This window comes from Natrix helvetica (assembly GCF_964273705.1).
Source record: "Natrix helvetica genome assembly, chromosome: 6".
In the NCBI taxonomy this organism is placed as follows: Eukaryota; Metazoa; Chordata; class Lepidosauria; order Squamata; family Natricidae; genus Natrix; species Natrix helvetica.
Window position 1 is genome coordinate 1,768,364 of NC_138553.1, and position 60,948 is coordinate 1,829,311.

Sequence of the window (60,948 nt, forward strand, 5' to 3'; positions counted from 1 at the left end):
AATTGAAAATTAAAGTTTGAATGATATTAGAAAAAAACATGAAATAGATATATGTTAAATGCTTTAAATGATTGTTATGGGTACCAGAAGTATATATTGAGATATTGAATAATGAACGAAAGCATGGAACTTTAATATTGACAGATGTTAAGAGCTAACATATGAATATGAATAACAAAACAGATGGAAGATGGGAAACAGAAAAGAAAAGTTATATCCACGTCTTTGAAAAATAATAGTGATGGGGAGGAGTTAAAATAGAAATAGAAATGAAAGGTGAAATATAGTATATGTATCAATATGTTAAGATATATGGAAGAGTAAGAGCTGAAAGGTTTAAAACTGAAGGGTGGTAGTAAAAGATATGGGTGAATAATATGAATTAATGAAAATGAAATGTAATAACTATGAGTAATAATAGTATGTCTGTTTGTATTGAACTGTATGATACTCAGGTATCACATTACTCATGCAGTGATATGTATAAACAATATAAAATAAAAAAACTTGATAAAAAAAAGTAAAAAGGTCAGAAGAAGAACAAAAGAGGAACTCAACAAGGACCAATATCTGGACCAATGGGCTGGGAAGGGTCTCAGGACACTCTTTGCTTAAATACCAATGGATGGTTGGGTGGATTTTCTGGTGGATTTCACAAATACCTTGACCCATTGTTTACTATTTCATTGTTGGTCTGCTGTTAATCTTGGTTAATGTTTGTTTATCTGTTGTTGATTGCTGGCAAGGGGGTGTTTTGGGGTTTTTATCTCCTTTTTGTCTTTCTGATCGTCGCTCTTGAATGGTGTGTAAATGTTGTTTGTGCTTAGCTGAATGTTATTTAATTTGGGGTTCCTAGGGTGTTATAACCCACATAATATCACATATCCACAAGAACAGGGCTTTGACTGCATGGTTGGTCCCACATTCTGGTCACGTTCCTGTGAATCCCACAATCTCTATTGTTGGTGGAGACAGCAGTCATGAATGGGTTAACTCCGTTGTCATCCAATGGGATTGAGTCTGAAGATTTGCATATCCTGCCTTCTTCACTGGCCTCACCAGCTTTTTTAGACTCGCTATTTTCAAGGGATAACGTGCCATTCTAGTTCTCTAGCTATATTAAATAAATAAATAAAAATAAAAAATACACAAACATCCTTTCTTCACTGATTTCTCCCCTGGCTTCTTTTAATTTAAAGCAGCAAGCCCAGGGGAGCCCTAGGAGCCACAGGTGAGGGCTTTGCTGTGGGGTGGTTTCTGCCCCCCTACCCCACCCGTTTCAGACCTTTTGGAGGGAGTTAGCTCTGGACGCATCGGGAAGGCCCAGGTGACCTGAGACTGTTGCGTTGCTGCTAGAGCTGCCGGTGGAGTTTCTCTTCAGGCGGCTGCCATTTTGAACGATCTAAAAGTTGCGGCCTCCATTTTGTTTTGGCGCAAACAGCACCTGGCCTCAGAAAAAGACCGGAGGGCCTCTACTTCACTGTAGGAGGCTGGTGGAACGTCGGTGGTCGCCCTGTGGACGTGGGTGGACCTGGGAAGCCCCCCCATGCCTCTGCAGGCCCATTCCCTGAGGCTAGTGGGCAGCTCGAGCTGGATCACACCGCAGCAGAGCTGCAGCCTCCTGCCACCACCGCTGGGACCCGGGTGAGCCAGCAACTGCTGAACGAAGCCGGAGAACCCAGCATCAAGCCTGCAGGACAGATAGGTATGGAGGGTTCCCCAGGGGAGGTGATTTCCCATTCTTCCCCTCTGGAAGAGGCTGTTACAGGGCCTTCAGAGGTACTCCCCACCAGAAAGAGGGCTGCCCCTCCTCCCAAAGCTGGTCCTTCTTAAAAAGCCTCTAAGGCAGCGATGGTGAAACTTTTTGGCTTGCGTGCCATAAGGGGGGGAGCTTAGGGGTGGGTGTGCGCAGGCATGCCGCATCCATAATGCAACGTACGACCCCCCAATGTGCATGCGCGCATGAAAGGTGCTCCCCCCCCCATTTTTCCATGCAGAGGCTTTATAGGAGCCTGGGGAGGGCAAAAGCAGCCTCCCCGCCCCAGGAGGCACTCCGGAGACTTCACAGAGCGCGTAGGTTCATTTTTAGTCCTCCGGAGGCTTTAAGGAAGCCTTCTGAAGGTCCCTGAAGCCTCCGGAGGGCTTCAACTGACCCTACAAGCAAACCGGAAATCCGTTCCCGAACTTCCTGTTTGCCCATAGGGACGTTTTTTTTGTGGGGGATATAAAGCCTCTGGAGCCTGGGGAGGGCGGAAAATGGCTTTAAAAAGGGCTGAACTCAGCTGGCTATGCCTCGCGTGCCCTGACAAATGGCTCCGCGTACCATAGGTTCACCATCCCAGCTCTAAGGCATCACAACTGGCAGGAGAGAGGAGGCAAAGAGCGCTGGATCGTGAATTTGCCAGAGCTCAGAAGGAGGCTGAGAAACAGGCCTCCCAAATTACTGTGCAGGCCCAAGTCCATTCTCAGCCCTCTGAAGAGGTTTCTGTCTCTCCTGATCCTCTTTTGCCCCAGGAGTTGTCCACTGATAGCGGGGAGGAAGGATCCCTTTCAGAACAGGAGGAAGATGAGATCATTCCCGACTCCTCGGGGCAGTCCGTGCCAGGCTGTGACTGCTACTCCCACCATTGGGATCCAACCAGGGTCTCAACCTGACATGGCCGCCATAATTTCTGAGGCCATTTGCCAGGGCATAGCAGCTGGTCTGATGCAGAGGGATTCCTCTTGCGCCTCTGGCTACAGCAAATCTTTGGGGGGCAAGAAGAATAAAACGTCTTCTGCAAGGACTCAATCTGAACCTAGATGCCCATCCAGATCACCTGGTCAGTCATCTTCTGAGGAGGACGAGGACAGCCAATGGGGTTCAGAGATGTCTGCTGATAAGGGCCTCGAGCCCGATCAGCCTGCATTTGTGGGTCTCTTTAAGCCCGTGCTCTTTAAGTCACTCCTCTACAAGGCACGTAGGGTGACTGCTCGGGATGAATCGCTGGAGCCCCCTGCTTCTGCTCCGACGCCAGGGGACAACACTGATCCCTTGTTCTTAGAGCCAGCAGCCACTAAGGAAGTGACACCGGCCTCTAAGCTGTTTCTGGATGTGGTTCAGTGTTAGTGGGCTTACCCGGGATCAGGCCCCTTTCCCAACTCTAATGATAAATGGTTTTACGACGTTGGGCCAGAATTGAACAAGGCACTGGAGGTCCCCATGGTGAATGCACCCATTGTGGCCATTTCGGGTCCATCAGCAGTGACTAGTAGTCCAGCGGATTCCCTCCACCCTGAGGATAAGCAGGCGGAGCAGGCACCAGTCGGCTGCTTGGGCCATCGAAGCCTCTACCGCTTCTTCCTTTTTTGGTAGAGCGGCCATCAAATGACTCAAAAGATTACACAATAGGATTCCTGCTAGTGATGTTAGGGCTCTTTTAACAAAATAAAGGCTGCTATGGAGTTTGTGGCGGACGCCTCACTTAATGTATCCTGTTTCGCGTCCAACTCCATGGCCGCCTCCATTGCCACTAGATGACTCCTGTGGCTGAGGCAGTGGCAGGCTGATGCCAAACATAAGTGGAGTCTTGCATCAGCCCCCTACTCAGGTCAGCAGCTCTTTGGTCCGCCCCTGGAGCCAATGTTAGTGGAATCCAAAGACAAAAAGAAGGTTTTGCCTTCCCAGTTTAAGAAATCGGACAAAAAATCCTCTTCCTCTTATAGGAGCTCACCCTTTCATGGCAGAGGGGTTGGCTTTTCCTCCCCTCGCTCCCAGCATCAGTTCAGTCCTTATCAGTACAGCAGTATCAGCAGAACAAGTCCAATAAGGAAGGCCAGTGTTATCAGGCCAGGAGATCCTTCCGAGGTGGGGCCAGTCGCCCCTTTTGGCGGCAGAAATGACTGCCTCGAGATGATACCCATCGGGGGCCGATTGGCCTTTTTTGCCCACCGATGGGAGGCAATACCATTGGACCAGTGGTGGGTTTCAAATATTTTTGGAACCTATTCCGTAGGTGTGGCCTATTTTGTGGGCATGGCTTAGCAGTCATGTGACCGGGTGGGAGTGACCAACTTGTAAATGTGGTGAAACTCATTTAACAATGCTCTTGCTTAGGAACCAAAATTTTGGGCTCAATTGTGATCATAAGTTCTCTTCCTTTTTCTTTCTTTCTTTTTCTTTCTTCCTTCCTTCTTCCTTTCTTTCTTGTGTCTCTCTCTCCCTCTTTCTTTCCTTCCTTCCTTTCTTTCCTTCCTTCCTTTCTTGTGTGTCTCTCTCCCTCTTCCTTTCTTTCTTCCTTCTTCTTTCTTTCTTGTGTCTCTCTCCCCCACTTACTTTCTTTCTTCATTCCTTCTTGTGCCTCTCTTTCCCTCTTTCTTTCTTTCTTTCTTTCCTTTCTCTTCCTCTGTCTTCCTTCCTTCTTTCTTTCTTTCTTGTCTCTCTCCCCCACTTATTTCCTCCCTCCTCCCTCCCTTCCCTCCATCCTTCTTGTGTCTCTCTCTCCAACGTTCTTTCTTTCTCTTTCCTTCTTTCTCTTTCTTTCTCTCTTTCTCTTTCTATCTTTGTCTCTCTCTCTCTTTCTCTCTCTCTCCCTTCCTTCCTTTCTCTCTTACTCTTTCTTTCTCACTCCTCCCCCCCCTCTCACACACACATACCTTCCAGTTGGCAAAAATTTCTGTTTTGCCAGCTGGGAGGCTGGCAAAGAAGCCTCGTTTTGCCTGCCGCCCGTGGCACTTCACTTGCTGCAACTCGGACAATGGGGAGGTGGGAGTAGCGCTGGGTTTGAGGAACGGATGTTCCTTCTGCTCAGCTTACGCACTTGAAAAGACCCCGCAGTTCCACATTCACAGCTGATCCCTTCTTGGTCAAAAGGGCACCTTTTCGGTCCCAGCTGGGCGTCTGGAAGAGAGTGGCCGAAGTGGCTTCTCTCTCCTCCTCCTGCAGCCGAAGGAAAAGCCCCGGGGAGACGGGCTCCACGCGCTGCAGCCCGGCAGAGCAGCGCGCAGAGCTCGTCTCCCCGGGGCTTTTCCCTCGGCTGGTAGGAGGAGGAGAGAGACGGACTCCGTGCGCTGCTCTGCAAGGCTGTCGCAGCCGATCCTCCGCTGTGCTGCAGCGAAGGCCGAAGTGGCTTCTCTCTCCTCCTCCTGCAGCCGAAGGAAAAGCCCCGGGGAGATGGGCTCCGCGCGCTGCAGCCCGGCAGAGCAGCGCGCAGAGCTCGTCTCCCCGGGGCTTTTCCTTCGGCTGGTAGGAGGAGGAGAGAGACGGACTCCGCGTGCTGCTCTGCAAGGCTGTCGCAGCTGATCCTCCGCTGACGCCTAAAGAAGAAGCGGTGGTGGATCCTCTTCTTTAGGGGTCAGCGGAGGATCGGCTGCGACAGCCTTGCAGAGCAGCGCGTGGAGCCCGTCTTCCCGGGGCTTTTCCTTCGGCTGGTAGGAGGAGGAAAGAGACGGACTCCGCGCGCTGCTCTGCAAGGCTGTCGCAGCCGATCCTCCGCTGACGCCTAAAGAAGAAGCGGTGGTGGATCCTCTTCTTTAGGGGTCAGTGGAGGATCGGCTGCGACAGCCTTGCAGAGCAGTGCGTGGAGCCCGTCTCCCCGGGCCTTTTCCTTCGGCTGGTAGGAGGAGGAGAGAGACGGACTCCGCGCGCTGCTCTGCAAGGCTGTCGCAGCCGATCCTCCGCTGACCCCTAAAGAAGAGGATCCAAGCAGGGGTGGTGGTAGCTCCGAGCCTTCTCGCCTTCAGACAGAGCTGAATCTGCACCTTCTACGTTGTCCTGGGCATGCGCCCACCAGCTTGCCTGTCTTGTCTTACACAAGTTGGCCAGCTGAAGCCTCCCGCCTTTCCTGAGCAGCTGGCAGCTGCAAGAGGCGCGAAGGGGAGGCAGGTGGGGTTTGCAACCCGAAGGCTGGCATTTCGTCTCTGCAGCGTGAACCAGCTTGGGTGCGACCGGAGAAGCTTCCTTAGTGGAGCTCCTGAAAGGGACGCAGGCTGCCACCGCTCCACTGAAGACATTTCTGAGAAGAGAAACTTCTCCGGTCGCGCCCGAGCTGGTGGAGCGCAGGCAAGCGCCGTCCCGTGAAAGGGGCGGGGCAGGAAACTTACTTCCGGGTTCATTGGCCAACCGGATCGCGTGATCCGGTGTGATCCGGCAGAAACCCACTACTGCATTGGACGCTTGGGTCAGGGAGGACGGTGTTCAGCGGCCTTTCCCTGAAGTTTCGCTCCTACCCCCTGAGGTTTTTCAGAACTTGCCCAGTGTCCCAGAATGCGGACTGAAGGCTTCTGGTGGAACAGGCAATTCAGCACCTCCTGGACATCCAAGTGATCCAGGCAGTTCCACCGGATCAGAAAGGGCTGGGGTTTTATTCCTTCCTGTTCATTGTTCCAAAGACCTCGGAGGGCTGGAGCGCAATACTCGACCTAAAGCGGTTGAATCGTCATATAGTATATCAGCGTTTCAAAATGTAGTCCTTGCAAGCCATTCTGGAGAGTGTCCGAAGGGACAACTTACTCACCTTGGTGGATCTGATGGAGGCGTACCTCCATATACCCATTTTGACAGCTCACAGGCAATTTCTCAGGTTTTGTTACCAAGGTCGACATTATCAATACAAGGCCTTCCATTCAGCCTCTTCTCAGCACCCAGGGTGGACATCCTGCTTCTGCCCAGGTCCCCTTACCAGGCAAGCCAGGACTTTCAGCTAACACTCCAGCTGTTAAGAGACCACGGTTTTCCATTTAAAAAAGGGTTTTCTGGGCAAAAGTCACCTCTCTCTCACCACCAGAATTCTCCACTTGGGGGCAGTCATAGATACCAGGGAGGGAAAGGTCTATCTTTCGCAGGAACGCCAAATCAGTCTGAGATCGATAGCATCAGATGTCGCAACGAGACGGCAGGTTGTGTTGTCCCAACTGTTGGGGAAGATGGTGTCCTGTTCCCACATCGGGCGAGACTATACAGCAGGCCACTCCAGTGGTTCCTCCTTCCCCATCAGAGGGTGGAGAGAGCCAGCTCGACTGTACGGGTGGTCCTGACACCGGTGGTACACGGTTCCCTGAGGTTGTGGATGTCATCGGCAATTTCCTAGGGGACCTTGTTCCGAGAGCTGACCCGGATTTCGGTGACCACGGACGCCAGCCTATCAGGCTGGGGAACGCACCTTTGCTTGGACATCGCCCAGGACCTCTGGTCCCCATCGGACAGCCAACACAGTATCAATTGGCTGGAACTGAATGCCATTCACCTGGCGCTCCTGCCCTTGAGTCGGCACTTGGAAGGACATCACGTCCTCATCTACACCAACAACATGACCGTGAAGGCGCACATCAATCGCCTGGGTGGCATGCGCTCCAGGTCCCTGATGCAGGAGGCGTCGCAACTCGGGACGTGGACAGAGAGCCACCTGTTGTCGGTGAGAGTCGAGCACAGCTCCGGCAAGCCCAACATCAGAGCAGATAGACTCAGTCGCTATCAGGTGGACCAGGCGGAGTGGCAACTCCATCCGAGACTGTTTCATCAACTGACCCGTTGGTACGGGTCACCCTCCGTCGAAGTCTTCATGACGAAGAGGAACAGACAGCAGAAGCAGTTCATGTCACGGTACCTGGAGCTGGGGTCAGAAGGCAGGAACGCACTCAGGTGTCGGTGGCCTGATGGCTTCTCTACACATTTCACCCCATTCCCCTCATTCAGCGAGAGGTGTGGAAGATGCTGGAGGAGGAGGCAGAGCTCATCTTGCTTGCCCCAGCCTGGCCGTGCCGTCCCTGGTTTGCAGACCTGAAAACACTATTCGTGGCCCCACCTTGGCACCTGCCGCTGTTGCCGGATGTTCTCAGACAAGGCTCTCTCCTACATCCGGATCCGGGCTGGATCAAGCTGACGGCCTGGCGATTGAGCAGTGCAGTTTGATTACGGGAGAATTATCTTCTCAAGTGGTGGCCACAATCCAAGCATATCATCGACTGTCCATGACCCATATTTACGATGCAACCTGGAAGGCGTTTGCCTTATGGTGTTCCGGCAAGGTCATGGCTGTGACCCAGGTGCAATTATATCATGTGCTGGACTTCCTACAGGAGGGCTTGAACAAGGGTCTTTCGCATAATATCCTATGATGCCAAGTGGTGGCACTCTTGTCCATCTTGACTTGTGGGGATTGTAACTCTCTCTCACAACATCCCCTGATTTGTCATTTTTTGCTAGGGGCTTCGAATCTACGGCCACCCGTAATTCATCGCTACGCTACTGGGACCTGCTGAAGGTTCTCCTGACTTTGATGGGTCCTCCCTTTGAACCGCTACGTGACACCTGCCTGAGGTATCTATCCTTCAAAGTTTTATTCCTCGTAACCATTACATAGGCAAGGAGAGTTTCTGAGTTGGCAGCCTTGTCTGTGCGACAGGACTTGTGCATATTTCACCAAGACAGGGTAGTTTTGAGGCTGGACCCCTCCTTTGTGCCCAAAGTCAACTCTCATTTCCACAGGGCACAGGAGCTGGTGCTCCCAAACTTTTGTCCATCTCCTACCCACAGACCAGAAGGACAGTGGCATAAGTTGATGTGGGGCGGGCTCTTCGAATTTACATCCGCCGGACTTCTTCAATTTGACATACTGAGGTGCTATTCATATCTTATCAACTGACTTCCTTGGTACTTAAAACATTGTCCGCTACTTTGGGTTAGTGGATCAGAGCCTGCATTACCAAGTCGTACGAGTTGCAGCTGCAGCCGGTTCCTGATTGTATCTTTGCGCACTCGATGAGGAATGCAGCGACTTCAGCTGCCTGGGCCACTGAAGCCCCCCTTGAGGAAGTTTGTCGTGCGGCTACCTGGACGTCCCCATCGCCATTCATCCGCCACTACAAAATCAACACGTATCGGCGGATGCAGCCTTCGGCAGCCAGGTTCTGCAGCATGTGTGAGAGGCTCAAGAACGTTCGGCCCAGTTGCAGGCCCACCCGGAGGGACAGTACTAGCTTCGGTATATCCCATTCATGACTGCTGTCTCCACCAACAGTGGAGATTGGGCATTGGCTTACCTGATAACGCTCAATCTCTGGGAAGGTGGAGACAGCAGTCATCCCCACCGTATGATGTGGTCCGGTCTGAAGTTGGAGGTGTTTCCTTGATGTTACCATAGCACGTCAGGCTGTGGATCACATTCATCATAAAAAGCTGGTTAGGCCAGTGAAGAAGGCGGATATGCAAATCTTCAGACTCAATCCCATTGGATGATAACAGAATTAACCCATTCATGACTGCTGTCTCCACCTTCCCAGAGATTGAGCGTATCAGGTAAACCAATTCCCAGTTTGTCCAGGTTGAATAACATTGCATCTAGAGCTTTTCCTGATCTTCGCCAACCCAATACTTGAAGATATGAGGAGAGAGCTTAGCTTACATTCAGTCCTGTGATGGCAATCTTTATATTTTCCTGCCATGACTGGGTTTTTTCTCCCCAATTTGTGTGGCTAGAACTACATTTTTTGAGTTGTCCATCAGAGTATCCTAAGGTTAGAAGGGACCTCAGAGGTCTGCTAGTTCAATCTTGTGTTCAAGGCAGGACACTTTAGAACCACAATGGCACAGTGGTTAGAGTGCAGTACTGCAGGCTACTTCTGTTGACTGCCAGTTCAAATTTCATCAGGTTCAAGGTTGACTCATCCTTCCATTCTTCCGAGGTGGGTAAAATGAGGAACCAAATTGTTGGAGGCAATATGCTGACTCTGTAAACCTGGTTCAATCTCGTGTTCAAGGCAGGATACTTTGTATCATCCCAACCAAATGGTTGCCAGTCTATTTTCGAAAACCTCCAGTGATGAAGCACCCACAACTCTTCATTGATTAATTGTTCTCACTGTCAAGAAACTTCTCAATTTTAGGTTGGATCTTTTTTTAATGAGTTTCCACCCATTGGTTCTTGTCCGGCTCTCTTATGCTTTAAAAAATAAGTCAACTTCTCTCCTCTGTGACAGCCCCTCAAGTACTACAAAAACTGCTATCATGACACTCCTAGTCCTTCTCTTTCCTAGAGAAGACATACCTAGTTCCCTTAGCTGTTCATCGTACAATTTAGCCTCCAGACCTAATACCATCTTTGTGGCTCTTCTCTACCCTCTCTAGAAATACTTCAGTCTTTTTTGAATCAATCAAGACCTACCTTGTATGACGAAAGAGGCCACCAGGAAGCCCAAAAGGGGCATATGAAAACAGGCAAACCCCATCTGGAAGAGAAAAGAAAGAAAGCTAGCTCAAGGAGCTGCTGTTACCACATATATTGATGTCCTCTAGCTGTATTGATTTCAGAAGGATATTAGATAAATTCTAGGATGAGGATGGGATCTCATTGACTCCTACTCTTTCTGGCTGTTTATCACCTCCTGAGTCAAGATTGTTGAAGGAGCAATCACAAAAACAGTCAGGGAACTGATTGAAACCTGGGAAATGGGCCTCTCCACAGTCAACAAGAGTGCTGATTTACCACCAGTTTATTCAGTACTTAGGAGCCGAGGCTTGGCAGCACAAGCAAACTTCAGCCGACAACATCATAGCCAGCCATCAATACCTCAGTCAACATCTAAAAAGCTACATATATATTAATACCACACAAAGAACAACCCAAACCCCACACTCTGCTAGAGAGAAGTTCCCTGAAGATGTGCTCCAGCACAGTCCAAAAGCTCAGAAGACAAAACCTCTGGTCCCAGTGACCAACCCAGATTGGATCCTGCAACATTATCCTGGAACACATAGATTCACCTTCATTCATATAAATGAGAGTAGCATCCTTAACTGTCCAACAGCTTGCCGTCCTCTTTGTGCTACTGAATTGCATAAAGACTCCTGGGTTGACCTCTGTGAGACAGAATGGTGGCCTGGATGGACTCCACTCTGTCCTTCCATCTTTTTTTTTTTTTGATAATGAAAAAGAAATCTAGATTTCCCTGAGGAATAGTTTTTCCCTTCCTTGGAAATTGCAGAAACATAAAAGCCACACATGAGGAGAACTTCATGAGAAGCTGAACAAGTCCATCCCCCACCTGTAATGCCTTGACTGACACTGGTTTACCTGCTTTTAGAAAAAAGAAACCTGTGGTTAGCAACTCAATACTAAATGCTATGGACCAGCCAGAAGTGTCCCCCCCTGTCAATCGGTGGTTTCCCCCTGAAGTATCCTAGAGCTGGTCTTGGATGGACACTACTTACAGCTCAGTCTTTGTTTGCTGTCAGGAGAATTGGGAGTTTTTGTTCCTTTTAGGTACAATGCTGGTTCTTTCTGAACTATTTATTTATGAGTGGGTTCGGGAGTGGTGTGTATGTGTAGCAAACAGGCACTACAAGGACAAATATCTCTGAAGCCAGAAGCACATTTTTATGTGGAAGTGCCATGGCTGAGCAATGATCCGGGCAATGGGAAATAAATGATGCTGGAAGGAGGAAAACATGCACCAGCAGATCCCAAAGAGTTGAGGAAAATCTTCTCGAGAACAATTTAGACCTCATAGGAGGAGACTGATAGTGTATGGCAAGAAAAAGAGGCTATGTGAGAAAGGGAAAAATTTTGTGTGGACAAATTAATGGACAGGTGGCTGTCATAACATCATGGATAAAATCAGATTGGAGCATTTTAATTCCACTCTATGACAGACCCAAAGTGACCATTCTGGAAAAAGAAGACTTTGAAACAAAGAATCCTAGATCTGGAAGGGATTTTGAAGGTCCTCTACTTCAACCTCTCCCCTCAAATGATGAGATCTTACGCCATTCCAGTCAAAAGATTGTGCAGTCTATTTTTCAAAGCTTTCAGTGATGGAACACCACAACTCTAGGAGGCAAGCTATTCCATTGGTTCTGTCAGTAAATTTATCCTTACTTCTAAGTTGAATCCCTATAAAGCTTCCATGCACTACTTCTTGTCCTGCCCTCTGTTGCTTCGGACAATAAGCCATTCCCCTCTATGATATCCCTTCAAATACCTCTCACCAATTCTCAGATAAGCAGACCTTAACCATAATTAATACCAGATCAACAATAGAGCAATAAAGAATACCCAAATCAAGGAACTACCAATACAAACCAAGGAACAGTCAACAATAGCCTTATCAAAGTACTAAGAACGCTCCCACCCACACTACCAGGGAAGCCCCTAGTATATAAACCGAGAGTGAATCTCACTTCCTTTTAGCACTGATGATGTTCCCTAGTTGGGTCATGTCTGCAAGTAAACAACCAAGCTCAGAAAGCACCAAGAAACTAACATCTCCACTTAGTGAGAAATGGCTAAACTCATGCAATCTAATGCAGGGGTGTCGCACTCATGCCCACCCCCGATTTAGCGAAGGGAGGGAGTCACGATACATCACGTGACAATGACATGATGACGTGAGTTTGACACCCCTGATCTAATGGTTTCAAGACATCCCAGAAGGTGTCAGTGAACACAATGGATTTTTCAGTTGCTTAACTCTTGGTGAGTCTATGTTCCAGGTCTCTCTGCATCTTCTGATCTTGCAATACTTCCTTGAGTTTTTCTATGCTCTGGTTGGTTGTGTTTTAAAAGTGCTTTTTCCAAAAAGCAACTGGGCTTTCTTGTGTTCCCCCCCCCCCCCTTGAAAACACTTTATTTCTCATCCAACCTACAAGTAAGGAGAGACTTCCTGGCAGTGAGAAAGATTAATGGAGGTTTTCAATAAAAGATTGCATCCGCACCACCATTTGGCCAGGCTGGTATAAAGACCTTACCTTGCTCAGGAGTCTTCAACTTGGACCTTCAAGGTCCCTTCTAGCCCTGGGCTGGGACAACCCCATTTCCACCAGACCTCTTTCAAAAGGGCTCCAAAGAGAAAGGATCCGTTCCTTGCTAAATCTTGGGCATTTCTCAATCATCTTTATGATACCGCATCAGCCTTCCAACCTGTGTCGTCCCAAGGCTTTGGGATGGAGACTCTCTGCATTCCTAGCTGCAGGGAGAAAGGATGGGAATTATGGGGGCTGCAGTCCAAATGCACATCACCAGCATCTGGTTAGGACAGCCTGTCCCAAATCACAGCAATGTCTTCTGTTCAGCATGTTGCTGATCAATTGACCAAGAATATCAGTCATTCTATCTATGACTTGTCTTCCTTGTTCCATAGTTTTATTTCAGGAAGAAATATCTCCATGATTCAGTAGACATAAGGAAGCCTCCCTTCTTTTGTACTATGATATGAATTTCCTGAAGAAATTGGTTTCATCTGAATCAACTCCATGTCTTCAGCATCTCTACTGCTCAAATGCTTTCGTCTCACTTTGGAAGGCCACTTTTGATCACTAGTTGTTGAGCTGTTTCTTTAATAGAATAACAGAGTTGAAAGGGACCTTGGAGGACTTCTAGCCCAACCCTCTGCTCAAGCGGGAGACACTAGACCATTTCAGACAAATGACTGTCCCATCTCTTCTTGAAAACTTCCAGTGATGAAGCACCCAAAACCTCTGGAGACAAGTCATTTCACTGATTAATTGTTCTCACTGTCAGGAAATTCGTTAAGTGAGTTTTGCCCCATTTAGGACGTTTCTTCCCATGGTTCTTAAGTGAATCCGTGCAATTGTTAATAACATGGTTGTTAAGTGAATTTGGTGTCCCCACTGACTTTGCTCATGAGAAGGTTGCAAAAGGGGATCATGTAACCCCAGAACATTGCAACCATTGTAAATGTGAGCCAGTTGCCAACCATGTGAATTTTGATGTAGTAACCATGGGAATGCTGCTGTGGTTGTTAAATGTGAAAAACGGCCATATATCCCTATTTTCAGTGCTGTTGTAACTTTGAATTGTCATTAAATGAGGAGTTGTAAGTGAAGGAGTGTGTGTGGTACATTTTTAAAAAGGATTTGACAAGCTGCTCTAATATCTCAGGTCTCTTAGAAGCCCAAAATGTTGTTGGTCCAAAACAGTCTTGTTAACAAAGGTTGTAGAGGTAGAACGATAGGTCCGTGATGGACCACCTATGGCACACATGCCGTCTCTACCCCAGCTCACCTCTACTGCGCATGCACGTGCACCTCCCGCTGGCCAGATAATTTTCAGATCTCTGCTGCATATGCTCAGGAGTGGGGCGCATGTGGGAGATGCGCACACATGCGGGGGGGGGCATTTTTGGTCCCAGGAGGCTTCAGGGAGGCCTGCTAGGCCCAAAAAGGGGTGCAGGGGTGGTCGTGCCAATGCACAGGAGACCCATGCGCAGGGGGCAGGGCACATTGTATTATTTCTTTGGGCATGTGAGGACAAAAAGGTTAGCCATCACTGCAATCGGTCATTTAAAGACCATTCAAAACAATGACTGACACCTCAAAACTCATTTCAAAGTTATGACAGATTCGTCCTAACAACAGATAGGCTTTCCCCTGAATCCTCTGGAGGACTTCAGCTGGCTCCCCATCCCTTCTGGCAGCTTCTGCCCTTTTCAGCACCCTGAAAATTGTAAAGCTGATTGTAAAAAATTCAATTTTGTATCAGAAGTGTCTGTAATATCTTATCTGATTCAGTTGTCTCAGAAACTAACTTTCACAGTTTTAATTTTAACTTAACTTCTCTAGACCTCACTCCATAATTTAAGAGTCCGTAAGTGTACTGGTGTTGCTAAATCACCTGTTGATTTACTTATTTTGTTGGTTTGAATTCATTATTTTTATTTGATGAGAGAAAGAAAAGGAAAGAGAAAGAAAGAAAGAAAGAAAGAAAGAAAGAAAGAAAGAAAGAAAGAAAGAAAGAAAGAAAGAAAGATAATTTCCTTGCCTAACATCCCTGTCACATTTTGATTTTCTTGGGGTTTTTTTGTTCACATTTTAATTTTTGTTTGACGAAGCCCGCAAGGAGAGAGAGAAAAAATCTCCCCCCCCCCGAGGTAAAAAATACCCAGTCATGACTAAGAGTTGTGTCATTGAATGGAAGACGCGGAGTCTTTGCAGGCTTTCTAGCTGTCTGTTTCACAGCCTGAAGGGCCCAGCTAGATGAGAGGTTCCCAACCTTTTTTATACCCTGCACCCCTAGAACGCTTCTAATACATTCTCACACCCCTTTAAAAAAGATTTGCTTGTTTGTAGGTGTTCGCAGAGCAGTTTTATCTTTTCTTGGATCTTCTCGAGTATTGGTGTCAGGCTGATTGAGCCACAGTTTCTTGGATCCATTTATTTCTTTTTTGAAAATTGGAACCACATCAGCTCTTAGGAAAGAAGGAAGGAAGGAAGGAAGGAAGGAAGGAAGGAAGGAAGGAAGGAAGGAAGGAAGGAAGGAAGGAAGGAAGGAAGGAAGGAAAGTTATAAGTCTGTGAAACTACAGGTAGTCCTTGACTTATCACTGGCTGCATTGTAATTATTTGTATTTATGGCAGATTCCCATATGCTACTTGCAGACTGATTTCAAAATTACAATGGGTGTACCTCCTTCCCACCCCACCCCACCCCATGTGATTGCATTTTATTTGTTTGGTAACCAGCTTACTTTGGCCAGGTTACTTTGCAACATCCCACAATGTTTGGCATTTTTTACCAACTTCTGACATTTACTTCCGGTTTCTAGCAAAACATGCTGGCTGGAAAATTCTGGCAGTTGAGGTCCACCTGCTTAAAGTTGATGATGCTGAGGAATATTGAATCAGGTGCCATTTCTGCCTCCCGGTAGTAACTTGTGTGTTCCTTGTACTCAGCCACAGCCTTCTGCACAGGTTGCACTCCTTCTGCCAAGGGAAGCCTAACTCCCATCAGAGCCATGTCTGGAATTGTTTTCCTTGAGGAAAAGACAAAGGCAGATGCCTCAGATGTCTCCCTGCTTCGTACACCTTCTCTAAAGAGGCAAACTCGGAGGCACCAGTGTTATTTGGAATGGTGTTTATTCCTCGGTATCACAGCCAAGAGAAAAGTCAACCAGATATACAAGAGAACTGCAAACGTGGACTGGATTGAACTGGAGGCCCTTAGTCCATCATGGAAAGAAAAAGCTACCCTTCAAGTCAGTGCCATTTGCCTTTGGAAGAACAGCTGCAGGGCTTCGGGGTCATATTTTACACACGTAGTTGAATGGACGGGAACAATTTTCAGAATACCACTTCAGGACACCTAGAAGAAGAGGGGGGGGGGGTTGGTCAGACTTTCCTAATTATTCTTTTCTACTTACTTCCCAAATGGTGGAAACCCAGTGAGTTGGAAAATGCAGCTTTCACCCCCTAGAAATGTGTTTATTGAAGGAGTGCCTTCGTACCAGTGTCCGATCTAGAACTGAAGCCAGCTGCAGCATTTATTGCATGTTTCTAAGAGGCAGAGGTGGGTTTCTGCCAGTTTGGCCTGGATCGGGCGAACCGGTAGTAGCGGTGGCGGCGGGAGGCTTCCCCCCTCCACCCGGACGCTTCTGCGCAAGCGCCGAGCATCCACAAGTGAACCGGTACTAAACATAATAGAAACCGACCACTGAGAAGAAGGGGTGAGTTGGCTACATCTCTTCCTCTCCGGCTGGTTATAAAGAGATATTGAAGACTTCTGCCTTCAGCTCCCCTGGCATTGTGAAGTTTTGCCATATTTTCTGTTTCAAGGATGGGTCCTTTTAATGTTTGTGGCTAAGCACCACAGGCTGAAGTGGTGACTGGGAATTGATGGTTATAAATATACCTGGAAAGTTAAAGAGGTTCACTGGAGCTCACCCTGTGGGGGCTTCACTTCACCTTGTCTGCTACAGGATCAGTTCTCCCCCCTCCCCCAATCCCCCCCCCCCATATCTGAGTTCTTGCAATGTTTATTGTCATATTCTATGTCCTATTTCTTGATGTTGATGCTATACCAGGGATGGGTTCTGGCCGGCTTTACTGCCGCTCCATTTGCACGCACGCATTGGATGGGCACTGTGCGCACATGTGCAGTTCAATTAAAATTGTCCTGCGTATGCGCAGCACTCAAAAACAAGATGGCGGTGGTGATGGTGGTAGCCAGGGAACCGGTTCAGGGGTGTGGCAGGCCTGGGTCGCTCCCCGTTCCAGAGACCCAGGCCACCATACCACTACCAGTTCAGCCAAACTGGGCCGAACTGGTAGGATCCCACCTCTGTACTATAAAATGCATAGTCTATATTCTATTCTATATTCCACTACTGTGGACTATACTTCTTGTATTTGTATTGTATGCTATTTCATGCTATTCCTATTACTGGTGCTTTAATGCCATTGTTACCGTACTACTGCTAACATAAAACAGTGTTTTCTTGCAGACTGTCATCTGTCTTTAAAGTCTCTCTCTCTCTCTCATAGGTTTTGATCCCACTTCAAAATCAAGCACCATCCTACACAATTCCCTCCCTTTAAAATGTACCTTATTTTTATTTGTTTAGTTTGTCAAACATGTGCGAGATAACGGATATAAGTGTAAACATGGACATGAGCACAGGAAATGGGCACGGATAAGTGGGAGCAGAAGGACAGGGAAGGTAGGCATGCCGGTACATCTTAGGAATTGGGTGAGGTCCCGGATAGACAGTTTAAGGTTAAAGTTATGGGGGTTTGAGGATGTAACAACAGAGTCAGGTAGGGCATTCCAGGCATGGACCACTCTGTTGCTGACGTCCTATTTTCATCCTTCTCTGAACCAACCCACTCTGAATGTTTAGGAATTGCTGCAACCACCCTTTTTTTTGGGGGGGAGGGGGCTTCAGGATCAGAGAATGGCAAGTAATTCTGGGAGGGGGCATGGGCAGATGTCTGTAAGACCCAAGCTCTTTCACTTCTTGGAAAGGTGGCCTCACCTTTACTGTAGGCCATCATGACACAATTCTTCTTCCTATTATAATTGGCATTTTCTGAGTTTTCCCAGTTTGTGTAAATTGATGTAGACATATCGGACCATCGCCAACGTCGCTGCAAAGAACAAAAGTGAGGAGAAAATTGCTATGCCTTTAGCTGCCTTTCTGGCCCCCGGCATCAGGGATTGGTTGGGGAGCATCTGGGCTCAAAAGTAGCTTTCGGGGAGACTCTTCCCCGAGATGGCTGCTACTGGGAAGGAAGAATTTCTTCTCCTTCCCATGATAATCTATTTTTTGCTGCCAGAGCTGGTTTCCTGGCAGTCTTGCTCCATGGGATTGAATGGGGTGGAGTGGAGTTTGGAATGGGCATCCCTCCAACCGTCCTACCTACCTCCTACCGTCAAAGGTTTACAGGGATGCAATCTCGCAGCAGGCTTTGCAAAAAGCCTTTGCCAGCCCCAGCAGAGCTTCAGAGCAGCCGGCACATTCCTCCCAAGCTCCGCTCTTAGCGGCAAAGGATTATTACGACGGCCTGCCAAAGCCGATGACACACTTTTAGGCAGTGGCTTTCGCCACTTAAAGTGTGCCATCAGCTTCCAAACACTTTGTGGGCTGAGTTTGGAAGCTTCTGAGAGTTATGATCTCGTATAGCAGAGAAGTGATCCATCACAGCAGGATGGGGGTGAAAGCATTTGTGGAGAGCGGGAGGTATTTCTGTGGTTCGGGGAGTTATTCAGTTCCATCGCTAGGCCCCCCATGGCCTTCCCGCCTCTGAGATACAGCACGTGCAGCTAACCCATCTTAAAGTTGCTGAGCTGTCTGGAGAATTCTGGGAGTTGAAGTCCACCGTCTGAAAGTTTCTGAGATTGAGAAACCCAGTGGTAGAATAACCAGATCTGGCTTCCCAGATGCCAAGGACCACTAAATGCAAATGCTACATGGAAATCGCTACTTTGTTCCACCCTCCAGGGTTTGCAAGGCGTTTGATAACCCAAATGCATACAGTAGGCTTATCATGAACACCAGCAACAACTACAAAGCCTCATTCAGAATTATCTTACAGGCTAATAAGTGATCTTGATGAACCATTGCAACTCCCTAGCAATTTATTCCTACTACACCTCCCATGCTTAAACAGAGACACATCCAAGGTGGATCTTTTCAGGCCATCTTTATTCACCCAAACATACGGTAGCTTCAACTGTCCACGTTTCTTGTGTAACAGATGTGCTGAAACTACTAACCCCAAAGCATCCTTCTTTTCTCTCTGGTGATCTTTAGTATCTGTCGGGTATGAAGGAGCAAGACCACACACGGAAGTCCAATTTACTACTAATGTCTATGCACAGGAAGCTGCTCAACTAATGGTTAGTACTGTTTTGGCACTAGATAAGGGTCAATGGAATTCAAGCTGGCTTGGGTTTATTCCGTTTGTGGCTATGTAGTGACTAGGCTAATGTCTCATTTGACTCCACCTCCATTTTCTTACATATAAATGTGACAGTCACATGTCATAACCTCAGAATATTCAAAAGTCTTGGCTAGGTTGACATCCTCTTTAGTCCATCATTATCAACCACCCCTTTTCAACCAGGATAATTGTAAATCCAAGTTTACAACAATGGTTTTTAAGGAAGTTTCTGCTTTCTGGAATGTGCTTTCCAACACAGGGACAAATTTATACCATTTTGCAGCTGCTCCCTGACTTTTTTGAGAGGCTCTTCTGGCAGCTGAACTTGTATGTCCCTTGATTACTGACCCCCTGCTGGACACTGCCAGTCATGACAGCCCCTACTCACCTTACTTCCTTTGAAGTGGTTCAGTCCGATCCAAATGGGCTGTGAGATTTGAATAGGAAGGAGCCACTCGTTTATTTTGTTCATCTCTGTTTCATCGGAGATAGAGGCAAGATAGCTGTTTCTGTGAGAAAATTTGCAGTCTACCTGCAGGAGACCAAAAACAAGGAGAGGATTTCATCCTGAAGAACTGGTGGGAAGATTTGTCATCTCTCTACGAGCTTTAGCAGGCTTTATCAACATCCACTGGCTGTGTTGGCCAACCTTGTACCAACACCTCTAGACAGTGCTTCCCAGCTTTGATTGGGACTTGGAATCTACCAAAGAGAAGTAAATTGAAGAAGCCAATGTAGAATGGTATCTACTGCTGCCCCCTTTGATATCTGATGAGATGAAAACCATGGGCATGGGGCACTTGAGAAAGAGGTTCAAGAGACTTTGTGTGCTAAAGGAATTGGGGACAAAAGGGAGGGACTAGAAGAAAGAAAGAGTGTATAAAGGTAAAGATTCCCCTCGCACTCTAGGGGGCAGTGCTCATCTCCGTTTCAAAGCCGAAGAGCTAGCGCTATCCGAAGACATCTCCGTGGTCATGTGGTCAACTCCTGGTTACTACTGACCTTGACAAGGACAATGGGATGGAAATCAACAGCCAAAAGGCAACCTCCATAATTTACATTGGAGTAGGATGAGATCTTTTTTTTTTAAGCAGCACCTGAAACCCACAGTGGGACTTTGGGTCCCGAACGGCTCAGACCACGAACAATTTGGGTGCCGACTGAAAAATCCACTAAACATTTCACTCACGTCACGAACACATTCTCTGGTGCTGAATAAACACAGCCACAGTGATTTTCCCTGCCTCATCATTTGTGTGTATGTGTGCATCCGTGCGTGCATGTGCAGTCAGTCTTACTTCTGGTCACGACCAAATCGGGTGCCGATCGAAGTCCTGGAATGGATTACTGTCCAGTTTTTGCTGGAAACCAGAAGTAACCACCGGTTTCCACCAAAAATGATGTTCATTCTGGTCACACGACCATGGGATTCTGCAAATGGCTGCAAATGCATGACTGCTGGATGGAAATGTCCGCCCATCTTAAAACATGCTGGCAGGGAAATTCTGGGAGTTGAAAGTCGCCCATCTTAAAGTTGCTGAGGTTGAAAAATACGCTTATCAATCTGGTGAAGCGTTTTCCTGTCTCACCATGTTCATGCTCGACCTTCTACCTAAACTCAAATTCAGAACCAGCCACAGGAAAAACTTTCTCACACAACACTGGGTTGAAATGGGGGATTTGCAGGCAGCAGTTGGGATAACGGCAGCCATTGAAGGGGGTCTGGGAAGGGGACAGGAGAGATTTATGGAGGTGCAGACTCTCAACAGCCACCACATTTGGATGTCCTTCTAGAGCAAGGGTGTCAAACTCAATTTCACTGAGGGCTGCATCAGGGTTGTGTTAGACCTTGGGGGGCCAGGGTTGGTGTGGCCAGGGTGGACATGGCCAGCTCGACATCATTCATGTCGGAGGTGCCTGGGATGGCCTAGGTTGGGCTGGAGGGATCCATTGTTTCCAACAGAGGACGGCCAAACCCCTGTCCTCCAAAGAAGCATTGCCGTCCCTCTCAGGCCAGGCTGAGGACCGCTGGACGGCAACACAAGCTGTCCCAAGCCCTAGACAGCAGAGGACAAGGAAGTTTGTTCTGCTAGCACTCTGCCAGTGAAAACGGAGCTCAGAAGGGGCATTCCGTTTTCGGCTGCGATGGCCTCCTGCACCACTCTGTCAATGAGTTCGGGAGGGCCATGCACACCCCTCCCAAGCTCCATTTTCAGCTGCAATGGCCTCCTGCAGCACTCTGCCAACAAAAACAGCTGCCACCAACTTTGTAAACCAGTGCCCGGTCGGCCTGGGCTGGGCCATGGCACCACAGGCTGGTCCTTTGCTGATTCCAGGGCGGCCCAATGGGCCAGATTGAAGTATCCTATGGGCTGAATTCAGCCCGAAGGCCGGATCCATTCCCCGGGCCTTGAGTTTGACACTCCTGTTCCATAGAAAAGAAGGACTAGGGGTGACATGTTATCAGTATTCCAGTATTTGAGGGGCTGCCACAAAGAAGAGGGGCCGGGGGGGGGGGTCAATTCATTTTCCAAAGCAGCAGAGGGCAGGACACGCTTGGCTCTCCAACCATTCATAATCATCACTTACCTCTGCCTGAAGCCAAGGTAGAAAGTCTTCATAGAATTTATAGCAATGCTGTTTATAGGACATCCAGCCTTTGGGGCATTTGAACATAAATGCTGCAAAGAATGGAACAATGGAACAATTCAAGATGGATGGAAAACTTCCTGAAACATGTCAAGATCTTAGAGAACATCTCTAACATCTCCAAACATCTTGAGGGAAAAGAAAAGAAGTGAAAGGCAGCGGGAAGAGAATGCAAGGAAGAAGTTGGAAGACCAGACACGGAGAACAATGGCAACCATAGTCCAATATCCAATATCTACAGAGCTACCACAATGAAGAGAGCGACTAACCAAAACACCGGAAGGCAGAAGAAGAAGCAATGGATGGAAATTAATCGAGGAGAGAACCAACCTAGAATAAGAAGAAATTTCCTGACAGTGAGAACAATTAATCAGTGGAATGACTTGCCTCCAGAAATTGTGGGTGCTCCATCACTGGAGGTTCCTTAAGAGGAGGTTTGTCTGGAATGGTATGTGGTCTCCTGCTTGAACAGGGGCTTGGACTAGAAGACCTCCAAGTTTCCTTGCAACTTTGTTATTCTGTTATGTTAACTGCCAAGGTTCCTTCCAGCCCTATGACTCTATCACTCTATGGTGAGGAGGGGTGAGGAATCCTGGGAATTGGAGTTCAGCATGAGAGGTACGAAAGGTCTCAAAGTGAGTCTCAAGGAGGTCCATGAAACTGAGGCAATGTGTATTATGATGTCTTGGTGGGTCAATGAGGTCAAACCTATGGACATGCTGGAAACTAACATCTCAAGAACCTGGCTGTTTGAAGGAATAGTAGTTGCTATATTGTTATCGGAGATGGTATTGAGCAGGGACTTGGATCAGAAGATTAGAAGTAGCTGGAGCAGTGAGGGTGTGCAGTGAGCCAGAATACACAATTGTGGTTGAGTGAAGAGAGCTGGCTGCTGCATGAGGCAACCTGCGCTGTGCTTGTGGAGGAGGAGTTTCCCTTCCCCCACACACACCTTTTTCTCCTGTGTGCCCTGGGATTTATCTCATGATGCTCCTGTTCGCCTGACTGTCTAGTTTGCTGTACACATAGATGTAAAAGAAATTTATTTATATAAAACTACCAGTTCGTGCCAGCGTCTCTGACTCCATTTGGACACCTGCTGCGCAATTCCCTGACATCATGCCACCAGTTTTATTTTATTTTTTGTAACATTTTTATTAAGTTATAAAGTATTATAAAATGCAAAATTTTGAGTCCATTCATATGGCTGGAGGCTTCTTGTTTAGCCCTTTTCAACCGACCACAAAACATTTTATTTCCATCCAAAAAGGTGTCGTTTTTAACTATTCCTGGTTCTCTTTGACTTCACTATTTGCCAGTATTTTTCTCCACGTACGCTTTATAAAATGTTGGGGGGGGGGTGTTTCTATCTCTTGTATGCATTCCCCCCCCCTTCCTTCTTTATTTTATCTTTCCACCAGACATTCTCCATGCTTCTGTAGAGAACAATGATTACATACTTCCAAGTATGTTCACTTGCCTTCTCCATCTTTCTCGGTTGTATTGTAGCCTCCTCTGCCATTTTGGTAGTCCTCAACTTACAATTAGCGACCATTCAAAGTTACAATAACAGTGGAAAAAGTGACTTAGGACTAGTGTGTGACTGGTCCTAAGTGTGTGATTTCTCACACATACAATTGTCATGACATCCCCACGGGCATGTGAATAGATTTTGGGCAACTGGCATGGTTGCAGCATCCTGGGGTCATGTGATCCCAGCTGGTTTCTGACCAGCAAAGTCAGAAGTCAGATTCGCTTAACAACCATATGATTCACTTAACAACTGCAGCAGTTTGCTTACCAGCCATGGCAAAAAAAGGTTGTAAAAATCAGACATGATTTCATTTAATAACAAAAGTTCTGGTCCCAATTGCGGTCATAGGTTGAGGGCTACCTGTCTTGCTTCTAGAGCCATGGTGGCGCAGTGATTAGAAAGCGGTATTTAAGAATAACTCTGCCGACTGCCAGCAGTTTGATTCTGACTGGCTGAAGGTTGGCTCACCCTTCCTTCTTTTCAAGGTCAGTTGTGCATCCAGATGTCTAAGCTCAGTGGGTAACTGGCTTTCCATGAAACAAGGGCTGCATTTTCAGAAAGCTGCTTGCCTCTTACCATGTTAGGGTGGCCTAACTGCAGAGCCCAGCTGCCAGAACATACCTTGCAAAATGAAGGAGAAAATCAGAAGAGCCCAGAAGTAGCCGTGGAAGGAGATTACTCCCATCTGAGGAGAAAACACAAAGACAGAAGACACTTGGGGGAAGGGAAGGGAAGGGGCTGAAGGAAGAACCAAGACTGAGCCAAGGGTCATCTGATGGGGCTGCAGGATTTGAGCTGAAATGCAAAGGAAGGGTCACCTAATTAACTGGGTATGTCTAGTTTAATGAAAAGAAGGACCAGGGGAGACATTCCAATATCTCAGGGGTTGCCACAAAGAAGAGGGAGTCAAGCTATTTTCCAAGGCACCTGAGGGCAGGACAAGAAGCAATGGGTGGAAACTAATCAAGGAGAGAAGCAAATTAGAACGAAGGAGAAATTTCCTGAAAGTGAGAACAATTAATCAGTGGAGCAACTTGCCTCCAGAGGTTGTGAATACGCCAACACTGGAAGTCTTTAAGAAGATGTTGTCTGAAGTGATGTAGGCTTTCCTGCCTGGGCAGGCGGTTGGACTAGAAGACCTGCAAGGTCCCTTCCAACTCTGTTATTCTATTCTATTCATCTTAATTTTTCCACGCTGAAGGGTCAGGCTGTTTATTTCATCTTCCCAAAGTAAGGTTTGTGTGATAATTTTCAGGCTGAGTTGGGAAAATGCGGAGCGACTCAAAGAGTTTCTCCAAAACTGCACCAGGAGCCCAAAATGAATGCAGCTCACCTGCCTGGATTCGCATGGGGTGTTTCGGTGGTGACAGCAGCCTCCCTTCCTTCTGGGCAGGGCACGGCCTGCTCCTGCCCCATTTATAAGTCAACTGGTCAGAAGGAGGTGTGGGCAGAGGGAGCAGGTTGGTCCACAACCGTCTTTCCAAGAAAAGAGTTTATGGACACAGAATGGTGATGCGTCGGGATGTTGCAAGGGAGAGCAGCAGGTGCATGGGAAATTTCAAAGGAACAGATTAGATGTTGATGTGCACCAGTGTGCGTAAGTGGTGTGTGTTTGTCTAAGAAGGGAATTCATTTTCCCAGAATTGCCAGGAAACCTTCAGATTCTGCTATCCTTGAAAGTTAATCTTTCTCCTTGCATCAGAGGTCTTCAAACTTGGCAACTTTAAGACTTGTGGACTTCAAAACTCCCAGAATTCTCCAGCCAGTTGCCAAGTTTGGGGACCCCTGCCTTACATCAACAAAATCGGATCTGGTTCCACAGAAGGGAAGATAAACACTAATCCACAGCCGGCTGGGTTTGCCCAACTCCTAAATCTGGGTAACGAAACCCGTGGACTCTAGTCACCGATGATTCTATCCACAGGCCCAAACTAATAAACTAGCCTGATTTAACAGGGAACATGGTTCACACAACCTGTGAAGACAATAGTTGAGTTCCTAGCAGCTCCTTAGTTCCTAGTTCCTTGCCCCTAACAGTCCCTGCAACTGTTTTTTTTTAAATTTAGTTTGTCAAACAGGTACAAGAGAACAGGTTTTGGCCCAAACTGGCCCACATCTCTTTGTATCAGTTGCATGATGGCATTGTGGTGGATGCATAGCCTTTGCGACTTGCACCCAAGGCCTATGCATTTGTATGATGATGTCGTCATGCATATGACATCACTTCCCCCCCAAAAAAATCCCAAACATGATGGACTAATATTTTTTCCTAACATTTTCAATTCCTCCCTCCCTCCTTCCCTTCCCCCCTTACTTCTTTTCTTCCTTCCTTCTTTCCTTCCTTCCTTTCTTCCTCCCTCCCTCTCATCCCTCCCTTCCTCTCCTTCCTTGCTTCCTCTCTGCCCCCCTTCTTTCTTCCCCACCTTCCTTTCTTTTCTTCCTCCCTTCCTTCTCCTTCCTTTCTTCCTCCCTCCCACTCCTCCCTCCCTCTCCTCCCCCCTTCCTTCCTCCTTCTCTTCCCCCTCCCTCCCTTCTTCTCTTCCTCCCTCCCTTCCTCTCCTTCCTTGCTTCCTGTTCTCCCTCCCTCCATTTTTCTTTCTTTTCCTCTTTTAAAGAAAAAACAATGCTGAACAACCTGCAAGAAGCAAAATATCACTTCTCTTTTTAATGCACCAACCAGATATTTTAATTCTGTACATTCCTCTGTTTTTTCTTTTTCTCTTCTGCGCTCTAGTTTTATAAACCCTCGTCTAAGTTTTGCTGGATAAGAAAAACTTTCTCCTTGCCCTTTTGGCCCTTTTTCTTTAAAGGGTTGTCACCTTTTTCTTTTGGGTGTCTTGATGTTACTTTTGGGGGAGCAGGATCACTTTTCCCTCTGGCTTTCTGACATTCAAACAGTCCCCCAATTCCTGATCTGAGTGTCCACAGCATGAAACTGTTGCTTTAATGAATTGAGGCAGGGAGCAGCCAGCCTCAAATAAATGTCAATTGTTTGCACCATAACAAGGGGGAAACATTTCTAATTTCATTAATTGCTGGATGTCCACTTTATTACGGGAACATTTGTGTGTCCATTAACCAGAATGGCTGCCTTGGCAGACATTTCTGCATTCCCCAGGGTGCATAAACAGATGATTAACTCTTTTTCCCCAAAGGTTATAAACCGTGTTAAGTTGTTGAGGGCTTCAATAGGCTGACATAAAGCTTCACATTAACTTAGTCTGACTTCCTTGGTTTAATAGGCGTCAGAAAATGGACAGTGTGTTCTTCATATTTATTTTTAATTTGACGCTCAACGGATTTCAGGTGATCCTCTACTTACAACCACAATTGAGCCCCAAATTTTCTGTTGCTGAGCAAGACAGTTGCCTCCATTTTACAACCTTTCTTGCTGCAATTGTTATAGGAATCGCTGCAGTTGTTAAGTGAGTAACGTGGTTATTAAGCGAATCTGGATTCCACCACTCACTTTGCCTGTCAGATGGTCACAAGCAGGGATCGCGTGACCCCGGGATGCTCCAACCGCCATAAACACGAGTCAATTGCCAAGGGTCTGAATTTGGATTACGTGACCAAAATCTGGCTAGCCATATAGAAGCAAAAATCTTGTTTAGGTCCCTTCCTAAGTCTCTTAAATTGACTTCTGGCATTTAAGACTTTTCCAGATTTCCAGGAATCTGATAAGGAAACCATCCTAGTAGTTCACAAACCCTAATTAAGTCATTCCCTAATGACGATGTCAGAAATTTCCCTTCCATCAAATGGTTCAAAAGCAACTTTCATGTAGCTGTCAAATCTCATTGGGACTCATAAATATCTGGAAAGGGGCCCATCCTAATTTGAATGGTCCACACCTTTTACTGTCAACAGAAGCATCAGAGATGGCCGAAATGATTGATAGCCAATTCTGACTCCTTTAGAGGGTTTTGATAGAGGATACACCTTGCTGAGTTAGTCGATCAGAAAGGTCGGCAATTCGAATCCCTAGTGCCGCATAACAGAGTGAGTTCCTGTTACTTGTCCCAGCTTCTGCCAACCTAGCAGTTCGTAAAAAATGCAAGTAGAAAAATAGGAACCACCTTTGGTGGGAAGGGAACAGCGTTCTGTGCGCCTTCGGCGTTTAGTCATGCTGGCCACATGACCACGGAGACGTCTTCGGACAGCGCTGGCTCTTCAGCTTTGAAACGGAGAGGAGCACTGCCCCCTTGAGTCGGGAATGACTAGCACATATGTGCGAGAGGAACCTTTACCTCTACCTTTACACCTTGAATTGGAGTCCGAATCAAATGGAAGTCAGGATAGTTTGAAGAGAGATCAGTATTGAGGGATTATGTCAGTGTTTTTCAAGCTTGTCCACTTTAAGGTATGTGTGGACTTAAGGCAGGTTAGCAAAATGACCTGTGAACTGAGACAGGATGTGACTATGTGTCCATTTTTTCAACCAAGTCAGCAACTGGGGGCGGGGGGCGGGGAATGCTTCTATAGTCAAAATCCTTGGGTGGTCTCCCGGTGAAGGTCTCCACCTCTGAGTTGAACAACTGAGAGATTCCTTTGACCTTCAAACCAGATATTCCAGACAGATTTTTTTTTAATGATTGAAAGAGCAGCGCAGCTGTCTCCAACTGACAGTGGATCAACGTAAGACTTCAACAGAAGACCTGCAGGAAAGCATGGGGGACAACAGAGAAAAGTTGGACCATCCCAACACAACGATCCATCAGTTAGAGCCAGAGAACAAATCTTTGGGAGAGATACATTGAAGAACTCCACAGAGAAATGCACATGGTCCCTGGCCAAGGAGTCTTCCTCAAACGTGAGATGGGTGCCTTTCAGAAAGCCCTTGTAGATGTCTGGAACCTTCTTGAGAACTTAAGAATCTCCTCCACAGCATGAACTGGCTGACATGGACCATAGTTACCATGTGGAGAAATCCACTGCGGCCAACTGAAGGATAAAATCACCTCTCTTCAAAATGTGAGGGAAACCAAGAAGCACATCAAAAATCTGCATCACATCATCATCACGACTAGCAGCAGCAGCAGGGGATCTGTTTTGCATAGCCACAGAGTTGGACCATGTACCATTCCCCCTGTGCCCTGGGGTAGGCCTGTGTTCAATCAAACTGATTTGCAGCAATCCCTGAATCTTACATTTGCATTGGAGCATGGAAGAATACCAAATGGAACAAGCTGGAAGGAGAAACCTGGGCCAGGGAGCTAAAAGTACTAGGTTAGGGTGTCAAAATGGACAAAGGTATTTTGTTTATGCCTTATCTCATACCAAAGCTCTGCTTATCTGATTGCATTGGTTGGGGAGAAGGTCAAGCCATCTCGAAAGTCCTTTCCTCAAGGGCCAGCTAATATGCAGACTAGTCTTGAGAAGATCCCTCAAATTCAGGAGTGTGCAGCTTTCCTTGAAGGCCACCCTTGGACCTGCTCAAGTTCATCTCATGGAAGTAGGCGGAGACAGGGCAATGAATTTGAGAATACTTCCATGTGATTCTATTTACCTAGAAGTGTAGCTAAAAAGGCATGTGATAGAGTTGACTGTTCCTCATGCAGGGAATACTTTCCTCAGATAAAGGAACAGATACCAGATCTATATCCCTCATCAATGGGACCCACAACATGCCCTGCCTTCCCGTCCTGATGGACCAGGTAGGTGAAATAAGGGAGAGGTGGTCCTTCAAATAGCCTTAGCCGAAGCCATGATTCTCAGAAGCCTGTATTTGCCACAGAGCTGTTGTGTTGCCCATAGGTTAGACCCGATGCCCTCTCCAATTTGCCACAGAGCTGTCCCTTTTACACATAGGTTAAACCCGATGCCCCTCTAACCAAAGATTCCACAGAATTCTTCAATCTGACCGTCCGCCACTCCTGGTCTTCAGTGTACGCAGAAGTGTGGTCATGCTATGGAAGAACATCTCAAGAAGAACATCTCAAGATGTTGTAATTTAGTCAATCGCTTTTTCCTTGTGGGCAAAGGGCCAGAGAAAGACATTCAGAAACAGGCTACCTTCATCGCTGTGATGGTGGCCACCTTATGAATATCTTAACAGAATGAGAGACAAATCCAGAGGACATTCATAGTTGCAATAGAATTGATTCATTCATAATTCCAGCACAGAGAAAAGGAAGTTGGGCCCATACATTCATGGAGGGGATGTCTCACTGGTATGCAGTGGAGAGAAATATTTGTGTGGCGGACAGCTTGCTTCCATTCCTTGAACTGCTTGGAATGATGGGAGAACCTCCTTTAAGCATCATAATTGAAATTTACACAGATAGGGAAGATCATTGTTACACCATCGGGTAACCCACTGTTTGTAATCTAGAAGATAACAGGTAAAGTTATTGACAAGTTCACATAACTCTTCACAGGAAACAACAGCCCAATCAGGAACTATCAACTCAGACAAACAAAATAAACAACCACCAAATGCATTCCCACCAACACTGACAGAGCAGGCAACCTGTGTAGACACTGCGCAATACCTCACTCCCTTCCTGGAATGGATCATGTTACTTAGTTGGATCATGAAATGTCTGCATGAAAACAAACCAGCTCAGAGAGCATCAAGGACCCCACAGTTGTCCTCCTCCTCCAATCCCACCCCCTTCTAGCACTGATGATGTTCCCTAGTTTGGTCATGAAATGTCTGCAAGAAACCAACCAAATTCTGAGAGCATGAAAGAGTATTTACCATATTCTTGGTGTTCCTCTGTTGCCATTGGTCTTCAGCTGAGATAACAGCTGAAGTCAGCGCAAAGAATCTATTGAGAGATCCTGGAAAATTGACTTTTATATTTAACAAATTATACAGCTTGAGTCTACACTGGCTAAGATGACTTAAATGTCTGGACACAGCTCCTTTTGTTCGGTGGATGGTTGCTTGTTTTGATTGTAGTTACTCTAAACAACCAAGAGTGCCATGACTTCAGCAGGTATAAATATAATGGGTAGATAGGTGCATGGTTGAATGGATGGATGGAGATGGGATAGAGAGAGACAGAGAAATAGACATAGAACATAGCATAACAGAGTTGAAAGGAACCTTGGGGTCTTCTAGTCCAACCCTTTGCTCAAGCAGGAGACCCTATAGCATTTCAGACAATGGTTGTCCAATCCCTTCTTTAAAACCTCCAGTGATGGAGCAGCCATATCTTCTGAAAGCAATCTATTTCATTGGTTAACTGCTCTCACCGTCAGGAAATTTTTCCTTAGTTCTAGGTTGTTTCTCTCCTAGGTCAGTTTCCATCCATTGTTTCTTGTCTTTTGGCACTTTGGAAAATAGTTTGCCCCCCTCGTATTTGTAGGAGGCCCTCAAATAAAATAAAGGGATAGAGAGATAAAGATAGATGTTGGATGGATGGATGGATGGGAGAGAGATTGATAAATGATTGATTGATTTGATTGATTAGAGAGATGATGGATGGATAGATAGGTGATAGAAAGAAAGAAAAATATAGGTAGACAGACACAGATGATTGATTGATTAGAAAGATACACAGATGATAAAAGAGAGAGACATAGGTAGATGATGGATGGATGGATGAGAGGGAGAGGGAGATAGAGGTGATAGAAGTACTGCAAACTCAACCAGCATGGAATTAGCTGTCTGGGGGCTTTATGACCCCATCCCTTCTGGATGCCTTGGAATGGAGGTTATTTAGTTTGGGCAGGCAGCTTCCTACCAGCATCGCCTGATCAATGAACTAGGCACCCCATCAACGATCCTTCCAATTTGTGTCTGTGTGTGAGCAGACAAGGCCCTTCAGCCGGTTTTGTCAAAACAATTTCCCTGGAAGTAAGGATTATCCTGGAGTGATCCCAGCTTACCCACTGATATTTCATTTTCCACGTGTGCATGGTAAAAAAAAATCATCTGCTCACCTGGTTTGCCCAGGGCTGCACAATGTTTCTTTAAGTGGTGCGGTTCTCCTGGTCTCCAGGACGTATAATCGACGGCGGTCCGATCCGTCCACTCAAAGTGCCTCTTCTGAAGAAAGTGAATGTCGGAAAGAAACATGAGAGTGGGTCAAGGCAGAGCCTATGATACGTTTCTGGTCCTGAGTTGGTCCCTGTCATTCTCATCCTTCCTATGACCTATCTCCTTCTCTACTTTTGACTATAACTTTGTTGCTTGTATCTTTATTTATTGTATTGTATTTATTGTATCATATTTATTATTGCTTTATTTAATTTCCTAGTATGATTGATTGCTTATGTTGATTATAATTCATAATTATTTATTATGTTGATTGCTTATATCATATCCTAAGACTATCACTAAGTGTTGTATCTTATGATTTATGATGAATGTATTTATGATGACTATGATCATGATTTATCACTTATACCTTTTATGTACATTGAGAGCTTATGCACAGAAGACAAATTTCTGGTGTGTCCAATCACACTTGGTCAATCTATCTTCTATACATCTTCTTATTTATTATTTTATATAATACTACCCTCAGGAAACAAATACTGTAAGACACCCCTGGGGAGGGTGTGCATAACTCTGGAACGCCTGGCCCATTAAGAAGAGCGAGTGCGGTGTCCTAGAGCAGCAATTGTTTGTGATGTCAGTTCCTTTGCAGCTTCCTCTGGAAAGCCAGCTGTGACGTTCGCCCTCCAGTGGACCAATAGGGAAGCACCTGATGGATTTGGGGCAAAGTGCCAGGATCTTAGACAGAGCGGGAAAGAAGAGCGCATGGAAGGGGGAAGAGAGAGGGCAGGGATGATGGGCATGGGAGTAGGGGGAGGAAAGGCTCCTCTCAATGACTACCTGTCATATAAGTGCTTTGATGTCTATAAATACCCAGGCAACACCCGGTTATCAGCAAGTAGAGAATAAAGAACTCTGTTTTGGAATTCTAGTACCCATAACTGCATTCAGGATCCCAAATTGGGTCTGGTCAAAGCAGAGCAAAGGATAACCATGCCTTCTCATGAGGAGGATGCTATGTTTCTACTCATGCATCTGCTTAGAAGGGTTGATGGCCATCGCCTTATTTTGGGGGTTTCAACTCAAAATCTCAAGACTTCTTTTATAATGGGAACCAACAGGGTAATTAGTGTAATTTTGGATGGATCATTTCCGTTAGATGCACAGGTGCTTCTTGGCATGGAGAATCTATCAAGCCAGAAAGGATTCCAGATTGGGGCTGACAGACGAATGCGGAAGCATTATGCTCTGTCCCATAATTGGGTAGACCAGATTGCCCTGATTTAAAAAAAAAAAAACACTTATTCTCTCACCTGGTATAGCGGACAAAGCAAGGAGAGCCCGTGGCTTAGAGATTAATACATCTACCTAATATATAAGTAGCCAGGTTCAAATCCCAGAAGGGTATGGCTAGCCAATGAGAGCTAAATAGCTTGAAATAGATCTATACTAGTCTCCTTTTATTTTTTTGTCAGTAAAATATTAATTCAACACAGAAAATATCAAGTCAGAAATCAGTGTGTTTCTAGGGCCTGGCCAAAGTAGCTGTGGTATTTCCCAAAGTTGCTTTTTTTCCCCAAAAGGCAACTGGATTTGAGAAGCAAAACATTTTCAAAAGAAGAAGAAAACAACGCCCAGTTACCTTTGTGGTGGGGGGACACCTTGTTTACAAGGATGGGACCCTCCCTCTTGGAATGGGCCACCAGAGCCTCCAAAATCCATGGCATTGTACCTGAAGACCTGGCAATAATTGTTTAACAAATGTCTCACTTAGCAACAGAAATTCTGGGGACAATTGTGGTCATAAGTGGAGGAACGTATGGTAAATACCTGCCGGAAGATTATACGGAGTCCAGCCTTATGGGAGGGTCCCCTTTATTTGGATCCAATTAAATGGGTTACTTTTAGGACAATCAGGGTCTGCTGCTTTCTCCACGCCAGGCCTGACCTGAAGAGCGTGCAAGACAAGTTATCCCTAGGAGAAGGAGGGAATTCCCACACTCACCTCTATAGTCCCAATTTTGCTCTCGTGCATCCCAATCCAGACTGATGACCGTAGAGCGTAGACTTCATCAAGGTACTTGGACAGTAGCTCTGTCTCTTCCTCATTGACAATAGAAGCGAGGTGGCAGTTGAACTTTATGGACTGGCATTCCAGCTGAGGGAGACCAAAAAGAAGAGGTTTCACCCTACAGAACAGGGGTCCCCAACCCTCGGGCTGCAGCCTGGTACTGGGCTGTGACCCATTCAGAACTGAGCCGCTAGAGCTATGGGTATGCACGCATGCATCTCCATTTGTGCAAGTGTGAGGCACTTGTACACGTGTGTGCCCGCTGCTCACAGAACTGGAGCTATACACATATGTATGTCCACCATTCACGTGGAACTATGTTCCGGTCTGTCGGCCACTGGCCCCTCCAGCAGCCAAATCAGAAGAGGAGGAGGAGGCGGCGTGGGGGTCAGGGCCAGCATCAAGGCAACCTGAGAGCTCTGAGGGGGAAGAGGGAATGGAGCTCTCAGAGAGAGAGAGGGGCAGAGGTGGAACCTGGGCTGGCCCTCAGCCCACAGATGGAGTCAACAGCCCCCAGGTCTGGAGGTGGCTAAGGAGGAACAGCTGGGTCCAGTGTCTGACAGGCAGATGCACAAAAGGGAGAGGAGAGCAGTGGAAATCTATGGGCTGGACCTTGGGACGGAAGAGCTACCACTGCTAGTGAATCCCCACCTGAGCTCTGGGGATAAAAGGCAGAGGGCAGAAATTAATAGATGTGGCAGACAACTATTCTTCTCCCTGCCGGATGGACTTGTTAGCCTGCGGTGAAGGAGAAAGGGGATGCCGGCACTCCTAATAAAAAAATATTTGAGTTAACTTCAGAGGGTTTGTCGTGTTTGGGGAGCTGGGTCAGAACAAACTATTTCCTCTCCCCCGGTGGTCCACAAAGCTGGAAAAAGTTGGGGACCACTGCCCCGGAAGACTGGACTTTGCTTGGATCAAGAAGAGCTCTTGATTTGATCTTGCCTTCTCTGTATTTTTTTTCCCACATGGCCGTTGTCTCTGTCACGATGTTAAAAAGTTTGCTAAGCCTGAACTGCCTAAACTGACATTCAAGAGTTAAACTAAGAAAGATTTATTGCGCACGCGTCACACATTCCAAAATTCCTCTCTTCTTTGTTCGGCAGCCAACTTTGGCAAACGTAGCTTTCATTATCAAAATGTAACCAATTAGTTATTTTCTGTTTCATTTACTTTTATTATTTTATTATTAAAGTTTGTTTATTAATTAGAATACTTTTAAAGACTTATTTTTTTCTCAATATCTCAAAAGATATGCGGAAGGGAATCAGCCACGGTCCATCGATCTCCAACAGGGTGTTTTTTTTTCCCCTGACAACTTGGTAGCAGAGGATGGTTTTTGATGATACCAGCTGAGATGGTTACAATTTATGGCTGTATTTTCCCTTCATGCTATCTAAAGATAACCGACTAAGCCTAATTAGCAATGTCGAAGAGAAAGAAAAGAAAAAAAAACACGGACATGGAAAGCACTTGAAAGAATCCATTCCCTCAGACACAGAGGAGCAAGATTCTTCAGGTGCCGAGCCAGAAATGGGGGAAGGAGTTACAGAAGGCAAGATCTACGGACTGAGGTCAGTAAATGTCCCTCATTATCAAGATACAATTAATGAACGGCAAAAGTCTAAACGGCAACTGCCGGCAGAGGAAAAATCCTCCCACGCAGAAAGCAAAGTTTATGAAATTCCCCCAGATGGTGAGCAAGAAATGCAAAGCTATCTTGATCGATTAGAACGTTTTGAAAAATATGTTAGGGAGGCGAGAGTGTGTTTTAATGAAATAAAGCGAAGTAGGAGAAGCTCCCCCACTCCCAAAATGTCTGAGGACGCCATCTTGTCTTCTTCAAAACAACAGCCTAAGACACACCCCACAGAGTTCACTGGTCAATTAGAACAAAGAGACATGTACACGTCACCGAGGTCACGTGGTCCCTTTGAGTCAATTGAACTTCAGGCCATGTATAGAGGGCTGCAGCCAAGAAGTGAAGCTGCACTGCCATCTGCTGGCGGAGAAAAATCATTACAGCAAAAGATGATGAGGTTTAAAGAATTAGCTATGAGTTTTACAGAAGCCCAAACTTTGCCCTCAAAGGTTAAGTCTTCAACACCCCCTGGCGGTGCGGAATTCTCCCTAGATGGAAAAAGGCAAAGCCAAAGGCGAATTCGAGGAAGCCAATTTGATGTTGCCACGCAAAGGCCAATGATGCAACCCCAGCATCCCCTGGTTCAACAACCAGCTTTGCAACCAGAGCAACAAATTGTTCCTCAGCAGGTATTCACAGTCACCCCCTTGACTGGTGAGTCCAAATTAAAGGAGTCAGGAGAGAATTATAAAGCCTGGGTCAGTGAAATTGCGCTCTTGCTTCGAAGAGAAGGCACATATTCCATGGTTTTTGATCCTCCCCGTCAACCCTGGACACCTGCAATAAGAAACCTCGAAAACAGAGCAATCACGACTTTACTCATGTCAATGGAAATTGAGATCCAAGGTATCTTTCCACCTGATGCAACTGCCCAAGAAATATGGGCTATTTTGGAAGATTGCTACAGGCCCGTTTCAATTGAATCTTCATGTTTGCTCATGTCTGAGTTCCATGGTTCGAAGTTGAAACCTGGTGAACGAATTGGTGGACATTTGACCAAACTGAAAAGAATGAGAAGTGAATTGAGACAAAATGGCCATGTAATCGATGATATCCAAATGATTAGCATCATCATTAACTCATTGAATTATGAATGGAAAGATGCTGTTGCAAAGATTAACTACGTGCCTATTGCTCAACGCACAGTTAACCACGTTTGCAGACTTTTAGTGGAAGACGAAGCTATCAGGTTAGCTACCCCACATCTGCAACGGCCTCCAGCACCAAAGGCTCCAGCCAGACGTCCCTTCCGAGGAAGAGGCTACGCTCCAAGGATGCCAAAATGCTACACCTGCAACCGTGTGGGACATGACACCCGGGATTGTCCCCAACGAGTTCCAGCTCCCGCCACGTACCAGCCCAGAGGAACAGATTCCAGAGGCAGAGGTAGAGGCGGAAGACAAGATCGTCGTGGTCCAAGGCGTGACCCACAAGCTCCGCTTGCAACACTGGCCATAACCAACGTTCCACAACCTGATCCAAAGTTCGACAGACGTCTTTTGTGGACTTTAGATAGTGGAGCAGCTGTGCACGTTACCCACAGAAGGGAACTTTTCACAGAGATGGGCGAACCAGAGCCCGAGTATCGAGAACTGTATTCCTTCACCAACCACACTTGCAAGGTTATGGGAAAAGGAACTGTTTACATTGAAGAACTCGATACACACATCCCTGATGTTTATTACATACCTTCAGCAACCAGTAATTTGCTTAGTCAAAGTCACTTGTCTAGAGAGTTAAAGTTCCAGGTTCACCACCTCGAAAAAGCAAGTTACTTAGTTAAAGATGGTGATATTGTTGCTGAAACCATGCTGATTGGTGGTGTTTATTACTTAAAGCCAAAGCCTAAAGGGCAAGCACAGGCAAGTATGCAAACTCCAAAAAGGCACAACGCAGACCCAGAGAGAGTTGTCCCAGAGAGAGAAAGCGTTACTGTGCCAAAGGCTCCTAAAGCCAACAAACAAAGAAAACAGAAACAGATTGCTCAGAGTAAGCCTGAGGGTCCTCATGAAACTGTTAATGTTGAGAATTCACTAACTGGTAAACCTTTGCATTCCAGGTGTATTCACAAGTGGCACAGAAGATTGGGGCATGCCAGTTTCCGTGTTCTTAGAAAGATGCCGGAGTTCGCAAAAGGTTTGGATCTAAAGGGGTGTAAGGTGTTTTTGGATTGTGCGGTTTGCAAAAAGGCTAAATCCAAGGCGGCTGCAATTCCCAAACACGCTACACGCCGGTCAACACGCATTTTTGATTTGGTACACACTGACATAGTGGGTCCTTTCCCACCAACACTTGGTGGCAGAAAGTATTTTTTAACAATTGTAGATAATCATTCTAGATATGGATTTGTATATCCTATGAGAGAGAAATCTGAGACCTTTCAGATCTTTAAAGACTTTGCAGCGTTTGTTTCTACACAATACCAAGTTCGCATCGCCAGAATCCAGAGTGACCGTGGTGCAGAATTCATGTCTCAGCGTTTCCAGGACTGGATGCGTAAGAATGGAATTCTTCATCAGACATCTGCTCCATATACACCGGCTCATAACGGAGTCGTAGAAAGAAGACAAGGGGTTCTACAAACCATGATGCGTTGTCTTCTAGAAGATGCCAATCTCAGTAACGCATACTGGGGTGAAGCAATCAAATATGCAAATTACATTGTCAACCGTACTTGGAGCAGTGTAATCAATCAAACTCCTTTCTACATGCTGTATGGCTACAAGCCTAATCTCAAGAACCTCCATATTTTTGGTTCATATGCTATGGTGAACACTCCTATAACTCAAGGACCAAAGAGACTAAGATTTATGGGTATTGATGATAATTCAAAATGGTACAAATTCATTGATACTAAACATGTGATTGTCATTTCACAATCTGCTAATTTTGAGGAAGACATTGACTGGTCCAGGATTCATTCCAATGATCCTGAAGTTTATTTTCCTAGAGATGGTGTTCCAGATGCCACGCAGCCTGATGATAATTCGCAGGCAGATGTTCCTTCTACCAGTTCTTCACAACCTGATGTTCCGTCTTTGCAACCCGCGGATGCTGATGCTAGCGACGAACGTGAGGACGAGGATGATGATGAAGAAGAAGAAGAAGACTGGTCTGTTGTTCCTAGACGCTCCAAGAGGGCCACAAAAGGAATCCCTCCACAACGTTATTCATGGCAACTGACAAAAACACCAGTACCTTTGATTTGCAACGTTACTCTTCCTCCAGAGACATTCACACAAATCAAACAGCTTCCTGATTCAGAACAAGACAAATGGTATGATGCAATGCAGGATGAAATGGACAGTTTAAAGAAACTTAATGTATTCACACCTGCAAAACCTCCAGCAAATAAGAAAGTCATTGGCACCCGATGGGTCTACAGAATCAAGAAGAAACCAAATGGTGAGTCTTTATACAAAGCCAGACTTGTAGCTCAGGGTTTCGCTCAACGTTATCCTGAGGACTACACAAACACTTACTCACCAACAGTCAGAACTGAAAGTGTAAAAATTGCTTTAACCACTGCAACTATTCTTGGTTTAGAAGTTTTTCAATTTGATGTGGACACAGCTTATCTACATGCAGACCTAGATGAAGAGATCTACGTGAGAAGCCCTCCAGGATTCCGAAAGCAAGAAGGGGATACCTGGTTCCTGAACAAAAGTCTTTATGGTCTGAAACAGTCAGGTTTAATGTGGTATTTATGTCTTACTGACAAACTAAATTCAATGGGCTTTATTAAGTCCGAAACCGATGAGTGTGTGTTCACAAAAAGATCTAACAATGCATATGAGATAATTCTTGTTTATGTTGATGATATTGTTTATATTGGTCCAAATAAGAAAATGAGTGAGATTTTTGCTAAAAGTTTGCAGAGATACTTCACACTAAAATCTTTAGGACACATTAGCACTTATTTAGGTGTTCAAATTGAAAAGACACAGAAGGGGTTTAGTCTTTCACAAGAAGAGAAAATTGACCACATTCTACATCATTGCAACATGAAAGATGCTAGCACAACAAAGACACCCATGCAAACAGATTTTCACAACTTAACACATGAACCAAGTCCTGAGTTCGAGGATCAAACACTCTATCGTTCAGTCATTGGTTCACTATTATACATTAGTAGTTGGACCAGACCTGACATCGCACTTAGTGTTAATCTTTTATCACGACACGTAGGTAAGGCAACACAATTTCATTGGTCATGCATTAAGAAGTTGTTGAAATACCTGAAACACACTAAGCACATGAAGTTATTGCTAGAACCAACACACACTGATCAACCAAAGTTGATTTGTTTTGCCGACGCCGACTGGGCGAGCGACAAGAAGTCACGCAAAAGCACTTCTGGTTACATGATGTTCCTAAATGGTTGTCCTGTTTACTGGCAAGTGAGAAAACAGAGTTTTGTTTCATGTTCATCTACTGAAGCTGAATATGCTTGTGTTTCAGATGCTCGTAATTCTCTAACGTGGTTTGATGCTTTGATCACAGATATCTGGACACGTCCGATTCGACCAATCACTGTGATGGAAGATAATGTATCTGTTGTTTATATTTCTGAGTCACATTTTACAGGTTCTAGGTCCAGACACATTGACATTCGTTATCAAAACACAAAGCAATTAGTTAAGCAAGGTTTTGTTAAATTGCAATATGTTTCTACACATGATCAGATCGCAGACATGCTTAACAAACCACTCGCCGCAAATCAACACGAGTATCTGCGAAAGAAGATGTGCCTTAATTGATGATTTGATGATGTCAGCCCAGACTAGCAAAAGAAGGGGTGTCACGATGTTAAAAAGTTTGCTAAGCCTGAACTGCCTAAACTGACATTCAAGAGTTAAACTAAGAAAGATTTATTGCGCACGCGTCACACATTCCAAAATTCCTCTCTTCTTTGTTCGGCAGCCAACTTTGGCAAACGTAGCTTTCATTATCAAAATGTAACCAATTAGTTATTTTCTGTTTCATTTACTTTTATTATTTTATTATTAAAGTTTGTTTATTAATTAGAATACTTTTAAAGACTTATTTTTTTCTCAATATCTCAAAAGATATGCGGAAGGGAATCAGCCACGGTCCATCGATCTCCAACAGGGTGTTTTTTTTTCCCCTGACAGTCTCTTCCTGAGCAAGCCTGGGCCAGCATGGCCAACGTGAGACATTTCAGTAGTGCAGGCCACGTGTGGTATCAGCGGGTCAAGGGAGCATTTTCCATCCTGCCTGCCATGAGCATTTTCTCTCTCATTTGGGAAGAGGCAGCAGTTGTCCATGTCAGACCCAGAATCCCCTTCCACACCATTGATGACTCCCTGCTAGCACTGATGATGTTCCCTAGTTGGGTCATGAAACATCTTCAAGAAAACAAGCAAGCTAAGGGAGCACAAGGACCCCACAGTCCTCCTCCTCCTCCTCCTCCACAAACTCCACCCCCTTCTAGCACTGATGATGTTCCCTAGTTAAGTCATAAAGTGATTGTAAGAAAACTACAAAGCTCAAAGGGTGCCAAGTATTCCATAGTCATCCTCCTCCTCCTCCTTCTCTCTGCCAACCCCACTCCCTTCTACTATTGATGATGTTCCCTAGATGGGTCATGAAACATCTGTAAGAAAACCACAAAGCTCAGGAACCACCAAGAACCCCACAGTCATCATCTTCCTCCTCTCCACATACCCCACTTTCTTCTGGCACTGATGATGTTTCCTAGATGGGTCATGAAATGTCTGCAAGAAAACCACCAGACCCAGAGAGCATCAAGGACCCCTTATTTCAACCCCGAGCTACAATTATTGAAGAGTTATAAGTCGAGGATTCCCCGGGATTAAGCAGTTTGGGAATCGTGCCCACCTGTTCAGCCTTGCCTTTTCCTTACCTCTGCTTTCATCCAACTCACTTTCAGATTGAAGAAGCCATAGCAGAATCCGTTGAACTGCCTCCATCCTCCAGGACACGTGGTGGCTTTGGCACCTGTTAGCAGAGGAGACAAATGGGATCCAGGCTGCAAGTGGAGGGGGCTGAGGAAGTAGCAAAGGGGTGAAGGAAATTCACTCAGGCCATGTCCAGGGTGGGGCTACCTGCATTCTCAGGATTATTTTATGGTGGCTCACCCAGGTGGTTCCAGCCCAAGTGAACAGCCACACTCAAATCAGAATGATAGAATGACACAACGACAGAATAACACAATCATTACAGAATGATAGAATGACACAACAACAGAATAATAGGATAATTTCAGAATGGCAGAATCATAGCATAACACCATGACAGAATAACAGAAGAATGACAGAATGATAGAATAATTACAGAATGATAGAATAACAGAATGACAGAAAAATGGGCAAAATAGCAGAATGACAGAATGTTAGATTAGAACGACAGAATGATAGAATAACACAGGTGTCAAACTCAAGGCCTGGGAGCAGGATCTGGCCCACTGGCTGCTTAGATCTGGTCCACGGGGCCACTCTGGAAACAGCAAAGGAATGGCTCTGTTCTCGCTAGCAGAGGGTTGCTGGATGCTGTCGCAGCTTAAAACGGAGCTGGGGAGCCTGGTTTCACTGGCAGAGCTCTCGGGCAAACTCGGGGGGGGGGGGGAACACGAATGATGTCAAGCTGGCCATGCCCACCCTGGCCCTCCAAGGTCAAACCGAACACTGATGCAGCTGTCATTGTTCCAGATATCATCCAAAATTAAATCAGAGTCCAAGGCAAAGCATTGCTCTAAATTCCAATTTATTAAGAGACACATGTTGGCACATCTGTGGAAAACCCAAATCTGAAAGCTTCCTGGGTTTTCCACCCAGTTGAAAGTTCATCGTCTTGTCCCCACACCCACAAGTCCATCACATGGTCCAATCTTCCACTGCCATGCTGGCATCTCCACCCATCCAGTTCTGGTCAGGTGCAGAGGTGCAGAGGCAAAGAATGACCTTTGGCTTCTAGAAAGGAATGTTTTATTTTGACAACAGCACATTCTACTCCTTACTATTCCCCCTCCCAATTACCCCACTAATGAAACAGCATAGTAAAATAATAGAGAGAGTGGCAGGCCAAAGATCCTAAAAGGAATATGGCTGCAGGTCTGACAGGAGCATGGTGACAGCGGCCCTCAATGAAATCAAGTTTGACACCCCTGGAATAACAGTGATATGACAGAGGATAGGGGAGAAGAGAAGAGTTGGAAGGGACCTTGGAGGACTTCTAGTCCAACCCATTGCTCAGGCAGGAGACTCTATAATCATTTCAGACAAATTGTTATCCAGCATCTTGTTAGAAACTTCCAGTGTTGGAGCATTTACAACTTCTGGAGCAGGGTTCCGGCAGTCACTACTGCCAGTTCACTCATGGCTGCGCCACACTCACACATGTGTGCTTGATGTGCACGCATGCGCAGTACAATAAACATTGTGCATGTGCAGAAGCAAAAAAAAAAGATGGTGGGGCCAAGAGCTTCCCTGAAAACTTGTTCGGGGCGTGGCAGGCCACCAAACCACTACCATTTCAGCTGAACCAGTAGGAACCCACTACTGTTCTGGAGACAAGTTGTTCCACTGGTTAATTGTCCCAACTATCAGGAAATGCCTCCTTAGTTGTAGGTTGTTTCTCCTTAATTCAGTGTTAATAAAGTATTTCTGTAGATCCTTCTCAAGTTACCCCAGGGGATAATGACCAGCGATCTTCCTACATGCTCTGTTCTCCACCCCAGGACATTTATTATAATTCCAGAACTTTGCCATGTAAGGACAAGGAAATCCTTCTTCCCATCTCTCATCCTAACCACCCATCCCATATTTACTTTGGGGTTTCATCTCACAGTTTACAATGATCCCGTTTCAGCAATGCTTTTATGGGGCTGGGTCTTCTGCCAGAATTCGGGAAGGTTGGCAGAAGGACCTACCTGGTGGAAGAGAGATGGCCAGCAAGAAGCCACCTAAGAAGAGACAGAAAGTAGAGAGGGTCTCCATCTGCAGGGAACAAAGAAAGAGAAAAGGAATGTTAGGAGGAGAAATGGTATTTTCAGCCATGCCTCTGATTAAACCGATTACAGAGGCCAATAACAGAGTTGGAAGGGACCTTGGAGGTCTTCTAGTCCAGCCCCCTGCTCAAGCAGGAGACCCTACACCATTTGTAAACGTTTGCTTTAAACAGGAACAGTTGCTGGACGGTCCTGTAAGATCCATATCTAAATAGACCAACTGTCATCTCCATTTCAATTACGATAATTTACAGATAGTCTTCAACTTAGGGCTACAGCTGAGACTGCAATTTCAATTACTAAGGGAGGCAGTCAGTAAGCAAGCCATTGCAGGACCGGATCTGATTTTATTTTATTAAAATATTGGTGATCTTATAGGGGTTAATAAACATAGTGTAAGACATGTAATTGATGCTTAAATGTATCTTTGGAGAAAGTGGTAAAGAACCATTAAGATAAAATAGTATTATTTAAAAGATAAAGAGATGAATATGGGAGAACCCCCAATAAGTGGGGGAGGGGAGAATATAAATTAGGAAGAGAGTATTATATAAATTGATATATAAAATAATGTTTTATAACTATAATGAGTTTATTAAGGTTAGAAGTTGGAAGACAAAAGCTATCATTGTATTATCATTGTTAGCATTATGTAAACATGTATTGACCCACTCATTACTCTGTCCACAAAATATGTTGGTTGTTAAAGGAAAACTGCAAATAAAACATATACAAAAGAAAAACAGAAGGTCACAAATTGTGATTATGTGACTGCAACTTGCTGGGCCTGTCGTAAATGTGAGCCCATTGCCATGAATTGCACCCATGTGCCTGGAGTGGAATGGTCGTAACCCCAAGGCAATTTTTCGGAGGCTGTTGTAACTTTGAAGCATCCTTAAATGAACGGTCGTAAGTCAAGGACTGCCGGCATCGTCGTGTTGGTAACTGTCGCAATCCTTCACGTGCTTAATAAAGGGCCCTTGCCAAATGCACTCTGGGTGTCAGCTCAGCTCAATTAATTCATATGAGTTGATGTTGGGTGAATGTCCTACCCTTGAGGTCACCGAAGGAAATGGGTCAACACGGATTATTCCCTCTTTTCATTCATTTCTAAGTGGTACTATGGGGAGTCCCTGGTGGGCAGGACAGACAAACCAGTAGAAGAGAAGGGTTGAAGTGTGGTTGAAGCCTTGGTGGCCTTTGAGGTTGATGGTTTTCTGTCAGACATTTCTTGACCCAACTAGGTAACATCATCAATGCTGGGAGGGTTGCAGGGAGAAGGAGAATTGTGGGCTCCCGGGTGTTCTCCGAGCTTGGTTGTTTTTCTTGGAGATGTCAAAGATCTCAGCAAGCCATCCTGGGCAGGTGGCTGAAGGACTCCCAACCTCCGCGTCTCCTAGCAAGGTGGTGTGAATAGGGGAAGAGAATTTCCTCCCCCCAAAGACCCAAGTTCCAAAGCCACTCACTTGTTCCTCGGCTTGATGGCCTCTGGGCGACTCCTCTGAAGTGACACCACCTCTCTTCTTCTTCCTCTGCTAACCCCTCCGGGAACCTATATAACATCGCTGGTCAGAGAGGAACGTGCCTCTTGCGAGTTTCAAAAACAAGGTGGAACCTCAGAAATTACGTTCACCTGAAATTACTCCGGGTTGTGGGCGAGCAGAGTCCTTTCTGAGAAACTAATTAGTAAGGCATTGCTAGGCAAGGTGGGTGGAATAGATGGGTGGTGTCTTTGTTCCTGCTGGCTTTTGAAGGACATGTTCCTAACAGTCTTCTCAAAGGGACAGTTTGGCTGGAAGAGAAAAGAGAGAAGGTTAAAAGTTGGAAATGTTTCAATGGGGTTTGTTGGGATTTTTATTTATTTATTTATTTATACATTTTCTCTTTACACACGCAAGTGCTAGGTGAACAGCGTGTTGCCTGGCTTAATTTGCTTATAGAATACTACTTTTCCAGATCCTACTTTCCACCTCTGTGGTCCAACCATTTGCAAAAGAAGTCCCATGTTCAAAAACAGGCTGTGTCGGTCTGTCCATTTCTGCACAATCTATTTTTATTATTATTATTATTGCTTCTTCTGTAAGTGTTTCCTCATTTTTCCAGTGCTGTGCATAATACTATTCTTGCTGCTGTCAAGACACGTAATATTAAATATATATCCCCTTCCTCATATTCTTCTGGCATTATGCCTAACAAAAATAATTCCGAAAGTAACCAAAGGGGGATGTTGGATCGTGGGAACGGACGAGGCAGACTCAGGCTTCAGTAACCACAGCTCTTTATTAGCCACTAGAATCCAGCAAAAGCCCTCTCCGTCTGGCAGCAGGGCTCCGGCAGGGCCTTTGACCAATCAGGTTTGAATGAGTTCCTGCTGGTGGAAGTGGACTTTGGTGGAAACTACTTACATCATTATTCACATGCAAAGTGCTCAAAGTACTTTAACAGGGGAGATCTCCCCAAAACAGAAACCACAAAATAGTAAGGAAAGGAGGAGAATAAGGAAAACTCTGGGGAAAGTTACTAGAATAATCAAAGTAAACACACTGAAGAAAAGATGCAATAACCACAAAAATAGGGAAAAGAAAAAGAAGAAGTTGGGGGAATGGGGGAGAAGAAGGAAAATAATTAAAACTGGGATTTTTGGGAGCCCAAGAGAAAATGGTTAAAAGAGGAAGAAAGGGGGAAAGAGTTACATCAGTAGACTAAAGAGAATAGTAGTAAGATTGTTATTGTTGTCACTGCGTTAATTGTTTGCTAGCTGAACTGAAGAGTTACTGCGCAGGTCATAAATCATTATCAGCAATGATTTACTGCGCATGCTTCTTAGCACGTTTCTTAATACATCACACATTCCAGAGACTTCTTTACTTTTGTTCTTCTGTTCGTCTGCCAAGAAGGTGGGCGACAATTGCTCTTGCCAAAATGTAACAATTAGATTTATTTTCTTATTTTCATTTTATTTTCATATTAAAGCTTGTTTTAATTAGAACTTGTTATCGGGTCTTACTTTCGCTTTTTCTGAAGATATACTTTTTAGGAAAGCCGTCGGTCTACACCTCATTAGCTCAGGGTGAAATTTCCCCTGACAATTGTTATGTAATTAATTAAGACATAAAGAAATGATAGTATATAGTTCATGGTAGAAAAAACTTGAAAGAAATGCTCTCTAGGCTTAAATTGAATTGGAGGACGTATGCTGTTTATAGCAAAAGACACCAAGGAAGAAAATAAGAAAGGAAAATTAGGTGTAACTTTGAAGGGACAATTGAAGATATTGTTTATGTATTAAGAAAAAAATAACTATAAAGATGGAAAATAATGGAAGAGAATAATTTGGCTGAAAGTGAAAACAAAACTATGATGTAAAAAGGACCATGGAATTGAGAGGATGTAAAAAAGACCCAGGCAGCTCTTTGTTCCTATAATATGGATAATTTGTATTAAAAAATAAAAAACCTTGAATGGAGAAAAAAAATAATTCTAGCTTATAATCTGTATGCTTTTTAAACTTTTTTTCTAACCATGTGTGCATTTTCGTCCACATTTTTTTTGTGTTTGAACATGTCCACCACATGTGGTAGTATGTGCCGGTCCTCGATTACATTTCCAACATGGTATATTTGTCATGGAATTTGCAGACCACTTTGTACTTTGCCTAATTTGTACTTGCTAGCTTTTGGGGGGGGGTGTTTTTGTTTTACCTAGGTGTAAAACCCTGCTTTTCTCCACATGAAATTGCATCGTGTTGGATAGGGCCCCTTGTTCAAGTCTATCAAGATCTTTTTGGATCCTGATCTTGTCTTCCGGGGTGTTGGCTCTTCCTGCCAACGTAGGGTCATCTGCAAACTTGATGAGTTCCTCTTCTATTCCCTCATCTAAGTCATTTATGAAGATACTGAAGAGTCCTGGGCCTAAGAGGGAACCTTGTGGTACCCCACTGCTTACTTCCCTCCGGGTAGATGTAGAACCATTAAGGACTACTCATTGAGTACAGTCAGACAGTTACAAATCCATCTGGTGGTGATGCTGCCTATCCCACATTTTTCTAGCTTGTTAGGCACTAGCTTGTATTCTGATCCTCAGCAACTATAAGTGATGTGTACTTCAACTCCCAGAATTCCCCAGCAGGAATGCTTTAAGATGGGTGTCATGGTAAAGTAGAATAAAATATGGATTAAAATATAAGAATGAAGATGTGGCATAAAAGCGACAGTTAGAAGCTTGCTTAAAGGGACAGGGAAATGTCATCAGCCTTCAACCACAACATGTTCCAGCAAATGTCCCTATGTCAAAAGTCCAAAACCACAAGGTTCAATTAAAGTTCGTTAATGGCACGTACTCCATACCTGTAACAAAAGGAGAAGTAAGACCCCCATCTCCTTACAAGGCTTTCCCCCCAAAATAACCAATAAGAAATGAGTTAAGTATTTCCACGTGCTTCGATAATGAAGGTTGTTCAGAATTTGCAATGTTAGCCATGGGCTAACATTCTGAACCTGGTGGCCAAATAAACTCCTCCTGTATCCTGAGAAGTCTAAAGCCTGTCATTTTCTGCAGCAATTTGATGTAAAGGAAACTGGTGAAACAGTTTCATGACGAGTACTCCCAAAAACCTAAGGGGCCCCAGGGGGAGGAAGGAGAGGTTACACTGAGCCTTGGGTAACGTCTTTACAGTTTTTTTTCTTTTTGCAGGAATTCCTTTTCAATTAAAGGGGGGGGGGGCTGTCAGCCCTGAAGCTGACCTGATTAAGGCCATTTTGATGCTTCAGTGCTGGCACACTGGAGCTGGGAGATCAGGAGGTGGGAATAGTTGGGGTTTGTAGCCAAAACAAGATACTTTCTCCTGAGAACCAAGGACATTCCCAGCCAACTTCTAGTTTAATGAAGAGAGGGACTAGGGGAGACATGATAGCAGTCTTCCAATATCTCAGGGGCTGCCACAAAGAAGAAGGGGTCAAGCTATTTTCCAAAGCACCTGAAGGCAGGACAAGAAGCAATGGGTGGAAACTAACCAAGGAGAGAAGAAACCTGGAATTAAGGAGAAATGTCCTGGCACTGAGAACAATTAATCAGAGGAACAGAAGTTGCCTCCAGAAGCTGTGGGTGCTTCATCACTGGAGGCTTTCAGGAAGAGATTGGACAACATTTGCCTGAAACGGTGTAGGGTCTCCTGCCTGAGCAGGGGGTTGGACTAGAAGACCTCCAAGGTCCCTTCCAACTCTGTTATTCTGTTCTGCAGCCAACTTGCCCTGGCCAACTGACCAGAGAACAAGAGTTACACTAGTACTGAAGCATTAAGGGAACAAAACGCAAATGACCACAATTAAAATATTTTATTTAATTGTTTTAAATCGCTAAATTGAATTGCTGAATTCTCCTGCAGCAAATTGGCCGTGGCGAGTTGCCCCGTTCCGTCTCAATTGAGGCTTCCAAGACCTCCGGGATTTGAGAAGGATCAGCGACGTTGGTACTTCAGCTCATATTTGCAGAGGTAAGCAAACCTTGTTTCGCATTCAATTTCTTTCCAGAATTTATATCCTGAAAGGCACAGAAAAGGGGGAATTTTTGGCACCTGCAGCTTAGGGAAACTGGCCTACTAAGATTGTTTATGTAGTGCATATTGTACATTGGAGGTGGTGACCCTGTGAGAGCTGTATGCAATGAAATTTCGTTTTAATGCATGTTGATTAGCGTGCATTTGACATGACAATAAAATTATTCTAGTCCAGTCTAGTCTAGTCTTAATTATTCTATTCTGTTCTGTCCTGTTCTATTATTCTATTCTATTCTATTCTAGCCTATTCTAGTCTAGTTTTAATTCTTCTATTCTATTCTATTCTATTCCTTTTTTCTATTCTATTCTATATTTTATTATTCTATTCTCTTTTCTCTTTTCTATTCTCTTTTCTATTCTATTCTTCTTTTCTCTTTTCTAGTCTACTCTTGTGTAGTTATACTACTCCTATTTTCTCTTCTCTTCTATTTCTATTTTCTTTTCTATTCCTATTTTCTATTCCTATTTCTATATTTTGTTCTGTTCTGAATTCTATTCTCAATTTTATTCTGTTCTCTATATTCCTATTCTATTCTATTCCATACTATTCTATTCCTTATCAGAATCCTGGAGTGGAGAAGTCTTAAATGCCAAAAGTCAAATTAAGAGAATTAGGAAGGGAGGGGACCTAACCAAGATTTTTATATACAGGTAGTCCTTGACTTACAACCACAACTGAGCCCAAAATTTCTGTGGCTAACTGAAACGTTTGTTAAGTGAGTTTGGCCCCATTTTACGACCTCTCTTGCCACCGTTGTTAAGTGAATCATTGCAGTTGTTAAACTAGGGACAGGATTGTTAAATGAATCTGGCTTCCCCGTTCAAAGTTATAACGGCACTGAAAAATGTAACGACCATTTTTTCAGACTTACGACCGTGGCAGCATCCCCACGGTCACACGATCAAAAGTCAGGCGCTTGACGGCTGACTCACCTTTATGACGGCTGCAGAGTCCTGGGCTCACGTGATCCTTTTGCGACCTTCTGACAAGCAGTAACAGATGGGAAGTAACAGACTCAAACTCAACCCCTCCAAGACGGAGTGGCTGTGGTTACCGGCGCCCCGGTTCAACCAGTGGGTTCCATCACTGGCCATCGGGGGCGAACAGCTGGCCCCCGTGGAGCGGGCGCGCAATTTGGGCGTCCTCCTGGATGCCCGGCTGTCCATGGATGACCATGTGACGGCCGTGGCAAGGGGGGCGTTCCACCAGGTTCGCTTGGTGCACCAATTGCGCCCCCTATTGGACCGGGGCGCCCTGCGCACAGTTACCCATGCACTGGTGACGTCCCGACTGGACTATTGCAATGCTCTCTACATGGGGCTTCCCTTGAGATGCACCCGAAGGCTGCAGTTGGTCCAGAACGCGGCCGCGCGGGCAATTATGGGAGGTACCAGATACTCCCATGTAACACCTCTCCTGCGCGGGCTGCACTGGCTACCTGTGGCTTTTCGGGTGCGTTTCAAGGTGTTGACTATCACCTTTAAAGTGCTCCATGGCACAGGACCTAGCTACCTGCGGGATCGCATCCTGCCCCATACATCCCTGCGAGTTGCGACCGATTCGCTCTCACAGAGAGGGACTCCTCTGGGTGCCGTCCACTAGGCAGTGCCAGCAGGCGACGCCCAGGAGTAGGGCCTTCTCTGTGATGGGCCCGACCCTCTGGAATGACCTCCCCCCCGACATCAGAACAACCACCAATCTCCGCTCCTTCCGGAAAAAACTTAAGACCCACCTGTTTAACTTAGCTGGCCTGGCCTAACTGTAGCTTTTGTGTCCCTCTAGCCTGTATTTTAAGTTTTAAATTTTAAATGTTTACGGATAGATTTTTAGGTTGTTTTAATTTTTAACTACAACTGTACAGCCTGTCATATAATTTGTTTTAATGGGTATTTATAATTATCTAAGTTTGTATATTGTTTTACTGTGGTCTGTACACCACCCCGAGTCCCTTTGGGGAGAGGGGGCGGTCTATAAATTTTATATATATAAAATATACCTGACGTTCCCAAGCCACCATCTTTATGGGAGACACCTTACCTCCCTCCACTAAGTGGGCACAGAATGGGGCAGAACTCGTTCCACGAAACTGTCGGGTAGCCTGGCATCCAATTGGAATAAAGAATTTTGTAGGCGTCCATCCACCACCAATCGCCCTCACGAGAACCCTGGAAAAGAAGAGGATCTCTTTTTAGGTAGATCGCCCGTCCACCATCCGATTTATTTATTTTCCTGTAAAGTTTCTCTTTCTCTATCTCTCTTCTTTTCTCCCTCCCTCTTTCCTTCTTTCTTTCTTCCTTCTCTCTCTCTCTCTCTCTCCCTTCCTTCCTCCCTCTTTCTTTCTTTCTTTCTTTCTTCTTCTCTTTCTCTATCTCCCTTCCTTCCTTCTTTTCTCCCTCCCCCCTCCCTCTTTCCTTCTTCCTTCCTTCTTTCTTCTCTCTCTCTCTCTCTCCCTCCCTCCCCCTTCTTTCCTTCCTTCCTCATACCTACTATCTCTACAAGAAGCCTGGTCTGTAGCCTGGCAGTTATACAGCCTACCCCACTGTATGTGCATGTGGAGCCTTCGTAGTGTTTTGCCCAGAGTTCGAGAAACAAAACCAACATTCTGAGCAGCAAACGTATTCCTGATTTGTCAAAGCAAAACTCAGAAAGGCCTGGAAAATCCCTCCGTTTATTTGTTCGACCTGGGACCTTTGAAATCTCCTGAAATCTCTGCACCCAAAATGCTGGGCCTGATTCCTGACTCCTCCCACAATCTGGGTTTGCAGAAGCCATTTCATCCTAAATTAGGGATCAAGGCTTGATGGGCAACGTGGCAGAAAAGAAGCCGGGATGGGAACTAGTCAACTTTGCCCTGCTCTTTCTCAACACCCCCCCACCCCCCACCCACCCACCCCGCTTGATGGAGAAGTGACGTGTAAACAGAGACGTTCCAAAATGAAAGGAAAAAAATATTTACCCTTCCCCTGTAAAACAATCCGATCCAAACGGGTCCAGTGCCCTGAGTTAGGGATGAGGTGATGTAGGTGGCCAGGTAGTTTGTTTCTTCTGCGTCAAGGATGGAGGCCAGGTGCCCACGGTGGGCACGGGACTGGCAGTAGTTCTGTGGGGAATCAGAAGGGGCTGCGTTACTCAGATCAGTCCCCACAAGGGAGCTCCTGCGTCGCCTGGGTCTCGTGAAGAAAGAGAAGAGCAGAAGAGCATGACGGAATTCACTCCTCTTCCTCCTCCTCTTCCTTTTCTCCTTCTCTACTTCACCAACACTTTCTCAAAGCACTGATGATGTTCCCTAGTTGGGTTATGAAACGTCTGCAAGAAAATAACCCAGATCAGAGAGCATCAAGGACTCCACAGCCCTCCTCCTCCTCATCATCATCATCATCTCATTCCTTTCCCCTTCTCCTCCACTCCACTAACCCCTCTGTCTTCTAGCACTGATTATGTTCCCTAGTTGGGTCATGAAGCGTCAGCAAGAAAATAACCCAGATCAGAAAGAATCAAGGATCCAACAGCATTCCTCCTCCTCCCTTTTTCCTCCTCCACTTCACCAACCCCTCTCCCTCCCTCCTAGTACTGATGATGTTCCCTAGTTGGGTCATGAAACGTCTGCAAGAAAACCACCCAGATCAGAGAGCACCAAGGACTCCGCAGCCCTCCTCCTCCTCGCCCTCCTCCTCATCATCTCATTTTCTCCTCCTCCTCCACTACACCAGGCCCTGTCTCTTCTAGCAGTGATGATGTTCCCTAGTTGGGTCATGAAACGTCTGCAAGAAAACCCCCCTGCTTAACACCAAGTATCAACCGCAGCTAGAATTGTATTTACACAACATTGGAAAAGGGTAGAGATTCCTATTGATGCGAAGGTGATAAGGAAAATATTAGAATGTGAAGAAATGAAGAGATTAATACTAGCAATTAAGGAGAAAGAGTAAACTGAAATCAGTATATGATTTGGGAAGTATTTTACCAATGGCTGGAGAATAAAAAAAAAGAGTTTGGAAATGAAGAAGGCTAAAAAATAAGCAGACAACTTAGATACAGTGGGGCAAAAAAGTATTTAGTCAACTACTAATTGTGCAAGTTCTCCCACTTAAAAAGATGAGCGAGGCCTGTAATTGGCATCATAGGTAGACCTCAACTATATGAGACAAAATATATATAAAAAAAGACCAAACAATCACATTGGCTGATTTGGAAAGGATTTATTTGTAAATTATGGTGGAAAATAAGTATTTGGTCACCTACAAACAAGCAAGATTTCTGGCTCTCACAGACCTGTACCTTCTTCTTTAGGAGGCTCCTCTGTCCTGCACTCATTACCTGTATCAATGGCAACTGTTTGAACTTGTTATCAGTATAAAAGACACCTGTCCACAACCTCAAACAGTCACGCTCCAAACTCCACTATGGTGAAGACCAAAGAGCTGTCGAAGGACACCAGAAACAAAATTGTAGACCTGCACCAGGCTGGGAAGACTGAATCTGCAATAGGCAAGGAGCTTGGTGTGAACAAATCAACTGTGGGAGCAGTAATTAGGAAATGGAAGACATACAAGACCACTGATAATCTCCCTCGATCTGGGGCTCCACGCAAGATCTCACCCCGTGGGGTCAAAATGATCACAAGAACGGTGAGCAAAAATCCCAGGACCACACGGGGGGACCTAGTGAATGACCTGCAGAGAGCTGGGACCAACGTAACAAAGGCTACCATCAGTAACACACTACGCCGCCAGGGACTCAGATCCTGCAGTGCCAGACGTGTCCCCCTGCTTAAGCCAGTCTATGTCCAGGCCCATCTGAAGTTTGCTAGAGAGCATTTGGATGATCCAGAAGAGGATTGGGAGAATGTCATATGATCAGATGAAACTAAAATAGAACTGTTTGGTAGAAACACAACTCGTCGTGTTTGGAGGAGAGAGAATGCTGAGTTGCATCCAAAGAACACCATACCTACTGTGAAGCATGGGAGTGGCAACATCATGCTTTGGGGCTGTTTCTCTGCAAAGGGACCAGGACGACTGATCCGTGTACAAGACAGAATGAATGGGGCCACGTATCATGAGATTTTGAGTGCAAACCTCCTTCCATCAGCAAGGGCATTGAAGATGAAACATGGCTGGGTCTTTCAATATAACAATGATCCCAAACATACCGCCTGGGCAACGAAGGAGTGGCTTCGTAAGAAGCATTTCAAGGTCCTGGAGTGGCCTAGCCAGTCTCCAGATCTCAACCCCATAGAAAACCTTTGGAGGGAGTTGAAAGTCCGTGTTGCCCAGCAATGGCCCCAAAACATCACTGCTCTAGAGGAGATCTGCATGGAGGAATGGGCCAACATACCAGCAACAGTGTGTGCCAACCTTGTGAAGACTTACAGGAAACGTTTGACCTCTGTCATTGCCAACAAAGGATATATAACGAAATATTGAGATGAACTTTTGATACTGACCAAATACTTATTTTCCAGCATAATTTGCAAATAAATTATTTCCAAATCAGCCAATGTGATTGTTTGGTCTTTTTTTTTACATTTTGTCTCTCATGGTTGAGGTCTACCTATGATGCCAATTACAGGCCTCTCTCATCTTTTTAAGTGGGAGAACTTGCACAATTGGTCGCTGACTAAATACTTTTTTGCCCCACTGTATGTAAATAAGATGAAAACTGTTAGTATGCGTATGGTGAGAACAGCAGTGTTTAATGTTAATATGATATCATTACTAGAAGAAAAATGGAGAGTTTCATAACATTTAAATGCTCAATATATTATAATGCTAAACTTAGGGAAATAACGTTAATATGAATGTGAAAGATGTGGCAAAAGAGGATCGATGTTGCACAGAGATGTTTGTACCCAGATGACACACTGCACAAGGAAAGATGGAATGTTTATTTCTGTAATTGAAAAACAATAAAACTCTTATTTAAAAAGAAAAAAAGAAAACCACCAAGCTCCAAGGCTCCCCCAGTTCAGCCCTGAGCGACTGATATTCTCTTTCCATCGCAGTGTTCCTCAACCTTGGCGACTTTAAGTCCTGTGGACTTCAACTCCCAGAATCCCCCAGCCAGAATTCTGGGAGTTGAAGTCCACAGGACTTAAAGTCGCCAAGGGTGAGAAATCAACTGTTCCATCGGATTCCGGGTTGGCAGTTCCCATTGAGGACCTCAAGGGCCCCCTCCCTTACCTCTGCCTCTCTCCATGTCCGCTTCACTTGGAAGAGCCTATAGCAAGATCCCCTGGAGGTCACCCATCCCCGCAGGCATGTTGCCGTTTGAGCCTCACCTGTGGCGAAAGAGAACCTGGATGAGAGACAACGCAACACCTAGCACCATGATGGCAAACCTCTGGCACAGGTGGCGCACGGAGCCTTCTCCCAGCTGAGCTCCACCGTGCACGCGTGTGAGCCTCCTGCCGGCCAGCTGATTTTCAGGTCTTTGCCGTGCATGTGGGAGACGCATGCGCATGCACGGGGGTCACATGTGCATGCACAGAGAGGAGCCCCCCTGTGGCCCATTTTTGGTCCCTAGAGGCTTCAGGAGGGACTGCTGGGGCCAAAAGGGGGCACGCATGCGCGGGTGGGGCGGAGGGGTGTGGCAGGGGGCTCACACATGCATGCGCAGAGGGGTGTCACATGGGGTGATGTCGCGCACGCATTGCATTTCGGGTGTGGGCACATGAAGGCGTGCTGTCGCATGTGTGTGCGAGGACAAAAAGTGTAGCCACCACTGACCCAGCATCTAAACAGAGAGAGTCTTCAGCTTGTGCACTTCCCCCCCCAGCCCCCGCCCAGAGTCATTCTCCGAGGGAGACGGGCAGTTCAGAAATGTGGAGGAAAAACGAACGAATGAATTAATGACAGAATAATAGAGTTGGAAGGGAGCTCAGAGGTCATCTATTCCAACCCCCGCTCAAGCAGGAGACCCTACCCCATTTCAGACAAATGGCTGCCCAGTCTCTACTGGGAAAATCTCCAGTGTTTTAGCAGCCACGACCTCTGCTTCTCCAGAGCACCAGAAGGGCAGGAGAAGAAGCCATGGGTGGAAACCCACCGAGGAGAGAAGCAGCTTAGAACTCAGGGCAAACGTCCTGACGGTGAGGACAATTAACCAGTGGAGCAGCTGGCCACTAGAAGTTGTGGGTGCTCCATCCCTGGAGGTTTTCAAGAAGGGACTGGGCAGCCAGTTGTCTGAAGTGGTGTAGGGTTTCCTGCCTGAGCAGGGGGTTGGACTAGAAGACCTCCAAGGTCCCTTCCGACTGTTATTCTACCACCAATTATCAATTCTTCCTGGCAGGTTTGCACCCAGAATCTGCATTCACCTCCCCCCCCACAACTTCCTCAACTCAGACCCAGTGTCCGCCATGTGCTCAGTTTTGGATGAGGTTCACCACGGATTGGCTTCTGCGCATGTTGTGCACAGGATGATGTTTTTTAATGCATCATGCAAAACTGGCTTGTGACTTCATAGCTTCCTTCGGGCAGTACCGAACCTGCTAGTCGGAACTCACATCTGTGCAAGGGATGGATGGAAACCAAAAGGCCCAAGTACCCGAGAAGGACGGTCCACATCTGGATGGAGGAACATCAAAAAGAAATTTAGAAACAGAGAAGTTGAAGGACACCATTGTCGCCCTCACACAAACAGAGAGAAAGCCCCAAGGAATCTCGTGCCCAAAACAAACATTTCCCTGAGCCTACAGGTAGTCCTCGATTTACGACGACAACTGGGGCCAGAATTTACGTTGCTAAGCAAAGCATAAGTCAAGTCGTGCCCAATTTTGCAACCCATTTTGCCACGGTGCTAAACAAATCACTGTAGTTTTTAAGTGAATCACACGGCCGTTAAGCGTCCATCCCTTGACTATAAAAACTGCTGTAAGATTCTAATCTGGGTCCTTTGGTTATGCTTTTTGAACCTTATATCTCGGTACCAATATAAAAATGTATTTCTGTATCACACCGTGTGTCTGGTGACTTATGAGCTTGGACACCAAGCAAGAGTCCAGTTTTGGGGACAACAGAACTACATAAATATTAACTTTTTAACATTTTTGCTTCTTTTGTTATCCCAGGTCCTTGGACAGGACTCAATAGGCAGACAAAAATGCCAAATCCAGTCTGAACATCTAGATGACTATATGATAAAATAATAATAATAATAATAATAATAATAATAATAATAATAATAATAATAATAATAATAATAATAATAATAATAATAATAATAATAATAAATATTAGTTCCAGTGGTAATCGGCACACTGGGTGCTATTCCAAAAGCACTGGAATTACATTTAAAACAGTTAAAAATTGACAAAATCACCATCAGTCAAATGCAAAAGGCTGCACTGCTTGGATCCGCACACATATTACGAAAATATGTTACAACGTCCTAGGCCCCTGGGTGGGGCCCGACTAGTAATCAATGCCAAATCCGGCGAAACAACTGGCCACTGTGATACAATTCTGTTGATGCAATAATAATAAATATTACATTATTACATCAACAAATTGCAGTTACCTGCAATAACACCAGCGGAACTGCAAAAACCGGGGCTACTCGGAACATCTTATATTTGAAGAAGGTCCTTGGTTGATCCCTAGGATGCTGGCAGCCAACCATATCAACCATTAGCACCAGTCACTGGTATTTGTGATGCATTTTTGAATGTCCAGTTGGCTGAGTTTCATGTTTAATGAATAAAGTATATTTTAAAATAATGGAAATGTTGAACTTATTAGACCTGAATATTCTGATTTTGCAAAACAAAGATACCTCCCTCCTCAAAGCCGCTTATATACTCAGACATTACTTCAACAATTCTTAGGTCTTTGGTTAGGGCTTGAAGAGTTAAATTTTCACCAGCCCCAGACTGTGAATTGAATTGAAGATTTAATGAAGTGCAAAACTCTCTTTTCGTAAGTCAAGTTTATTTATTTCATACCGTAGCTGTATAGATAAACCACCCATCCTCCGGGCAGCTCCCCATGAAAAGAGAATTTTAAAAAGTACAACAAACAGCAAACTCACAAACAACAAAAATCAGATTAAAAATAGCAGCTGAGAAAAGTCAACGACACTTCAAACAAGCCAAGTTGTGGGTTCCCCCACGTTCTAAGGGCCCCCGATTCGACAACGAAGCCAGGTTCTGAACGGCTCAAGACACACTGGAAACTGGTTTCGAACTGGAGTAGCATTTAAAGCCGGATCAGGGACTGTTTGCATGCGCACGCGCACACACAGAAGTGGTGCAAGGGAGAATTGAGATGGAGGGTGTGCATTGCGAGTGTGTAGGAATGCACAGTGTGTTAAGCTAGGAAAAACATTGTCAGAAATCCAAGGCTCGCACAAGTGGGACTCCTGGGACCGTGCAGGTAACTCACCACTTACAAAACATTCGTCTAGTACAGGGGTGTCCAAACTTGGGAACTTTAAGACTTGTGGACTTCAACTCTCAGAATTCCCCAGCCAGCATAGCTGGCTGGGGAATTCTGGGAGTTGAAGTCCACAAGTCTTAAAGTTCCCAAGTTTGGACACCCCTGGTCTAGTAGCTGTTCAAAGTTACAACAGCATTGAAAAAAGTAACTTGCAACCAGACCTCACACTTACAACGGTCGCTATTTGTGACTCCCCAGCTGGCTGCCAAACAGCAATTGGGGGGGGGGAGTGAAGGAAACCAGATTCGCTTAACGACTGCAACGATTTGCTTAACCGTGACCCCCCCCAAAAAAAGGTCATAAAATTGGGCGTGATGCACTTAACAAGCGGCTCTCTTAACAACAGAAACGCTGCTCAAAATTGTCGCAAATCGAGGACTACCTGGATTCCAGAGTTTTGCCAGATTTCCCTCTCAAAAGGGTAGCTTTTTCGGCCATGAAATCTGGAAGGCAAGCAGGTTTAAAGGTAGAAATCGCTCACCTTTCTCTTTGACGTTTTCTTTATTTTACTTTTTTCCCCTTTCTCAAGTGCTGCTCTTTTGCGGGCATTTATACCCCAATCATCAGGAAGTGTCCTGAACTGTGAAGGGGAGAGATTGGAGGATTCATTGGCAGCACCAGGAAATCTTCCTTCCCATTAGAAAGAGGCACTCAAGCAAAGGAACTGAAAGCCATCAAAGGTCAGAGAAACCCCCAAATATTGTTTTTTTTTAAAAAATAAAAACCAAGCACGCGTAGCCCTCCACTTACGACCAGAATTTCTGTGGCTAAGCAAGGCGGAGGTTAAGTGACTCGCATCCGGTTTTATGACCTGTCTGCCATGTTGAATTTTGGGTTCGATTCTTGTCATGAGTCAAATGTGTTAATAATAAAATTCTGTGTTTCGTTGCAAGTGTCCGGCTTGCAGCCTGTTTGCAGACATTTTAATTGTGGTTTTTTTTTACTTTCTTTTATTTTTGCCAACAGCTTCCTCCGTAAGATTGGCCATGAAGTTCCAAGAAAATACCAGCACCGATAATAATATCACCAGTGTGTCCCCATGTTCCTGAGCTCCCAGGAACAAAACGGGCCAGGGGGTGACTGTGAGATGGCTACGCTTGAGATCCGGCCCCTGGGACGGGGAGAAATTTCCTGGTGACTTCTGATGAAGAGGATTACGTGAATTAGCACCGCTTTGTAAAGCCTTAGTCAGGCCAGGCCAGGAATGCTGCTGCGTCCAGTTTTGGTCATCACGTTACAAAAAAGAGGTTGAGACTTTGGAAAAAGCGCAAAGGAAGACGATTAAAAGGCCTGGAGACGAAACCTTATGAAGAACGGTCTAGAGAAAGGAAGGAGCAGGGCAACCAGGAGCATTTAGTAACGTGATGGTGGGGGCACGCAGAGCCCTCTCTATGGGCACCTGTGGCTTCGCCAGCTGCTCTTCTGGTTTCCGTCCAGCTGGTCTTCGCGGGCACCAGAACACCAGAAAACAGGGCGTTTTCATGCCATTTTCCAGCTGTTTTTCAGGCTGTTTTTCAGGCCGTTTTCAGGCTGTTTTCAGGCTGTTTTTCAGGCTGTTTTTCAGGCTGTTTTCAGGCTGTTTTTCAGGCTGTTTTTCAGGCCGTTTTCAGGCTGTTTTTCAGGCTGTTTTCAGGCTGTTTTTCAGGCCATTTTCAGGCTGTTTTCAGGCTGTTTTTCAGGCCGTTTTTCAGGCCGTTTTCAGGCTGTTTTTCAGGCTGTTTTTCAGGCCGTTTTCAGGCTGTTTTTCAGGCTGTTTTTCAGGCTGTTTTCAGGCTGTTTTTCAGGCTGTTTTTCAGGCCGTTTTCAGGCTGTTTTTCAGGCTGTTTTCAGGCTGTTTTTCAGGCTGTTTTTCAGGCCGTTCTCAGGCTGTTTTTCAGGCCGTTTTCAGGCTGTTTTTCAGGCTGTTTTTCAGGCCGTTTTCAAGCTGTTTTTCAGGCTGTTTTTCAGGCCGTTTTTCAGGCCGTTTTCAAGGTGTTTTTCAGGCCAGTTTTTGGGCTGTTTTTTGGCGGCCAAAACCCAGGCCAGCTGATCTTTGGGTTTCCAGCGCTCCAGGACACATATGCACACACAAGCATACGTGTTCTGGTTTGGGCACTCGATGCCGAAAAGGTTTGCCATCACTGATCCGGTATTTGAGGGGCTGCCCCAAAGAAGAGGGGGTCAGCCTATTCTCCAAAGCCCAGAGGGCAGGACAAGAAGCAACGGATGGAAACTCACCAAGGAGAGAAGCAACCTGGAATTAAGGAGAACCTTCCTAACCGTGAGGACAATTAATCGGTGGAACAGAAGTTGCCTCCAGAAGTTGTGGGGGCTCCATTACTGGGGGGGGGGAGTTTAAGAAGAGACTGGACAGCCACTTGCCTCAAATTGTCTAGGGCAGTGATGGGGAAACGTCACGCGTGTGTGCTCGTGGGGGCTGCGCTCCGGAAAAGCCAAACTTCCAGGTTTTAGCACGCACCACACCCGACAATCAGCTGGCTGGCACGCAGGCACACACCGGTTTTTGACACTGCCACACGCGTGAAAGACAGCTGATTGTCTCGCACACGCGCACGCCAGAAACCCGGAAGACAAACAGGCAAAGCTGCACGTGCCAGGCGACACGGCTTTATGTGCCATTTTGGGCACCCGTGCCATAGGTTTGCCATCACGGGTATAGGGTCTCCTGCTTGAGCTGGGGGCTGGACTAGATGACCTCCCAGATTCTGATTCTGGAGCTCAGTGCCTGCTGGATGCCACTCTGCTCCATTGCCGAGCCATGCCTGCACTGCTGTGTGTCCTGAAGGCATTGTGGAGCTTTGTGTGCGTTGCAGGAAGTCTCCCTGACTTCTCCTGTGAGGTCTGTTCTGAAGAGACCTCACAGGCACCTAACATTAGTCTTGGAGACAGACGCCATAGCTGGACCTTTTAGTCCCAATGAAATCCTAAACTCCCCCCCCCACCTCCTCCTCCTCCTCCTCTCTGAGTTGATCA

General features: G+C 45.7%; 1 protein-coding gene and 1 long non-coding RNA gene across 2 annotated transcripts; both read right to left on the reverse strand.

Moving 5' to 3' along the window:
* Window positions 1-29,463: 29,463 nt before the first annotated feature.
* Window positions 29,464-44,549, reverse strand: LOC309394965 (rheacalcin-2-like; the record flags this gene model as incomplete). The annotated part of the gene is made up of 6 exons (XM_081958683.1): window positions 29,464-29,662; window positions 31,226-31,331; window positions 33,289-33,441; window positions 40,884-40,978; window positions 42,909-42,941; window positions 44,453-44,549. 6 exons carry the CDS (start codon window positions 44,547-44,549, stop codon window positions 29,595-29,597), a joined length of 552 nt encoding a protein of 183 aa, XP_081814809.1. The 3' UTR covers window positions 29,464-29,594.
* A 3,796-nt stretch (window positions 44,550-48,345) lies between these two features.
* Window positions 48,346-51,205, reverse strand: LOC309394071. Its single transcript, XR_014175691.1, has 3 exons — window positions 51,025-51,205; window positions 50,579-50,706; window positions 48,346-48,524 (listed from the first exon to the last, which is right to left on the reverse strand). It is a non-coding gene; the product is annotated as an uncharacterized lncRNA (long non-coding RNA).
* Window positions 51,206-60,948: the final 9,743 nt, after the last annotated feature.